This window comes from Leptodactylus fuscus, chromosome 2 (assembly GCF_031893055.1).
Source record: "Leptodactylus fuscus isolate aLepFus1 chromosome 2, aLepFus1.hap2, whole genome shotgun sequence".
NCBI lineage: Eukaryota > Metazoa > Chordata > Amphibia > Anura > Leptodactylidae > Leptodactylus > Leptodactylus fuscus.
Window position 1 is genome coordinate 265373705 of NC_134266.1, and position 72089 is coordinate 265445793.

Genomic DNA, 72089 nt, shown 5'->3' on the forward strand with positions numbered 1-72089 from the left:
ACACAGAAAAACCAGAGGGAGCAGATCATGTGCAAATAGAAGATTTGTGTCATTCTCAAAACTTTTGGCCATGACTGTATATAACACTGTCAGGGCTCCTAGGATTGCAGATAGTATTGTGTGAAGATATGTAGTCATCCTTGCACCCAGAGTGCTGCAGACCCCTGGCCGGTTTCCAAGGCACCCCTGTTAGGAATTACTGCCCTAGAGTAGTATAATACAGATTTGTGGGTGGAGAACTGCTCCAAATGGAGTTGAGTTCCACTTAAGTTCATGGTTTCCTGTATTTAGCAGTATTCACCCCATGTTGTCCTGTACCATGGACATCGCTTGCATTATATTACATACTACAGCGCGGTCTCCAGGCCATTCCATATTGATTACACAACTTGCTGTTAATTACCACTAATCAACCGCCTCTGAAATCCACTTGTGTGCCATTGACTTTTTTGCTCCCGTTATGAATCTTACCTCATTGTTTCTGTGATTTTTTTCTCTCTCTGCTGTGTCAGGAATGCAGAAAATTCCCAATCCCTACAGATCCCCACTGTCCGATATATAGCACCGCCACCTCATTGCTCATTCCACGAATACTCTGCAATTTAAGGCAGCTAATTCGTCTGACAGAGAGTATTGATTGTGGACTTTGCAGTCCGAGCACATCGCATTGTTTATGTTCTCAAGCTGTGAGAAGAGGGAGACCATGAAATGAGCGAAAATTACATTAAAGAGATTGGATGAGACGAGAAAAAGAGTTGTTTTCCAAAATGGCTCCACTCCTGTCTATGGGTATGTGTGGTATAGGGCAGCTTTCACTTAACTGGAGATCAGATTGCAATACCAGATACAGCCTGTGGATAAGAGTGGCGCTGTTTTTCTGGAAAACAAAATGATGTCGTTTTGATTTATCCCAATTGAACAAATCAGATTTCCTCATGTTCTAAATTCCATGCAGAATTTTTCTGCTGTGTATGGATGTGTATGCTTTTGTGAAAGTATCATGACATTGGCATGCCCCAAGTGACCACTGGCCCTGGGGCCCCCGTGACCTGCTGGAAGATGCCCAAAGACGACGACTAAAGACCCTGTTATAGTAACGATCCATTGGCAATGAATCCTCAAAATTTTGGATTTGGATGAACCCGAAATTTTCGGAAAATTTGTAAACGAACTTGGCTTCTTATGAACCAGTTTTCTCATCCTTATGTGGGACCTACCTACCAATGGGGGTCCTATGGCCACTCCTCTTATAGACTTCAATGGAGAGGTAGCCATATTTCATTTAATACCCAATATTTCCGTGCTGTGAGAGATTTTTTGTTGTTAGTCTTCCCGCATTCTGCCATCATTTTCTACCATCGGCTCCGGCGCTGTAAGCCGCTTACGCTGATGTTTGTCGAACTTGTTGCTTGATAACCCCGGGCACCTTGTGTTAAATCTTTAGTTTAATCTCTCCTGGATCAAAGGTTTGCGCGACTAAAAGCCATTTTACCAAAGATAAGAGTAATCATGAGCGATAACCGCTCCGCTTATTCTCTGACGTCACGCGGGACACATTGGGAACACAGATTTAAAGGAACTTCCCATATTTTAGCCTCCTCCATTAGGTTGCAGGGCACAGTGTCTTTCTATAGAGGGGGGGTGAGTGATGAGTACACTGACATGGTCCTCCCCCCACCAGTTTATGTCTTCAGGTGCGAGGCTGGCAGATTGGAGGAGGATGTCGCTGCGTCAGAGAAGTGGAGACAACTCTATCCATTCTGGACAATGCCCTGTGAGCTAAACACATCAGAAATTGCTGTGCAAATCTTTTTTGTTTGCTACAATGTATCAGTTTGGAGTCTAGGTTGTTTAGCTCACAGAGCATTGTCCAGATTGGATAAAATTGTATCCCCTAAGAACACGACTAGATATAGTTGTTTCCAGTCTAGATCATGCTCAGCAGCACAAACCTATCTGCTAGTTTATCCAATTCATCAGTCTGGACTAGCTCACAGAGTATTGTCTAGACTGGACACAATTGTATCCAGTACAGCTGTCGCTACAAATGTATTCAGTCTAGACAATGCACTGTGAGCTGCAGACAGCACAAATTATTCAGCTAGTTTGCTACAATGTATCAGTCTGGTGTCCAGTCTGTTTAGCTCACAGAGCATTGTCTAGATGGGTTACAGTTGTCTCCACTTCTCAGCTATAGCAGGTTACTGCCTCCGGATACAAGAGTCTTCACAGAACTTAAAAATGGTGAAGAATTGAAATTCTAAATATATTAGGAAGTTTTAGAAGTTCTACTTTAGTTTTACAGAAAACTATAAACCCCTTCAACACATGGATTCTGTCAGAGACTAATAACTAATCAGTTTAATGTGTAATACTACTCCTGGCCACAGGGTTTGCTGTTGTGAAACATCACACGTCCACTCAGAACTCTCCTCCTATCTCTCGTCCAACCTGCTCTTTGACAGACTATAGTCAGGCTTCAGACCCCGGCACTCCACTGGAACTGCCCTAACAAAAGTCACCAATGACCTTCTAACCACCAAAGCCAAGCGCCATTACTCTGTCCTCCTCCTCCTTGACCTCTCCTCTGTCCTCCTCCTCCTTGACCTCTCCTCTGTCCTCCTCCTCCTTGTCCTCTCCTCTGTCCTCCTCCTCCTCCTTGTCCTCTCCTCTGTCCTCCTCCTCCTCCTTGTCCTCTCCTCTGTCCTCCTCCTCCTCCTTGTCCTCTCCTCTGTCCTCCTCCTCCTTGACCTCTCCTCTGCCTTTGACACAGTTGACCACTCCCTCCTGTTAGAAATTCTCTCATCCCTTGGTATCTCAGACTTGGCCCATTCCTGGATCTCCTCATACCTCACCGACCGCACATTCAGCATCTCCTACTCGCACACCACCTCTTCACCTCGCCCTCTCTCTGTAGGTGTCCCCCAAGGCTCCGTCCTAGGACCCCTCCTGTTCTCCATCTACACCCTTGGCCTGGGCCAACTCATAGAAACTCATGGTTTTCAGTACCACTGCTATGCCGACGACACCCAAATATACATCTCTGGACCAGACATGACCTCCCTGCTGGCCAGAATTCCAGATTGTTTAGCAGCCGTAGCCTCCTTCCTCTCCTCCCGCTTTCTCAAACTACACATGGAGAAAACTGAGTTCATCATTTTCACCCCACCCCATATGGCCCCTCCACCTGACCCATCTAACATAGTCAATGGAACCCCTCTTACCCCTGTCCCACAGGCCCGATGCCTTGGGGTAACCCTGGACTCTGAACTATCCTTCAAGCCACATATTCAAGCCCTCAACACCTCTTGTCGCCTCCAGCTCAAGAACATCCACCGAATCCGCTCCTTCCTCACCCCTGAAACTACCAACATGCTCGTCCTGGCCCTCATAATCTCCCGCCTAGATTACTGCAACACCCTTCTGCATGGACTCCCAGCTAACACCCTCGCCCCCCTCCAGTCCACCCTAAACTGCCCTGCTCGCTAATTCACCTCACCCCCGATCTTCATCGGCTGCTCCCCTCTGCCAGTCCCTCCACTGGTTACCTATAGCCCAGCGAATTGAGTTCAAGCTACTAATGGTAACATACAAAGCCAAAGCAAGTGCAGTGAAAACCCCTATTAACTCTTCCGCCGGTGATATCCAGCAGTGTCAGGGTTAAAACCAATTAGATAACTGTTTCTCCCCCAAATTGATATAAGATATCCAGAACGAATCTAGCACACCTAGGCAAACAACCTTCACCCAATGGGGCACTTGCTATCCCAATCACTCCCCAACACCTTGGCCGAGGAGATCAAAGAATATTGTAAAGGACAGTAAGAGAGACTTCATTGTATTCCTTGGGATTTGCACTTACGTCTTGCACGGCTATGTGTTTCAGTAAATGTCACACATCTGTATCAATATACAAGGACGGAAGAATCAGCGGAGGAGAACCTAAACCTGAAAAGCTTTGTGGACTATGGAGGTGTCAATCAAAGAGCCCAAAATAACAGCAGAAAATCCATGTAAAAGTCGGCATAAACCTCGGCAGCTTGTACATTGTATTATCTGGTGGGGACAAATCACTGTACAGAGGAAATCTCACACCTTGGAGTTAACCATTTAAAGTGGATCTCTGGTTATAACACAGCTTGTCAGAAATGTATAGTCCAGGTAAAAATAAGAAACTTTGTAATATGTCTTATTAAAGAAATCTGTTCCCTTCTCTGCTTATTAGGCTGATCGCTTCCTTCTTATCACTACTGTTTATGTGTATGGAATCTTCCTATTCAGACTCATACAGAAGTCTATGGAGAGGGGGAGGGGAGGTTACTATTAGCTATTTGATTGCTTTAGTGTCTCATTCTAAGCAGTTGTAAAGTCCAATTCTGAAATATGTAGCGATCTCTCTCCCAGTGTAGCAGGGCTTGGGCTCTTCAAGCCTTCACCCTATGGTGTCCAATAGCTCTTTTGCAATATCCTGAAATATTCCGGGCTTCTTCTTGGGTTGTCTACCATGTTTTCCAGCCTTCAGGTCACATGGGTGACTTAGTTGTCACCAGCCCCCAGGTCATGGCTGAGTCTAACACAATCTAACTAGGGTTGAGCGATGGGGATCGGAAAAGATCAGATCCCGATCGGCGATCGAGCAAAATTCACGATCGGGATCGGCTGGAAAATGATCGGAAATCAGATTTTGAAATCTCAAGATCGGCTCAACCCTAAAAGTGACTTTTCCCATAGAGAAGTATTGACTAGGGTTGAACGATCGGGATTGGAAAAGATCGGATTGCGATCGAGCAAATTTCACGATCAGGATCGTCTGGAAAATGATCAGAAATCGGATTTTAAAACTGATCCTGAAATCTCAAGATCGGCTCAACCCTAATTCTAACACTATGTAACAAAATATAACACTATGTATATAGTTACATAGTAGATGAGGTTGGATGGAGACATCAGTCCATCAAGTCCAACCTATAACCCTACAATCCCCTACAGTGTTGATCCAGGGGAGTCCTGTGTTTGGTTCTTAGTAGTCATGTGGGCGGTATCCATATTATCCTGCTTTGATGCTACAGAGTCATCATGTACACCGTAGAATCAAAGTGTGATGATGTCAACTCCCCCCATGTGGCGCATTACAGGCCTTAGTGTTGACCCGTGTGCTGGAAAACATGGTGAGGAACCCAGAAATAAAGATTGTAGGAGGAGCCCAGGAGTCCATTTTGTTGTTCACCTCACCTGAACTCCAATTGTTGTACTCAGGGGCCAAAAAAGATCTCATGGTATAAGATCTCATGGATTCCCCCAAGGTGAACTCCAAACTTTTCATGGCCCTAAACCTGAAATTTTTGAAAAAATTGTAACCAAACCCAACTCGCTAGTAACTGGTTCACGCAACACTACTGATAGTCTAATGTGAGGATTGGTCTTCAGTATTACAGTCTTGGAAAACACATGACGGTATTAGTATGCAGACATGGTGTCCTAGCAGCTTTGCTGTTGCCGATAGCCCCATTTTACCTAAAGCATATTTTACATTTTACCTTGAGGCCGAGGCATGTACAGTAAGGAACAAAACATTGGTTTGTTTATATGCCATTTTGCCAGGAGTAACTGTACAAGAGCAAACAAATAGCTGAGAAAAGCCCAAGTGACCATAATATAGGAGATCCAGGAATAGTGAACTCATAGAACAGATATATGTAGCTATCCACTCCATGCTATTACTCTATGAGCACAGTCCGTAACAGTGCTGCAGACTGTACATAATATCCCATCTGTAACCACACAAGAAGCCAGAAATGCATAGAAGTACGTAGAACTTTTCTTACGCTATAAGCTTTGAGATGCTGCAGAATCTTCGCTCCTTGTTAGGGTTGAGCGATCGTGTTCGGAAAAGATCGGATTCCGATCGGCAATCGAGAAAATTTCATGATCGCAATTGGAATTCCGAACACGATCTTTTTAGGTGGGATTGAGATCGGTACTATTTCCCACAATGCTTTGCTTAGCCTTCACACTGAGTATACGCTCTGCTCATTCTGAGTGGAGTGTATACTCAGTGTGAAGGCTCCACTGCGGTTCCATAGGAATGAATGGAAGCAGCCGGCACACAGCCTTAACCCTCTGCGTGCCGGCTGCCTCCATTCATTCTAATGGGAAACTAAACTAACATCTCTAGTAGCTACTTACCTCCAGAGATGGCTGGTCCGGTGCCCGGTGTTCTCCTTCTTCTTCGCCTCGCTGCCGCTCCACGCTGCTCTTCTTTGCCTCGCTGTCGCCGCCTCCCAGGTTAGTGTTTAAACAGCTAGGAAGGCGGGGCTTGTGGCTTAGGAGAGTGTGGGTGGGTACAGGGCGGGGAGATGTGACGTCTCCCCTCCCAGTACCCGCCCACACTCTCCTAACCCGCCCACACTCTCCTAATCTGGGAGGCAGGGGGCAGTGAGGCGAGAAAAGCAACGTGGAGCGTCAGCGAGGCGAAGAAGAACACCAGGCACCGGAGCAGCCATCTCTGCAGGTAAGTGGATACCAGGGGGGACTAAGTAGCCAGAGGATTAAAAAAAAAATCCTCTGACTACTTAGTGATTCACTACACAGCATGGATTCTAACAATTCTTAGATTCCATGCTGTATAGTGAATAAGATTGTTTTTAAAATTCAATCTCCGATTAATAAAAAAATTCCATTGACTTGAATTGGGATCGGAATTGGGATTGAGATCGGGTTCGAATGAAAAATGATCGGAAATCGGATTTTAAAATCGATCCTGAAAAGTCAAGATCGGCTCAACCCTACTCCTTGTAGTTTACAGACATGTGTGAGGCTGTGAGGAGAATCAGCCCCTCCCATCTGCATTCAATGTGTGAAGCGAGAAAACCCCTCCCCCCTCAACTCACTGTTGTCATGTATGGTGAGCGAGGGTCTACTATTAGGAGAGGTCAACCCTTATGTGAGATTTGGTGCCTTGTACTTGCCACCCTCACCTACCTATGACTAGGGGTATCCTGAGCAGATCGATGATGTCATCCAGTAATAATTCATCCTTCATAAAGGGGCGATTTATCATTTCTGAGCGGCCGGCCTCCTCTGTCACCGCGCCGTGTAGCTGTCTGCTCGTCTGTCTGCACCGCTAAAGGTCAGTCCTGCTAACTCGCTCCAAACTCCTTTGTATTATACATTCCGGCTTCTCTCTGTTAAGCAAATCCAGCGGATACACGTTGTAGTTGATTTGCCATTTTAAAGGTCACCGGGAAGAATCCGATTCTCTGGGAAGAATTTATTTTCAAAGTGAATTTTTTTTTTTTTGGGTCAATTTTCCTATTTTTGTCTGCTTTTCAGTGGATGAATCTAATAGCGTTATAATTGGTTGGCTCTGATATCAGAATACAGTAAGAGAATGTTCACACCTTGCTGCAATTTTTTGGGGAAAAATTGGGATATTGGTGCAATATGTGACATTACAGTAATGCCTAAGCTAGGTTCACCGTGCTCTCCGTTATTCGGCCGTGAGACCTGAACGTCGGAGAGCCTGCCCGCTAGAATAGCGGTTACTCGTGGACACCCACAGATCCCATAGACTAGAATGGAGTCTGACGGGTGTCCGTGGGGTTTCTGCCACTTTTATAACACATTGCAGGACTTTACTCTCTACTGATTCTTGGCAAAATCTGTGGCGGAGTCTCTTCCATCCATATTAACCCTTTAAAGGCTTCATAGTGCCAAGTGCTTTACTCAGTCTCCTCCATCTGTCCTATAATGCAGTCACTCTATTCATGGTTGGCTTGGGACCTAATTCTAATGTTCATGGGGGTGGCCCAGTGGTGGACAATTAGACTTTCTTACAGTGGCATAACTAGGAATGGCAGGGGGCCCTGTGGGGAACCTTAGACATGGCCCCCCCCCTCCAAAGACCCTGACTGACTGCCCCTTTTCCCCAGCATTCCTGCAGGCACTATTATGCCCCATAGTGGCCCCAGTCAGCACTGTTCACTCCATCTCCCGGCACTATCTTATTCCTATCTTATTCCGGCGCAATGACTACACCCCACCCCACCTTTCTTTTTTTGGCATATTAACTAATGAGGGGGCCCGGGCCCCCTAAGGTGTCGGGCCCTGTGGCAACTGTTACCACTGCTACCGTGGTAGTTACGCCACTGGTTTCTTATGGATACATTTTGAGAAAACTTCTTTAAAATGTCCACACGTTGGCTCACATGCAGACCTTGTGGCTCCAGACTATTTAGTTGTTGGCGGTCCATGTTCTTCGGTAGGATACTCCAGGTGGCACAGTCAAATAATAATAGGACGCCCATTTCTAGTATTTTTTTTTTCGTATATGGAATCCAACTGAGATCATCTCCATATGTCCAAATTTTTTAAAAAAGACAAAAAGTTCTACTTACCTTCCAGAATGTTCCTGGAGCTCTCACACCAATAGTTCACTGAACACAAGACCGGTTCAGCTAGTCAATACATGTCTCCATATAACACAGTCACATGGATGAGTCCTTATGATTAGAATCAATTGGTGGTCAATAGGGTCAAACCAAGGCTTCTTGAGCCCACCAGATAAAGAAGTTCTGGAGACCATAGTAGTTGGGTCTGTTCTTCTGGACCAGTATTGTCTTATCACCTAGACCCTTGGGAAGGTCATCAAATCGATGATGTGTCCACCTCCCTATTGTCACATGGTTTAGGACATTGAAAGGTAAGTGCAACTTTTTCCTTTAATGTTTGATTGGCACATAAATTTTTGTTTAATTTTCTAATATGAATCTGGGCGATCATGGAAGAAGAATGTCATAGAAATACGGTTGGCATCTCAGAGGAACCATGATATAATAGAGTGTAGGTCATCCGCCTGGTTGGTCTGAACATGTATTAAAGTGGAAAGGGCTGGTGACATCTTACACTTGCTTGAAGCTAAAGGAACTTGACACGGCTACGTTACATGGTAACATTCAGCCAAGAAATAAAAAAAATAATGACAGACGGATCCGTGGTAGCAAAATGCATGGAAATGACTTTAATACAAGGTCAGAGCTCTGCTACATCAACATCAAATGTAATCATACATGTCTAAGGAGATGGGATTATTTGTAGGGACCGAGGCTGGAGAAGATTTCATGAACATAATAGCAAAAATAAGCACAAAAATAAATAGTAACAAAAAATTATAAATAAAAAATTGGGACATTTGGGGGCTAAAAATAAATAATGCAATGAAATCAGCCTGTCGCATCAATGCCAATATTTTACAATGCCTTAGTGACGGTTCAAGACCCCTAGGGGGGTCTAATATAGAGATGAGCGAACAGTGAAATATTCAATATAGTCAATATTCGACTATTTGAACGAATATCGAACCCCATTATAGTCTATGGGGAAAAAAGCTTCGTTTCAGGGGAGACCACTTTTCACCGAGTCCACAATGACACCTCAGGAAATGATGACAGCACCCTGGAATGCAACTGGGACAGCAAGGGAAGCATGTCTCGGGGCATCTAACACACCTGTCCCTGTCCCTGTATTACGCCACTAATAATGCGGGAGCTGACTTTTTCCCATAGGAATGCATTGACCAGCGTTAATTGGCCGAATGCCATACAATGTACAGCATTCGGCCAATCAACGCTGGTTCTGCCAGAGGTTCATCTGTGAGGAGGCGGAGTCTAAGATTGGTCCACAGCAGTCAAAATTGTGGTCCGATCTCAGATGTAGCAGTGTTGAGCGCACAGCTCTGCTACACCTGAGATGTAGCAGAGCTGTGTCAACTCTGCTATACCTGAGATCGGTCCACAATTTTGACTGCTGTGGACCAATCTTAGACTCCGCCTCCTCACAGACGAGCCTCCGGCAGAACCTATGGGAAAAAGTCAGCTCCCGCTCAGCTCTGCAGATATGTAGCATTGCTGTGTGCTCAACGCTGATACATCTGAGATGTAGCAGCGCTGTGTCAACTCTGCTATACCTGAGATGTAGCAGAGCTGAGTCAACTCTGCTACATCTGAGATCTGAGATGTAGCAGTGCTGTGAGCTCAAGTGTAGCAGAGCTCAGCGCACGGTCAGCTCTGCTGCATCTCAGGTGTAGCCGAGCTGTGTCAACTCTGCTATACCTGAGATCGGACCACAGTGGAGTCTGCTGTGGACCGATCTTAGACTCCGCCTCCTCCGGCAGAACCAGCGTTGATTGTCGAATGCTGTACACTGTATGGCATTTGGCCAATCAACGCTGGTCAATGCATTCCTATGAGAAAAAGTCAGCTCCCACATAACGCAAGCTGCCAGGGATCCCGACTAGCATATAAAGGGCTGCCACAAGATAGAGCCCCAAAGAGCTGTGTGAGTAACATTCCCCCCTAAATAAAGGTAATCCCTAGCTATCCCTGCCTGTACATCTATCCCTGTCTCACAGTCACATATGAACCGAATCTGAAATCCACCATTCGTATAAATTGGAGGTCACCTGATTTTGGCAGCCAATTACTTTTTCCGAATTTTTTTTTTATGCCTCCGTTGTCGTAGTTCCTGTCCCACCTCCCCTGCGCAGTTATTGGTGCAAAAAAAGCGCCAGGGAAGGTGGGAGGGGATGCAAATTTTTAGTGCGTTTGCCGCGAGGTATTCGATTGGAATCGAATATCTCGAGCAGCCTGATATTCGATCAAATACCAATTCGATCGAACGTCGAACTGGACATGAGATAGGGGTTGGCTGTCCTGGTATCGTACTATTTGCCTTATTATATGGGCTCAAAATTTTTTCATGATGGATGGAATAAAAAACAAACAAATAAAACGCATAAAAAGAAAACCAGCCATAAAAAGGTTACGTTTTTTTAAGAAAAATTCTGTATAATCCGTATAATATCGATCACCTTTAGGTAATATCCCATATAAAATTTGTCCATTTATAAATCCGTATACATTGTACATGCCGTACTTTCTTTCTGGGTCACCTCGAGCCTCCGCAGGCCCACAATACGGTATGTGGGCTGATCAGATTCCCATTGTAACTGTTCAGTAGGGAATGTCTAAGTCGGTCACTGCTTTTACATATTTCCCGTTCCAGTTTTCGTTTCGATTCTGTATGTTTCTGGCTTCCATTTACTTGTGTTCCTCTCTTTCAGTCGCCCCCTGATCTGTACGATTATTCGGTATTGTAGTTTTTGTGTTCTTGCTGCATTGTGTGATATGAATACAGGAGCTGTTGCGTAAGCTGGTTTAGCATTGACTGGATTCGTTCACCTCATGTGTTCCGGCGAGCAACTCTCCTCGTAATTTATCAGGTGTTTCTCAAGTTTTAGAAAAAATAAAGTTATCCATTTTTCATAGTATGTGTAGATTATACGCTGTAGGCAATAGAAATCAGCTAGTAAGGTTGTATGGTGTGCTACAGTGGCGACACTACATTTACAATTGTCTGTCTTATGCAACACTTTACTGAACATCTTCAACAGTCTACAAGGAAAAGGCAGAGCTTGCAATCTACACAAAAAGAAAGCAACCTGTATCACATAGCTCCACCTTCTTCAGCGGGGAGGGAGTCTCCCTCTCTTCCCACATGTAATCTCATAGGTAACTTTTTCAGAAGCCATTGCTGGTCTACAAGGTAACAGTAAAAAGACCCTAGAGTATAATAATTGTTAATGGGTGTCCACAATGGAGTATAATACTGTGTGCAGGGGCCACTATGGGGCATAATACTGTGTGCAGGGGTCACTATGGGGAATAATACTGTGTGCAGGGGCCACTATGGGGTATAATACTGTGTGCAGGGGCCACTATGGGGGATAATACTGTGTGCAGGGGCCACTATGGGGGATAATACTGTGTGCAGGGGCCACTATGGGACATAATACTGTGTGCAGGGGCCACTATGGTGGATAATACTGTGTGCAGGGGCCACTATGGGGCATAATACTGTGTGCAGGGGTCACTATGGGGAATAATACTGTGTGCAGGGGCCACTATGGGGCATAATACTGTGTGCAGGGGCCACTATGGAGGATAATACTGTGTGCAGGGGCCACTATGGGACATAATACTGTGTGCAGGGGCCACTATGGGACATAATACTGTGTGCAGGGGCCACTATGGGCCATAATACTGTGTGCAGGGGCCACTATGGGGTATAATACTGTGTGCAGGGGCCACTATGGGCCATAATACTGTGTGCAGGGGTCACTATGGGGAATAATACTGTGTGCAGGGGCCACTATGGGGGATAATACTGTGTGCAGGGGCCACTATGGGGGGATAATACTATGTGCAGGGGCCACTATGGGGTATAATACTGTGTGCAGGGGCCACTATGGGGTATAATACTGTGTGCAGGGGCCACTATGGGGAATAATAATGTGTGCAGGGGCCACTATGGGCATAATACTGTGTGCAGGGGCCACTATGGGGGGATAATACTATGTGCAGGGGCCACTATGGGGTATAATACTGTGTGCAGGGGCCACTATGGGGGATAATACTGTGTGCAGGGGCCACTATGGGGGGATAATACTATGTGCAGGGGCCACTATGGGGTATAATACTGTGTGCAGGGGCCACTATGGGGGATAATACTATAGGGGATAATATTTCCCCATTGTGGGACTATTAAAGGAATATCTTATCTTATACTGTGTGCAGAGGCCACTATGGGGAATAGTACTGTGTGCAGGGGCCACTATGGGGCATAATACTGTGTGCAGGCGCAACTATGGGGAATAATAATGTGTGCAGGGGCCACTATGGGGGATAATACTGTGTGCAGGGGCCACTATGGGGCATAATACTGTGTGCAGGGGCCACTATGGGGGGATAATACTATGTGCAGGGGCCACTATGGGGTATAATACTGTGTGCAGGGGACACTATGGGGGATAATACTGTGTGCAGGGGCCACTATGGGGCATAATACTGTGTGCAGGGGTCACTATGGGGAATAATACTGTGTGCAGGGGCCACTATGGGGTATAATACTGTGTGCAGGGGCCACTATGGGACATAATACTGTGTGCAGGGGCCACTATGGTGGATAATACTGTGTGCAGGGGCCACTATGGGGCATAATACTGTGTGCAGGGGTCACTATGGGGAATAATACTGTGTGCAGGGGCCACTATGGGGTATAATACTGTGTGCAGGGGCCACTATGGGGCATAATACTGTGTGCAGGGGCCACTATGGAGGATAATACTGTGTCTAGGGGCCACTATGGGACATAATACTGTGTGCAGGGGCCACTATGGGCCATAATACTGTGTGCAGGGGCCACTATGGGGTATAATACTGTGTGCAGGGGCCACTATGGGCCATAATACTGTGTGCAGGGGTCACTATGGGGAATAATACTGTGTGCAGGGGCCACTATGGGGGATAATACTGTGTGCAGGGGCCACTATGGGGGGATAATACTATGTGCAGGGGCCACTATGGGGTATAATACTGTGTGCAGGGGCCACTATGGGGTATAATACTGTGTGCAGGGGCCACTATGGGGAATAATAATGTGTGCAGGGGCCACTATGGGCATAATACTGTGTGCAGGGGCCACTATGGGGGGATAATACTATGTGCAGGGGCCACTATGGGGTATAATACTGTGTGCAGGGGCCACTATGGGGCATAATACTGTGTGCAGGGGCCACTATGGAGGATAATACTGTGTCTAGGGGCCACTATGGGACATAATACTGTGTGCAGGGGCCACTATGGGCCATAATACTGTGTGCAGGGGCCACTATGGGGTATAATACTGTGTGCAGGGGCCACTATGGGCCATAATACTGTGTGCAGGGGTCACTATGGGGAATAATACTGTGTGCAGGGGCCACTATGGGGGATAATACTGTGTGCAGGGGCCACTATGGGGGGATAATACTATGTGCAGGGGCCACTATGGGGTATAATACTGTGTGCAGGGGCCACTATGGGGTATAATACTGTGTGCAGGGGCCACTATGGGGAATAATAATGTGTGCAGGGGCCACTATGGGCATAATACTGTGTGCAGGGGCCACTATGGGGGGATAATACTATGTGCAGGGGCCACTATGGGGTATAATACTGTGTGCAGGGGCCACTATGGGGGATAATACTGTGTGCAGGGGCCACTATGGGGGGATAATACTATGTGCAGGGGCCACTATGGGGTATAATACTGTGTGCAGGGGCCACTATGGGGGATAATACTATAGGGGATAATATTTCCCCATTGTGGGACTATTAAAGGAATATCTTATGTTATACTGTGTGCAGAGGCCACTATGGGGCATAATACTGTGTGCAGGGGCCACTATGGGGCATAATACTGTGTGCAGGGGCCACTATGGGGGATAATACTGTGTGCAGGGGTCACTATGGGGTATAATACTGTGTGCAGGGGCCACTATGGGGGATAATACTGTGTGCAGGGGTCACTATGGGGTATAATACTGTGTGCAGGGGCCACTATGGGGGATAATACTGTGTGCAGGGGCCACTATGGGGCATAATACTGTGTGCAGGCGCAACTATGGGGAATAATAATGTGTGCAGGGGCCACTATGGGGGATAATACTGTGTGCAGGGGCCACTATGGGGCATAATACTGTGTGCAGGCGCAACTATGGGGGATAATACTGTGTGCAGGGGCCACTATGGGGGATAATACTGTGTGCAGGGGCCACTATGGGGCATAATACTGTGTGCAGGGGACACTATGGGGCATAATACTGTGTGCAGGGGCCACTATGGGGGGATAATACTATGTGCAGGGGCCACTATGGGGTATAATACTGTGTGCAGGGGTCACTATGGGGGATAATACTGTGTGCAGGGGCCACTATGGGGTATAATACTGTGTGCAGGGGTCACTATGGGGGATAATACTGTGTGCAGGGGACACTATGGGGCATAATACTGTGTGCAGGGGCCACTATGGGGTATAATACTGTGTGCAGGGGTCACTATGGGGGATAATACTGTGTGCAGGGGCCACTATGGGGCATAATACTGTGTGCAGGAATGTAGGGGGAGGGAGTTGGTTGGGGTCTTCGGCATCGGTTGGGGGGGGGCCATGTCAAAGGTTCGCCACGGGGCCCCGCAATTCCTAGTTACGCCACTGACACAGGGGATTGAGTAGTATGCTTTTTGTTAGCTTTATACTCCTCCCAGCCACACCCAAGTTTTCTGTAACTTATGAACAACCCCTTAGTTCAACATTTCGTGTCTCACTTTAAATCTTGCCCCGGACCAGACTCAGTCTCAATGAGCTCCTTTATTGTATCTTCTATTCACTCTTATTGTGGCAGTAAAACATTCGGCCTTGTACATCAGGGGGTTAAACATATCACAGAGTGTAGATTTCAGCTCTAGAGTACACAGGTTTTATGGGTTTAATAACAGCTTAGTTTAGGGATTCCTACAGTAATAATTCCAGTTCATCCAGAAGAGCAGCATCATATACATCCTGCTACACCAAGAAGAAAGAAAGCAGTAAATGAATAGAAAAGGAATTGTCTCCCCGGACAAAAGTTACATTTTCTACGGCTCAGCGTCGTAAGCAGAAGCGCTCTCTAATGGATTAGTCTGCAGTGAGGGGATTAAGACGGCAGAAAGCTCCGCTCTCCAAAGAGCCTTATACTCCAGACTGAGGATCATTTCACATTACACAGGAAAATGAGGATAAAGCACCGCTAGTTGTAACTGTAAATACACACTCCAGATAAACCCACCGGGACGGAGACCCCGCACATCCTCAGGGGATCACCGATAGTGTCATATAGGGGGGCAAACCAGAGACAAATCTACACCGGCTACCAATAAGTATGTGGACACCGGTGGTAGGATAGAAAGACCACATTTCTTCCTATCCAATAGTTGGTAGACCCCAGCCAGTGCCACACCTCCCTCAGTGCCCACCTCCCAAGCGGCACTATGCCAGGGCCTCAGGGAGGGCGGCATTTTTGCTTCCCTAAGCCAGTCCAGGACAAGCTGTCCTGGACTGGCTTATCACCGAGCGGTGGTTTGGGGAGGCCACTGAAGCAGCGCTGCTCCAGCAGCCTCCCCTCACGCTCAGGCAGAGAGCAGGCAGTCTCCGGGCCTACTCTCTGCCGGCGAACGGCGCTAAGCCCCACCCCCTTCACTCGGCCACACCCCCGACCCGCCCGGCCATGCCCCCGCTCCGCCCCCTCCTAAGTGTGAGTGCATCACACTCTCCTAAGCCCCGCCTTCTCCATAATACTAGTCTCGGGAGGCGGGGGCAGGGTACTCTGAAGACAAGTGGACAGAGGATCGGACCAAGAAGAGGAGCTGGGAGCTGCAGCTATGCAGGTAAGTGGACAATGGTGGTGGTGGTGGGGGGGTTAATCACTACACAGCATGGGGTCCAACAATTTTTGGACTACATGCTGTGTAGTGAATAGGATCGTTTTTAAAATCCAATCTCCGAATGATTGGAAATTGGATTTTAAAAACGATCCTGAAATGTCAAGATCGGCTCAACTCTAAGTGCTGGCGATGTAGCAGTGTCCAATGTAGCAGAGCTGGACCTGCTACACACTGGACCTGCTGCGTGTGTAGCAGGTTCAGCTCTGCTTCATCTCGGCATAGGAATGCATTGACCAGCGTTAATTGGCCGAATGCTGTACTTCTGTATGTCATTCGGCCAATCAATGCTGGTCAATGCACTCCTATGGGAAAAAGTCAGCTCGTGCATATCACAAGCTGACCAGATCCCGACCAGATAGAGCCCAAAAGAGCCGGGTGAGTGACATCCCCCCCTAAATAAAGGTAATCCCTAGCTAACCCTGCCTGTAGATCTGTCCCTGTCTCACAGTCACATAGTGCACAGTCCCAAATTAGTCAAATGGTAAATCCACCATTCATCTAAATTGGAGGTTATCTGATTCCGGCCACCAATTACTTTTTCCGATTTTTTTTTCACTGCCTCCGTTGTAGTTCCTGTCCCACCTCCCCTGCGCTGTTATTGGTGCAAAAAACGCGCCAGGGAAGGTGGGAGGGGATACGAATTTTTACTGTGTTTGCGGCCTTGTATTCAATTGTAATCGAATATCCCGAACGGCCTGATATTCAATCGAACGGCATTTGCTCATCTCTACTGACCACCAATGGCACTCCAACCACCAACAGGCTCAGGGCAGTGTTAGTACTTGTGTCACCCCCTCTACCTCATAGATTGTAAGCTCCTGTGATCAGAGCCCTCGGTCCCATTGTGTGAAGTGACTATTTCTGTGTAATGTATCTTTTAGTCTGTACTTGAACCCTACAAATTGTACAGCACTGCGGAATATGTTGGCGCCATATAAATAAAATGTCTTATTATTACCACAGGCCTCATCTGCACCAGCCTTTGAGGGTCGCTGAAGCCTCCATAACCTCATCTATGACCAGTCACAACCTCCTGGCCTTCTTCTACTGGGCTGCTGCCTATCTACCTATTGGAGGAACATCCAAAGTTTCTTCAACATGAAGTGTTCAGTCAAGAAGATACTTGAAATGCAGAACTTTTAGTATTTGGGCTGCTCCTCGCTTTGGTCAAAGTATAGAAATAAAATTGGTATATCTCGAACAATTGCTTTACTGTACTGCCGAAAATGGATCACTAGGGTTGAGCCGATCTTCAGATTTCAGGATCGATTCTAAAATCCAATTTCCGATCATTTTCCAGCTGATCCCGAAGTGAAATTTGCTCGATCGCCGATCGGGATTCAATTTTTCCCGATCCTGATTGCTCAACCCTAGTCAAGGTTTCTCTATGGGAAAAGTCACTTTTAGGGTTGAGCCGATCTTGAGATTTCAAAATCCGATTTCCGATCATTTTACAGCTGATCCCGATCGTGAAATTTGCTCGATTGCCGATCGGGATCCGATCTTTTCGGATCCCTATCGCTCAACCCTCGTATGCACATATATTACAAAAAAAAACAACAACAAAAAACACGCCCCTAGATTTCATTTTTTTAGTGTATGGGCAATATTGAGGGAATAAATGACAATTCACATATATGTTTTACATATGGTAAATGTACGCGGGACATGTCGCACTCAGCAGCAGTAGATATGTACATTATTAACCCTTCCCTGTACAAGCAGATGGTTGACTCTGCTAAGAATAAAAAAAAGGGTTAATATTAAAATCCTGTACTTCTAATTGTATCTCCCGCCTCTCGGGTACATGGATAGTCCCATTAAAATGCCACGTAATAAGGTTTAGCTGCTGCTCCGGCGTCATAGATTGGATTGGTAGGTGCTCTGGTAATCTTCGGCCTCCATGAGTAGGGGCTGAGTCTCCTCCGAGAACACTCTCTTCCTCCGTCGACAGGCCAAGCCCACAATCGTTGCGATCACAGCTGTAATTAGGCCTCCCACCACGGCGGCTCCCACAAGCCATTGCCAGATTTGTCTGGCTTCTTCCAGGTAACGCAACAAGAAGTCGGCAATTGAGTCTGAGGAAGTAAAGGACAAGCGGTTAGGTTTAGTGGATGCTGAAAGTTTTACTGAAAGGGATTCTATCATTAAAACTCAATTTTTAGTCCCTGACACGTAGGAATAGCCTTAAGAAAGGCTATTCGTCTCCTACCTTTAGATGTCTTCTTCGTGCCGCCGTTTGGTATAAATCCGGTTTTCGTCTCTTGCAGCACTGTGAACTGAGAACTCTCCATCTTCTTCAGGAATGGGTTCTCTTCCTGTCTTCTTCTGGCGGTGGCTTCAAACTTCTAGGCCTCGGGCAGCCGACTGCGCATGCCTGCCGGCCACAAGAAATGTGTAAGCGGCCATTTTCTTGTGGCCGGTGGGCATGCGCAGTTGGCTTTGCCCTAGTTTGAAGCCAGCGCCGGAAAAAGACAAGTGAAGAGCCTGTTCCTGAAGAAGGTGCTAGAGAGATCTTGCGCAGCATTGGGGACGCCCCCAGTGCTGTTTGAAGGTAGAGGACCGCCCCCAGTGCTGTGTGAGAACTCATTTGCATACCAACCAAAACCGGGATTTATACCGAACGGCGGCCCCGGAGAAGACATCTAAAGGTAGGAAAAGAATAGTCTTTCTTAAGGTTCAACAAAAAAAATTGATTTTAATGGTAGACTCTCTTTAAAAGGCTTCAGTGGGAGCTGAACTGCAGTTACAGCACTTGGCCACTATGCGGTGTACAGAGCCATCTACTTCTGGCTTCATGCACTGTATAGTATTGTCGATTACAAATTTATGGCCTATCCCAATAAATTAACCCTTTTAAGGTTTGAATGGAAGAAACCACTGAGAACACAGCACAGGACTAGCACGATATTATTAATTATATTATATTAACCCTATAATGGCTACATCCGGACAGAAGGTTTTCTTCACAAATTGCTCCAAATGTCAATTTAACCAGTGCGATCGATGTAGGGTCAGGGATAAAAGATATAATTGGAAGGCGCTCCGGAATGACTTATTAGGACACCTTTAATGCGCCGTATTGATCCCAGTTGAGGTTTTAATACATATTCTCTTGCTTAGTCAAACAAACTTTCATATATCAATGGAATCCAATAACGTAAAGTCTTCTATTGACTGTCTTGTTTACAGAAGATCTGTGACCCCACGACGGCCATAACAGGGATCCCTTGGGCGTTCTAAAATCCTGTGTTGTACACGTCTCATTTATCTTCTGGGTGTATCGATACTGTATGATCTATAGGCGGATGTCTGTATCAGCACAAACACCATTGATCACGTTCTATCACAAGGATCTCAGAGGTGTAAGAGGATGGCAAAGGATTCCAATACAGAAGAAGATAAATCAGTCAGGGAAAGATTAGTATGAATCAAAAGATTTAGTCTTCAAGGAGATCAATCGAGATTTGACTTAATGGAAGGTTAAAAGGAATTGATTCGCCAAAAATTACCCATTTTTAAATCATGTCTATGTTAGAGTACTGAATCCTGCTATTTTCATGCTGGCCACTAAGCCTAATAATAGACTGACTGCCGTACTGACTGACTGTGTGCAGGGGATACTATGAGGGATAATACTATGTGCAGGAGCCACTATGGGGCATAATACTGTGTGTAGGGGCCACTATGGGGTATAATACTGTGTGCAGGGGCCACTATGGGGCATAATACTGTGTGTAGGGGCCACTATGGGGGATAATACTGTGTGTAGGGGCCACTATGGGGTATAATACTGTGTGCAGGGGCCACTATGGGGCATAATACTGTGTGTAGGGGCCACTATGGGGGATAATACTGTGTGCAGGGGCCACTATGAGGGATAATACTGTGTGCAGGGGCCACTATGGGGGGATAATACTGTGTGCAGGGGCCACTATGGGGGATAATACTGTGTGCAGGGGCCACTATGGGGGATAATACTGTGTGCAGGGGCCACTATGGGGGGATAATACTGTGTGCAGGGGCCACTATGGGGCATAATACTGTGTGTAGGGGCCACTATGGGACATAATACTGTGTGCAGGGGCCACTATGGGGTATAATACTGTGTGCAGGAGCCACTATGGGACATAATACTGTGTGCAGGGGCCACTATGGGGTATAATACTGTGTGCAGGAGCCACTATGGGGTATAATACTGTGTGTAGGGGCCACTATGGGGCATAATACTGTGTGCAGGGACCACTATGGGGGATAATACTGTGTGCAGGGGCCACTATGGGGTATAATACTGTGTGCAGGGGACACTATGGGGCATAAAACTGTGTGCAGGGGCCACTATGGGGCATAATACTGTGTGTAGGGGCCACTATGGGGGATAATACAGTGTGCAGGGGACACTATGGGACATAATACTGTGTGCAGGGGCCACTATGGGGTACAATACTGTGTGCAGGGGCCACTATGGGGCATAATACTGTGTGTAGGGGCCACTATGGGGGATAATACTGTGTGCAGGGGCCACTATGGGGCATAATACTGTGTGCAGGGGCCACTATGGGGTATAATACTGTGTGCAGGGGACACTATGGGGCATAAAACTGTGTGCAGGGGCCACTATGGGGCATAATACTGTGTGTAGGGGCCACTATGGGGGATAATACAGTGTGCAGGGGACACTATGGGACATAATACTGTGTGCAGGGGCCACTATGGGGTACAATACTGTGTGCAGGGGCCACTATGGGGCATAATACTGTGTGTAGGGGCCACTATGGGGGATAATACTGTGTGCAGGGGCCACTATGGGGGATAATACTGTGTGTAGGGGCCACTATGGGGGATAATACAGTGTGCAGGGGCCACTATGGGGCATAATACTGTGTGTAGGGGCCACTATGGGGCATAATACTGTGTGCAGGGGCCACTATGGGGCATAATAGAGTGCGCAGGAATGTGTAGGAGTAGGTCGGTCGAGGTCGTTGGTGCATGTCAAAAGTTCGCCATAGGGCCCCGCCATTCCTAGTTATGCCACTGCATAATTACATCCACAATACTATAGAGAGAGTTGTATAGACAATACATTATGTAGGAGAGTATAATATTAACTTAACTTGGCATTAGGAAATTCTATTGAAACTAATAGAGCCTGTGGCTCAGTCAGTAGAGTAACAGCCTAAGGTTACGGTCACACTTGTGCTGGGCTCTTCGTAATCGGATCCACTGGGGAACCCAAACAACAGAGAGCAGAGACTATAATGGTGTCTATCGGTGTTTTTATACTGAAACTGGTGGTGGAGAGACATCGAAGTAGATGTGAACCTAGCCTGACATACTCTTCACATCCCAGCTCACAAACAAGCTTGGATGCCTTTCTCGAACAGAACAATTTTACAGGTTATTGGCTCTAGATTTTAGATTTTGATCCAAGGTTTTATATCGAGTGTGAGATTGGAGTCAGGAAGGAAGTTTTTTTGTCTTTTTCTGGATCAACACTGTAGGGTTATAGGTTGATGGACTGATGTCTTCATCCAACCTCATCTACTATGTAACAACAACCACACACACACCCCCCAACCACACACCAATGGTGACATACAAGGGAATTCATACATTTCTTCCCTGACCACTCTTGTCCCCACCATTCATCTCTACCTTAATCTATTGATCCATCATAACACAATCTCCAAACCTCAGAAGATTTTTTTCATTCTACAGTTTTGTTTCAGAACCAGAACTGGTATTATACTGTAGGGCAGGGGTGCTCACACTTTTTCAGCATGTGAGCTACTTTATAAACTGACCAAGGCAAAAGATCTACTACACTTCTTGTGGGCGGGGCCTGTGCGTGGGGCGGGGTGTGTCTGTGGGCAGGGCCGGGCGGAGCATGAAAGCAGGAGACAGCGGCGTTCTGTGGCCGCCCAGGGATCCCTGGTGTCGATCGCAGGATGCAGCCAGGGATCCCCAGTGTCTGCTTGAGATGACTCTCAGCCTGCGCTGTGAAGAAGCAGCACCCCGGCTCCCTCCATCCCTAAGAGCGGGGAGCGCATCATCCCCCAGAGCTGCTGCCTGGTCTGCAAGTGTCCGGAGTGCTTGTTCACAGCGCAGGCTGAGAGTCGACTCTCAGCCTGCACTGTGAACAAGCAGACACCGGGGATCCCTGGCTGCATCCCGCGATCGACCCATACGTCCTTTGCGATCGACCGGTAGATCGCGATCGACGTATTGGGCACCCCTGCTGTAGGGTCTTTAGACTCCAGAGTACAACAAGCGGAGGTGCTTAAACCAACAGGCCCATTCACCTAACCTTGGGTTCCGCCATGGCATACGAGGAGTATTCCCTTCCTCTTCAGGCCTCCGGGATGAGGTCGTGATGTTGGCACCGACATCATTCAGGAGGCAAACAGAGACTTAGAGGACAAGGACCTGCACCAGATTCTACAACAGACCCCAAGAGGTAAGGTATTTTACGTACATCCCTTTGGATTCGGCCTAGTATACTATCAAGTCTGAAGAGACTCAGTGGTTTATGGGTGGCGAAGATCCAAATTTTTTGGAAAATTTGTAATAAACCAGGCTCATTACAACCGTTCCACTCATCCCTAGTCTTCTCATCTCCAAGCCATCATGGTCTTCAGAATTTTTCTCATGCCCTCCCATACTCGGGAACGCACTACCCCAACACCTCAGACTATGCTCCTCCAAAACGAAGACCTTGAAAAGGGTTAATCTAAAAAAAAATTGTAAACATCTTAATCCTTGTATAAAAGGACCTATGGGATGCCATCAACCAATTTCCAGTTCCGGGTCTCAGTGGTCATCTTATAAGAGCCAGGTGACTTGTTACATAAGTCTTCGCAACAGTGTTTTTGTTTCAGAGGAGGATTTGGAGTCTCCTTGTGGCAATGTTCGAGTGAGATAAGAAGAGTCTCTTTCCTTCCGCGGCATACACAATGAACCTCAGCGATGATATTCAGCAGAAGGAGCCTCATTGAGATGAAGAACACGTAAAATACAGAATCTGCTATGAAGCCCATAACAGTGTAGAATTAATGGTCCTAATAAAACTAGCCATGAATAAAATAGCTGTAATTACCATTGTCCTGGGTATATAGGGCTGGCATAGCCCCCCCCCCCCATCCTACATCTCCTATTACTCAAGCTTTACATGCCAAAAAGATGCTAAATGTATAATATAAAGGAACAGAAGCCTCCCGAGAAATATCCCAAAACTCTATCAATGATAGTTCCACATCAACTGAAGAGCTTCTAACCAAAAGGAGAATGTAGCGCGGGGGCGAGGCCAACATAGCGCAAGGGCGAGGCCAACCTAGCGCATGGGCGAGACCAACATAGCGCAAGGGCGAGGCCAACCTAGTGCATGGGCGAGGCCAACCTAGTGCATGGGCGAGGCCAACCTAGCGCATGGGCAAGGCCAACGTAGCGTAGGGGCGAGGCCAACACAACGCAGGAGCAAGGCCAATGTAACGCAGGGGCGAGATCAATGTAAGGCAGGGGCGAGGCCAACACAGTGCAGAGGCGAGACCAATGTAATGCAGCGGCAGGGCCAACATAGCGCAGGGCGAGGCCAACGTAGCGTAGGGGCGACGCCAATGTAACGCAGGGGCAAGATCAATGTAAGGCAGGGGCGAGGCCAACACAGTGCAGAGGCGAGACCAATGTAATGCAGCGGCAGGGCCAACATAGCGCAGGGCGAGGCCAACGTAGCGTAGGGGCGACGCCAATGTAACGCAGGGGCGAGATCAATGTAGGGCAGGGGCAGGGCCAACACAGTGCAGGGGCGAGGCCAACGTAGCGCAGGGGCGAGGCCAACGTAGCGCAGAAAACTACTACCAAGAAAATAGCAAGAAAGAGCATGTCTTCCTCTTGAAGAACAATCTTGTCCTATCTTACATGGACAGCCCATTGTAATGAGAACAGTGTAATACGTTATTTCTCCTGTGGGGGCACTGCAGGGTAATCGAGCACTTGCCGATTACAGGTGATCGTTGGGGATTCTAATAAAGGGATCAGCTATAACAAAATGGATTTCATTACGATTGAAAAAAAAAAAAACATTATGTCCCACTACACAATTGAGAAACGACTTCTATAGTGTTAAAGCATAATTCCATTCTTATGAATTTTTTTTTTTTCTCATATCTTATTAAAGTAATGTGTCCTTCTCCATTTATTAGGCTGCTCTCCTCCTTCGTATCTCCACTCAGGCTGCTGTCTCCAATCTGTACTCCTGTTGCCTAATACACAAGTCTATGGAGAAGGTAGAGGGGAGCAGGCTGTCAATTGGTTTCTTCTCTTATTCTGTGCAGAGTCTTATCTTGAAGACACAGCAGTGTTAAAGGAGCTCTCTACTGCACAGCAGGAGTTATTTGTGTCTTTTGCAGCAGCCTCCTCCTCTCCCTCCCTCTCTATAGACTTCTATGTAAAAAGTAACTCAATAACTAATTTGGAGAGGGACAGATTCTGCTTGAAGGATCAATAGAAGTTATTGAAAATAAATAAGTTGCAGACATTACAGGGCTCTTCCAAGACCAAGATATTGATAACCTATCCTGATGATAGGTCATCAATATCAGATGATAGGTGGGGTCCAATATTCAGCCTCCCCACCAATCAGCTATTTTACGAGCCCACGGTGTTCAGATGAGTACTGTGGACTCTACACTACTTACTAAGCACAGCACCGTACATTGTGTAGTGGTGGTGCTTGATATTACTGCTCAGCCCCATTCACTTGAATGGGACTGAGCTTCAAACAGGCCATCTGACTGATGCTTGAGAAGTGATGAGCTGAAATGTCCAAGCTTAATTTGGTTATTAAAATATAGGTTACCTTCTAGCGACGCACGCCCTTTAAGACTATAGTAAAGTTGTACATTTTGGGTAATGTATACAATATATTACCAAAATAGAAATCTCAGTACCTGATTCTGCTAGATAGTCATAATCATATCCAAAGTCTCTGGACGGGGCAAAGAATTCTCCGTTAGTATACAGTGGGATGAACGGCACCATGTAGTAGCCACGGTTATGACCAATCGGTGCATTGGCTTCTGGAAAGACATCTAGTGATGGTTGATGTCTTCTGAGCCACTGCTCGAATATGCTGGGAACAAGAAAAACAACAACTTGTAATAACATGAACCAGTATTTAAAGGGATTGTCCACTTTGGACAAAGCTTCTAAGAACTTGTCACCACTCCTGAAGCATCCGATTTAGAAAACACTTGTGTGCCCCATCAATTCTGAAACATCCTATCTTAAAAACTGTAGGGCAGTTTCTCTGATCCTCTTCCAAGAAATTTGACATCTGGGTGTCATCATTCCCCTACCCAGTGACACTGGCAGCACTAATCGGACAGTCAGACTTTAGGTTCAAATCAAATCAAATCAAATCAAATCAAAAAAGCTTTATTGGCACGTCCGAATAGATATTTGGCATTGCCAAAGCTAGTAAAGTGTGTGTGGGGGGGGGGAGTTGGACTTGGGTGGGTGAGTGGTGGGGGTGGGGTGGATGGTTTGGGGTATAACAGTCCATGGAGTCTCATCTTCTTCTTTGTTGGTGACTGCTATATGGGGAGGTGGGGGTGGGGTTCATGGGGTGTTGTATTGTGCCAAAGTCAAAAGAGTTAATTCAAGCATTCATGGTGGTCTTAGAAGAAGTTAAGATCGGTATCACTAATGGTCCAGGGCAGTGAGGGGTTAATTCCAGTGTCCCCGATGATGTAGGGCAGTGAGGGGTGGGTGGGGGTGGGTTAACGCCTACTGCATGTCCCAGGTGGTCTAGGTTTCAGGTCATTATATTTGGCAGTCTATGATAGTGAGAGTCAATTCCAGTATTCATGGTGCTTTTGGACAATGATGGAGTAATTTAAGTATCCCTAGTGGTCTAGGGCAGAGGAGAGTGAAAGGGGTAACGTTAATATCCCTGACCTGAGGGAAATGGTTAGTGAGGAATACCTGGAGAGATATAGACCTCTCCAGGCTTCAGGGTTGCCTTGGCTCACTTCCAGTTCCCTCCCTATACTGATGAGAACAGGAAGGGGATAAAGAGAACTGTGCAGCTGTAACTGTATAGAATGCAAAGTTCTCTCCATGATCAGGCAGAGAAATTTAGGAGCGATCAGCAATACTATGGTGAACAGAAACTGAGTTGCAACGGTGACCCTTCTACCTAACGTCCGGCCACCAATAAAAGCTTCTGCAAATTTCTAATCCCAGCGTACGACAAAGCCAAAACCTTCACTGCCATTCGCATCTGCTCAGTCTGTTTCATTGCAGGTCTGTCTATAGCCTAGAACCATATTTCTGCTGCACGGAGTAAAATACGCTCCCAGTAGACCAAACTAGAAAAGGTCTATGTGATGTTAATAGGAAAACAATTTCCTCACTAAGCGCTCATTATTTGCCATATCAAGCTTCTTAGGGATTGGAACGATTCCCATTTTACCTGGTGTCTCTCACGTGAAATTTTGTCAGCCGTCTCTATGAGAGTCCGGGGAGAACCGCGTATTAGAAAACTGATCATGAAAAATCAGCAGGGGAAATGTCTTAGGTAAAGATGGAAGAGACACTTCAGAGCAGCAGAAGATGTTCTCCGTCATGGCAGGTCTTAAATCTCATTGTCTGATCCTATTGAGCAAATGAAGGATTCTGACAGGGAACGGAACTTTCCGGGGTTCAGAAGAGACTGTCAAAAATATCAGTACGGGATGTGGCGGCATTAAAGGTTCTTACAGTCTGGATTATTCTACCAACTTCTAGGAGTTTTGTATCAATTCTTAAAATTTGAGGACGCGCATCCATTTTCTTAGGCCCAGCATAGTGTAGGTCTGTGTTAGAAATAGGCGAGCTGACCAAACCGAACAATAGAGATTAGTTCCTGGAGAACTAAAATGGCCACCACATTATACCTTGGGGACTCTATAGGGACAAAAATTACCATCCCACCCATCACCATCCCTTTTGGGCCTCCTTGCAGCATCCAGTGATCTCCTGGAGATGTCATGAGCCAGAGGTCATGGCTGAGACCTGCCATTGGGCCATCCATGGTCAAGTCAAGTGTCATGACCCTTGGTGTGTAGATGTCAATGGTTTGACCCAATTGTAGGCCTCAGTGGTGACCCCAGGCTGATGACGTCATCAGGAGGTCACCGGATGCTTCAAGGAGGCCAGAAAGGGGTAGGCCTCTACGTATTATACTTTGAGGTCTGATGAGTAGAGATGAGCAAACAGTAAAATGTTCGATATTCGTTTCGAGTAGCCCCTCAATATTCGACTACTCGAATCGAATATCGAATCCTATTATAGTCTATGGGGGGAAAATGCTCGTTTCAGGGGTAGGCAACATTTGATCAAATTACACTTACCAAGTCGGGCTGGATCCTCCAAGAAGTCTTCTCCGTGCAGCGTCCCCGCGGCATCTTCCGGCTCTGAATTCACATTACCAGGCATCGGGCCTGGGCAGAGCCGACTGCACATGCCCGCACTACAAGAAAATGGCCGCTTACAGTCAAAGCGGCCATTTTCTTGTAGCGCGGCCATGCGCAGTCGGCTCTGCCCAGGCCTGATGCCTGGTAGAGTGAATGAAGAGCCGGAAGACGCCGCGGGGACGCTGCACGGAGAAGACTTCTAAAGGTAGGAGAAGAACCAGCGTTGATTGGCCGACTGTATAGCATTCGGCCAATCAATGTTGGTTCTGCATCAAACTTTTCCATTCGAATAGCGAGTGGTACTCGATCGAGTACGAGTATTTCAAACACCGTAGTATTCGATTGAATACCTACTTGATCGAATACTACTCGCTCATCTCTACTGAACAGATCAAGTCCGCCTCCCATCGAAGTGTTGATTTTAGCAGGAATTTCAAAATTCTTATACAGAGTCAGACAACCCGTCCCACAAGAACACAACGAGACGCAATCCCGTTGTGTATCTATTTCTGTAGCTCCAGAAGGGTTTTTTGGGGGCACTATTCCTTTGCATAAAGAAATCTTGTCCCCGAGTCCTCTCCCCTCCCCGTCTTCATTTCTATATTCAGATCCCTGATATTCCTCCAGCTTGACCTAGTATTAAGGACAGAGTGATGTCAGCGTGTCCCCGTCATGGAGCCGGCGCGCCAACTACTGGGAATGGTTATTTATGACAATGTCGGAGTCTCACCTGTCAACAAATGCGTGATGAAGAACAAAAATAGGGTCATTAGCAGATCCCTGAACGGAGGACATCGAGCCGTTCAGATAGACGTGCAGAGAATTGTGCATGTTACTCTGCGAGAGGTTTGCGATGCCGGTCCGAGGATTAGAATAACCTGGAGATGGGAGAAAAATTTTAAAAAAAGAAAGTCATGAATGGAACCAAAATGAGTAATGATGGTCTGCAGGTCAATCATTGTTCTGGAAATATGGATATCTATATTACGGCCAGGGAGCCTTGCCCAACCGTGGGCCTAATACATACTGGTAGCACATGCTCCGAACATACGGTGCGAGCACTTACCTTCCAAGGTGTTCCTGAAGCTGAAGTTCGCGTTGCGATCCATAGGTGCAGTCTCATAGTCTGTTAGGGATATGCAGGCCTCCACATCAGCCGAGGTAGGCAAATTAGGTGTCCGATTTCTGTCGTGGCGCCCAGGACTCCTCAGTAAGGGACCTTCATTTGTGCCATTGCACACGATTCTTAGGCGATTGTATTCTTCAGGCTGACTGCATATGATCTGAAGATAGGACGACAAACAAGAACTAAAAAATTACAAAACTTGTAGCACAGAGAGAGTTCCTGACGTGTGAAGAACTTGCCACCACTTGGATTCAGGTCTACTACATCACTATGGTCCACCATTACTTTAGGTCGAATTCGGGTTTACGGTCTGGACCGTCCTCAGGATAGGCCATCAATTTTAGTGGGGGTCCAATTCCTGGCACCTCAACTGTTTGAAGGGACCAAATCGCTTGCGTCGGTTCTAGAACCCCTATCATGGCAGAGGTGCCAAGTGTCAACCACACTGCTCTCTGCAATTCACAACACAACCACTGGGCGGCCACAGACACAAACAGGATAAGCATCTTGTGATAAAGTATCACAAAATCGTGTCATTTTGAAAAGCTGATCTTCTAACATACATATCTTGATATTACCAACCAAGAGGACACAACCCAGTTAAGTTGTCTGGATAGATTAAATGAAACCCAACCAAACTCAACATTTTGGGTAGAATTGGCTAATGTATATGAGGCTACCTAATTATCCAATGGAGAAGAGTGGGCTCATAACATAGTCAATTCTTTGCAGGCTATGCCCTATTCGACATATGGAAAATCTGCAATCTGTTTGTCCCGTGCAGCCCTAGCCTTAACCCGACGTTCATTGCCCCCAGTGATATACCGGCTCCTTTACCATCTGGGATACAAGATGATATTTCCTGCTGTGTCGCAGGACATTAACCATGGAGGCAGGCCGGTGTTCTGTCAGTCGAGATGTACTGAATATTCTGTATACACTGACTAGACGGATTATAATGCTCCGTCACTAACCAAAGATAGCGCAACAAATCGGTTGCAGCATGGCTTCCTATGAATGAATGCTCCCATTATCAGACACAGACAGAATCGCTTCTGCTTTGGCTGTGACTGACTTAAAGGAACACTCCAGGCAAAATGAAAGGAACATTTATTAAAGGGATCCTATTATTCAGATAGCATTTTTTTGTCCCTAACACGTCGGAATAGCCTTAAAAAAGACTATTCTTCTCCTACCTTTAGATGTCTTCTCCGGGTCGCCGTTCCGTAGAATTCCCGGTTTTCTTCTGTATGCAAATGGGTTCTCTCGCAGCACTGGAGGTTGCGAGAGAACTCTCCAGCACCGCCTCCATCTTCTTCAGGAACGACCTCTTCACGCATCTTTTTCCAGAGGTTGTCTTGAGACTTGTAGGCCTTGGGCAGAGCCGACTGTGCATGTCCACAAGCCACAAGAAAATGGTCGCTTATTTACTGTGTAAGCGGCCATTTTTCTTGTGGCCGTGGGCATGCGCAGTCGGCTCTACCCGAGGCCTACAAGTTTCACCGCCTGCGCTGGAAGATGACGCATCAAGACCCCGTTCCTGAAGAAGATGGAGGCGGCGCTGGAGAGCTCTCTCGCAGCTTTGGGGACGCCCCCAGTGCTGTGAGAGAACTCATTTGCATACAGAAGAAAACCGGGATTTCTACTGAACGGCGGCGCGGAGAAGACATCTAAAGGTAGGAGAAGAATAGTCTTTCTTATGGCTATTCCTACGTGTTAGGGACAAAAATGCAATCTGAATGATAGGATCCCTTTAAGTTATCTACAGCGACCAATCACAGCACAGCTTTCATTTTGTTTTCTGCTTTTGAACAATAAAAGCTGCGTAGTGATTTGTTGCTATGGGTAACAAAGATCATTTCAAAGTCTATTCAACTGTGTTATGACTACTACTAGGCCTAATGGGGGCGCTCTATGATACAGGGATTCTGACCACAACAAAAAGTGAATCCCTGCGCCATTCTCTGCCCCCTTCAGGCCCTGCACTAGGCATAACGTAAATCAGTTTTACCTGGAGAATACCTTTAAGAAACAGACTAGACCACAGCTACGTTCAGGGGGGACCTGAAGAATAGAACTGGGCCGCTAAGACTGCGCTTACACACAGAGCCCAGCCGACCCCATTGACTATAAAGGGACCCGCCATTTTGAAACTGAAAGCAGTGAAGAAAGAAAGGCCTCTGTGCAATGTAGTCGCCAATGGAGACTCCGATGCAGAAGTGAACCCAGTCTAAAAAATTAGCTGAGACTTTACACCGATAAATATTGTGCACCCTATAAGCAAGGGCAGGACAAAAACATGGAGGATCCTTAGGAGATGCCATCAATATTAGATCAATGGGGGGGGACTGTCTGACACCCCTAGTTATTTGAAGACAATGCAGAACTTGGGCGATGGCTTTGGCCCCATATTTACCAAGCACACCACCATATATTGTACAGTGGCTATACTTTGTATCGGAGTTCAGCCCCATACACCTGAATGGGACTGAGCTGCGAACCCATCAATGTGATGTCACATGGTCTGTGAAGCTCATCTATCAACACTGCTGCCATACTGAACAGCTGATCTGTCAAGGTTCCATGTTTTGGACCCAGCTGGTCCTAAAGGTCACTCATCAATTTTTTTAGTCCTAAAAAAAACCCTTTAAGACACCATTATGGCCCTTTCCTATTAGTTTTCGTGAATTCCTATTATACAAGGTTCCCATAGAATAGAAAGATTTATTCTATATTATAAGTGTCCGATCCTTGAGGCCCTGCAATCTCCGGAAGCCCCATAGAAATATATGGAACATCAGTCAATGGCGCTCCATTCACAAGACGGCGTTAAGGGGCTTTTCAGTCTCCTGTAATCCTGATTCCTGGGGAACTGAAGAGGACTTGAGGATGCCCCTCAAATAATTTGCTGAATTTACCAGCATAGCCAACGTCATATACCATAATTGGACCTCAGAGGGACGCCTCCCTCAAAGCCTTCCCCACCCCTGCCCGAGAGAACACCTTGCATCTGCTTTGGACTTGGCGTGCCCCTATATCACATGACTATCCATAGGCAGGGGGAAATGCATGGCTGCCTGCTGATTGCCCTGGTGCACGCCGATCAGATGATTAATGGGGGGGGGGGGGCTGTATGTTATATTATATTATATCATATTATAATATACAATAAAACCTTCTGCAATTTTTTTTAATATACTGAATGAATATGACTATATAACCTCTGTATCTGGGAGAAAAAAATAAATAAAAAATTCCAAGAAAACAAAACAAACAAAAAATTTTTTTAAATTGTACCTTCAACATCGCCATAATACATCCGGATTTTAGCACTCGTATTAAAGCGGAAGCAAAATTTCCTTAGGGAATGTCACCAAAGTAGTACAGGGGGAGGAGAGACTATGCTATATGTGCCGCCATATAATGCTGTATATAGAAATATACCTCTATAATACACCATACAGGCAGCGTATTATGGCCCAAGCCTGCAAAGACCTAAACTGACCATCGCATATACTTCTAAAGCGGTCCATTCGTATTCTTAGACCCATTGTCAATCTCACCTCGGTTGTATACCTGCAAAGTGTGCCCATAATGCAACACGCCTGACCCTTCTTCCCTCCGTGCATTAGCCTTGAGGCAGATCAGTGGAGACCCAACTGTGTAGACCCCCACCGATCGGGAGGACAGGGGTGTCTGGTCCCCATTCTGAATGGACCTGTGGTTGGCGGTCCCTACACTCACAGCTCAAGTTAGTACTGGGGACAAACCACGAAGACCTCCACAAATCTACAAGTCATCTCCTACCCTGGAGATAAGGAAGAACTTGCTCGGATGGGAAAACATTACAGCTTTTCTGCAATGTGAGGGCTAGTCCCCATACATTTTTGGTACCAAATATACATCATGCATATCCCCCATACCTTTAACCATACGCCCCAATAGTGGGTTACAGCTAAGGTCCACTCATGACATCACTGTTGAGCAAGTGCTACAGTTGCGGTACAATTTTTTTCTCTGAATTTTCACACCATGTCCATTTTTGCTGCAGATTTTCACAGCAGATTGGATCTTTTTCAATGTGTGGACAGCTAAGTCTATGACAGATCCATATGGAACTCAGACGGATTTTTACTACGTGGATATATTGGAAGACCATGTTTTGGAAGACCTTCACAATTCCTATTGAAGCCAGTCTTGGCTTTGGCTGAAAAAAAATGCAGCAAAATTGCAACAAAAACCACAGCTTTCCGAAACATGTGGCCTCATCCTTCTAGAGAACATGGTTGTGTAAGTGACAACACTTACCTGCCAGGAGGAGAAGAAAGAAGCCGGGCTCAGGAGAATGTTGCTGGTTGGGTGGCTTCCTCCAAAAAACTCATCGGTACAGATATCACACTGCTGGGCGTCTCTCCAGTCCCAGAAAGGAATGGTGAAGTTCTCATCATCCGTAAGCTTCTGAATTTCATGCTCCCAATGCAGCAAGAAGAACCTGTGCCAGGGCAGAAAACCTGGCGCTTCATGGGCAAAATCCACGTTGGTCCATACCTGGTCACCTTCTAGGAAAGCATCCCTGGAGGAGTAATAGTGCAGCCATACAAACAGGTCATACACGTTGATGTCTGCAAACATTGGGTTGGAGCCATTGTTCATTTGCTCATAGGTCCCGGTGGCTATGACATAGTCGGGGCTAATGGTACGTTTGGCCAAATTGAGGTAGGCGATGAACTTGTCCTTCTCTGCTGAAGTCATCCTGAAAATTTCTTTTCTGATCATGGTTCTTCTCACTGTACAGTTGGGGCCAATGAAACCAAATTTGCAATCACCACAATTGTAGCCCATGAAGTTGCCCTGACATTGGCAGGTCCTGTTGTAGAAGACAGTGGGCCAGTTTTCCCTGTCATCAATCCCACTAAAGGGAAACTGAGGACCCACAGGAGAGTTGGACAGGACAACGTCTTGACATGTTCCTCTCCCAGAAGTTTCTCCACAAGGAGAACCATCTCCAGCCCAGACTGGGCAGCACTCTTTGCTCAAGAGGACCTCCGCTGAGCTACATGCCCTTGGGAATTGTCCATAGGCTGAGGGCAATACCAAGAGTAGGACAACAGCTGCAAATAGTATCCTACCACTTCTCATCCTGGTGTCCTGTACTTGACAAGCTCCTCAGCCCTCCACAACAGCCCAGGGAAGGAAGTTCTTCTGTTGTTCTCCTCACTTATTAATTGGGTTGATCACGTGTCGAGGCTTATATCACGTTGGGCTCTCACTCCCAGTGAAGAAAATTCCTAATCCCTCCCCCCCATCACCACTACTCATGTGAACTGATAGACACGGGAATGTGAGCAGATTTTTTTATTTTTTTTTCCAACACCAAAATTATTAATTTTTTTTTCCTTTTTGCAAGTTTTTGGATTTTTTTCAGACGATTTTTCTTTCCTAATTAGATGTTTAGTTTTCTCATTAAGAGGTCAAGCCGCAAAACACAAAGAAGAAATTAGATCAGAGCTGCGGGAAACTTGGAACTAATGAGTTAAATAGGCATGGAGAGCATGTGATCAAACCAATGCCGGGACGTTGGATAGAATGTAAGGAAACAATAATGAAAAATAAATAAATAAATAAAGTCCAGCATGGCCAAATTATTTTTTGGGCAGGCTAAGACTACGGCTACGCATAGAGAGCGAAACAAAGCAAAAAATAAGACAAAACTGGATCGGTAAAAAACCTTGCAAAAAATGCTTTCGTTTTCTAAGCTAAGCCCCCATGTAGCGAGATGCAGTCAAAAAGCGCTGCGAAAAAGGTTGCGGCAAAAACACATAGTGGAATTTTCCGCCACACTTTTCAGAGAAAGGGAGCTTTCACACGGGGCAAAATGGTTCGGAATCTGGCGCGACTCTGCACGGAATTCAGGCGGTGTTGCACGAATTCGATGTGGGATTGCCGCCAGAATCCACGCAGTTAAAAAGCCTCTCTATAGAGTTCTATGGGGAGGCTTTTTAACCACGCGGCATTCCTGCACGGAATTCGTGTGGACACAGCGTGAATTCCGTGTGGGGTCGCGCCAGATTCCGAGCCATTTTGCCCTGTGTGAAAGCTCCCAAAGGTCACAGAGGTTTCGGACTTTCTGCTACTACGTATAAGGAAAACGCCAACGATTCTGCTGCGATTTACAAAAAGATTAGCCAGAATCCATCCATTTTGCAGGTACCAAACAACGCAGTGGTTTTTACTCTGACTTTTCTGCCAACAAAAACTCAATAAAAATCTTCTACCTCCTACTCAATCCACTCCTGACTTTGGCTCAAAAAACCGCAACAAAATCTGCAACAAAAACAGCTGCGTTTCCGCAAAGTGGGGCCTCAGCCTAAGACATCGTGTTTCTTCCCACAGCGCTTTGAACAGAAAGTTCATGGAGTTTTCCTCCGCGGACTTTCTGTTACAATTACATCTACAGAGAAGTCGCCAGAATTTCCGTAGATATAATTGACATGCTGTGATTTTCAAAACCGCCACGGTTTTGGAAATCGCACTATGTCCGCGCTGCGATTTTTTCTGCAAAGTGGGGATGGGATTTGCATGAATCCCATCCACTTTGCAAGTACTGTAAAACGCCGTGATTTTCCCCGTGGTGTTTCCGTAAGGCTCCAGCCTAAATGTGTTTCCAACATAGTTTTTTCTGCAGTGTTTTTTTTTCTTCACTATATGGGATCTTAGTTGTAAGGCCGGAAATGCAGCGATTTGCCTGAAAAAATCGTGGTGTTTTACAGTAGCTGCAAAGTGGATGGGATTCATGCGAATCCCATGCCCACTTTGCGTTTATAACTGCAACGTGGACTCTGCAATTTCCAAAACCCGCACGGTTTTGGAAATCGCTGCATGTCAATTATATAGATATTATCGTAACTCTGGGAACTTTCTGTTCGAAGCACTGCGAGAAGAACCACAATGCGTCCCTGACACGTTTTTTCCCCGAGGCGCTTTGTGGCGCCTTAGCCTACACCTGTTTTGCTGTGTTTTTTTCCCCTACCATTGCCAAAAAAACAGCTCACGTACTGTGCAGTTGCAAAACCATACAGCAAAAAATCCCTGGGATTTTACTATGAATCAAAGTCGATAAACCTGGCAGGCTGGAGGTTGCAAATCTTACAACAAGTTGCACAATGTGTGATTTGGAGGCCGCACTTTTTGCTTCAGATACCTTGCAAGTCCTGGGTGTATGGGGGGCGGGCGAAGGTTTTGGTAAATGTGGTAAGAAGCCATTTTTTTTTTAAATATGAAAACCAGTTTACCTCCAGTCCTATGCAATACCACAGGCAACTTAACTCAGCTCTGCTACATCTGCCGCACTGTTGTGCCTGCTGGCTTTTGCATGTGGAGGTGAGGGAGAAGCCTCCTGCCCCCAGGTGATTCTTTGAACTGGTTTTATTGATGCAGTCCTGGCTCAGATGCTGGGAGAAGGCATTCAGGGATGGAGATATTGGGGCGGTAGATGAAAGGAGCTGCTGTTATTATGTGCAGGTCATAAGATGGCCCGTGCTCAGGGCTTGCAGGCAGCTCTGGATCAGGAGCTCAGCACATGACTCCTGATAACCACGAGGTCTGTAATCCAGATACATAACTCCCTGAGAATCACCGCTGCAGCATCCAAGAGTCAATGAATGGACGGGTGGAAAATCCTGGAAAATCCACACAGCTGCAATAATTCATTTCATTCACATTATAAGAAATTCTGCATTTTATTTCTTACCAAGGACTAAATAATAATCATAAGAAAAACCCAACACTGCGGCGGCCAAACACAGGGGCTGAGATTAAGGCTGTGTTCACATGGTCAGGGCTTAGTCAGTGATTTTCATCAGTGATTGTGAGTCAAAACACAGAACAGGTACAACTATTTCTATTACACCTGATCTCTGTGTTGTCTCTCAATCACTGATGAAAATCACTGACTAAACCCTGACCATCCGCCCCCACATTTTCACGTCCCCCTCCAGTTGTCCCCAGTTTAGGGCTCATTCCCACAATGTAACACGGCGCTCATTCTGACACGTAAACGCATGTCAGAGTCAGCACTTCAAAACAGAATCCCATTGACTTCAATGTGTGGCGCGCATAAGACAGAACCCATTGAAGTCAATGGGATTCTGTTTTGAAGCGCTGACTCCGACACGTGTTTATGTGTCAGAATGAGCGCCACGTTACATCATGGGAATGAGCCCTTAATGTCCCCCTCCGGCTACCACCAAAGTTTAATGTCCCCCTTCAGTTTACTCCAGTTTAAAGACCCCTTCATCTATTGCCACGGTTTAATGTCCCCATACAGCTACCCTGACAGTTTAATGTCCCCCTCCAGTTTACTCCAGTTTAAAGACCCCTTCAGCTATTGCCATGGTTTAATGTCCCCATACAGCTACCCTGACAGTTTAATGTCCCCCTCCAGTTGCCCCCCTTTTAAAGTCTAGCCCCAGTTGCCCCCATTTTAGTGTCCAGCTCCAGTTGCCCCCATTTTAATGTCCCCCTCCAGTTTTCCCTCAGGTTAATACCTTCCTCTTTCCAACGGCATGGTTTAATGTCCCCTGCAGCTACCCCACAGTTTAATGTCCCTCTTCATCTGTTCACTGTTTAATGTCCCCCTCCAGTTGCCCCCAGTTAATGTCGCCCTCCACCTTCACCCAGTTTAATGTCCCCCTCTAGCTACCGCCAAGGTTTAATGTCCCCATTCAGCTACTCCATAAATTAATGTACCCCTCCAGTTCCCCAGTTTAATTTCCCCTTCAGTTACCCCACAGTTTAATGTCCCCTTCCAGCTACCCCACAGTTTAATGTTCCTCTTCATCTGTTCACAGTTTAATGTCCCCCTCCAGTTTACTCCAGTTTAATGCCCTCCTCTAGCTATCTCCATGGTTTAATGCCCCCCTCCAGTTGCCCCCATTTTAATGTCCCCCTACAGCCACCACTACAGTTTAATGTCCCCTTCAGTTGCCCCCAGTTTAATGTTCCTCTTCGGCTCCGTTCCCATGGAGTAACGCGATGCTCATTCTGACACGTAAACACGTGTCAGAGTGAGCGCTGTAAAACAGAATCCCAATGACTGCAATGGGTGACGTCTCACATGCTCTACATATTGAAATCAATGGGAGGCTTTTTAACCCATTGATTTCAATGTGTAGCATGCGTAAGACGGCACCCATTGAAGTCAATGGGATTCTGTTTTACAGTGCTCACATGTTTACGAGTGTTTATGAGTGTTTATGAGTGGCGCGTTACTCTGTGGGAACAGGGCCTTCATCTGTCCACAGTTTATTGGTCTCCTCTAGCAGCCCCCATTTTATTTTCTCTTTCCCATCTGTCCCCACATTACATCCCCAACCAGTTGCCCCCATTTTAATTTCCTCTTCCAGTTGCCCCCACAATATTATGTCCCTATCCTGGTACCAACTAAAAATAAAAACACCAATACTCACCTCTCCTCGCTCCCCTGCTGCGCTGTGTGAAATCTCTGCTCCCAGAGGTTTGCGGGAGCTGCAGGCACGATGTGGGTGACATCATTACATCGTATCTACAGCACCCGGGGCACACAGGGGCGGAATGGTGAAGCAAGATATGGACATCTCCCTGCTTTAACATTGTATTCAACTCATCTGTGTCTGGAAAACTTTTCAGCCTGTTTTCTATCAAATGGAAGTTAGATAGGTTAATAAAGTATATTGCAAAAATGTGCACCACATTCACATATGGGTATGGTATATGCATCATCATAGGACTATACCTTATCTGCAGGAAAATACTTGTATGGCTTTTACTGATTCATCTGAAACGTCTCCATGAAGCAAATGGAGCATTTCCATTTGAGAATTGTGGACTCCCATTCACCTTGCATCTGAGCAGCACCATAGCGCGAAAAAAAAAGTTTTTTTGCAAATGCTACAAGTGAAGTACTGCATATGAAATGTCAAAATAAGATCTCCTTTATACACACAAATTCTAAAGACATGTAGGAAAAAATACATGCCGTGAACTTTAAGGATTTTTCAGTGAGTTCTAATGGAGTCTTGTTATTTTACAGTATATAAAGAATCTATTTTTCTGGTGCTTTTATATCCTTTGGAGAAGTCTATAGGAAAAATACACAGCCCAAGGCTTACAATATGACATAACATAAAAAATAAAAAAACACAGCGATACAAAACACCATTTGGTATGGTATGTAAGATTGTGCCTTATGTTCAAGAGTAAGGCTTTACAATACTGCTCCTATGTATAAGAATATAAGTACTATAACACTGCCCTATGTACAAGAATATAACTACTATAATACTGCTCCTATGTACAAGAATATAACTACTATAATACTGCTCCTATGTACAAGAATATAACTACTATAATACTACTCCTATGTACAAGAATATAACTACTATAATACTGCTCCTATGTACAAGAACATAACTACTATAATACTACCTCCTATGTACAAGAATATAACTACTATAATACTACTCCTATACACAAGAATATAACTACTATAATACTACTCCTATGTACAAGAATATAACTACTATAATACTACTCCTATGTACAAGAATATAACTACTATCATACTACTCCTATGTACAAGAATATAACTACTATAATACTACTCCTATGTACAAGAATATAACTACTATAATACTGCCCCCTATGTACAAGAATATAACTACTATAATACTGCCCCTATGTACAAGAATATAACTACTATAATACTGCCTCCTATGTACAAGAATATAACTACTATAATACTGCTCCTATGTACAAGAATATAACTACTATAATACTACCCCCTATGTACAAGAATATAACTACTATAATACTACTCCTATGTACAAGAATATAACTACTATAATACTACTCCTATGTACAAGAATATAACTACTATAATACTACTCCTATGTACAAGAATATAACTACTATAATACTACTCCTATGTACAAGAATATAACTACTATAATACTACTCCTATGTACAAGAATATAACTACTATAATACTACTCCTATGTACAAGTATATAACTACTATAATACTACCCCTATGTACAAGAATATAACTTCTACAATACTACTCCTATGTACAAGAATAGAACTACTATAATACTGCCCCCTATATACAAGAATAGAACTACTATAATACTGCCCCCTATGTACAAGAATAGAACTACTATAATACTGCCTCCTATGTACAAGAATATAACTACTATAATACTGCCCCTATGTACAAGAATAGAACTACTGACTACTGTAACTCCTTACTAATCGGTCTTCCCCTCACTAAACTCTCCCCTCTACAATCTATTCTGAATGCAGCGTCCAGGCTCATCTATCAGGCTAGACGCTACAGCGATGCCTCTGGTCTGTGCCAGTCACTACATTGGCTGCCTATTCATTATAGAATAAAATATAAAGTTATTACTCTCATCCACAAGGCTCTCCATAATGCCGCACCTCCCTACATTTCCTCCCTCATCTCTGTCTACCGCCCAACCCGTGTTCTCCGCTCACTCAATGACCTAACACTTACATCCTCTATTATCAGAACCTCCCACGCTCGTATACAAGACTTCTCCCGAGATGCACCACTTCTCTGGAATGCTCTACCCCAGACAATCAGATTAACTCCCAACTTCTACAGTTTCAAACGCAAACTAAAGACACATCTTTTCAGACAAGCCTATCACAATTCCTAATGCTAACCCTTCCATTCTTGATGCCTTTTCAGCCTAACATAGTTGTCCATGCTCTATCCACATGTTAAAGGACACTACTAGTGACGGCCCATAAAGCTTTGTTTGTGTAATGGCTGCAACCTCTATTACAAAATTGTCTGAACACTGTATAAGCAATGCCGCCCCTGCTACCTCTTGTGTCACCCCCTCTACCTCATAGATTGTAAGCTCTTGTGAGCAGGGCCCTCAGTCCCATTGTGTGAAATGACGTTCTTTGTTATGTATGTCTGTATCTGAACCCTATAAATTGTACAGTGCTGCGGAATATGTTGGCGCTATATAAATAAAATGTATTATTATTAACTACTATAATACTGCCCCCTATGTACAAGAATATAACTACTATAATACTACTCCTATGTACAAGAATATAACTACTATAATACTACTTCTATGTACATGAATATAACTACTATAATACTACTTCTATGTACATGAATATAACTACTATAATACTACTCCTATATACAAGAATATAACTACTATAATACTACCTCCTATGTACAAGAATATATCTACTATAATACTCCTCCTATGTGCAAGAATATAACTACTATAATACTACTCCTATGTACAAGAATATAACTACTATAATACTCCTCCTATGTGCAAGAATATAACTACTATAATACTACTCCTATGTACAAGAATATAACTACTATAATACTACTCCTATGTACAAGAATATAACTACTATAATACTCCTCCTATGTACAAGAATATAACTACTATAATATTGCTCCTATGTACAAGAATATAACTACTATAATACTACTCCTATGTACAAGAATATAACTACTATAATACTACTTCTATGTACATGAATATAACTACTATAATACTACTCCTATATACAAGAATATAACTACTATAATACTCCTCCTATGTGCAAGAATATAACTACTATAATACTACTCCTATGTACAAGAATATAACTACTATAATACTACTCCTATGTACAAGAATATAACTACTATAATACTACTCCTATGTACAAGAATATAACTACTATAATACTCCTCCTATGTGCAAGAATATAACTACTATAATACTCCTCCTATGTACAAGAATATAACTACTATAATATTGCTCCTATGTACAAGAATATAACTACTATAATACTACTCCTATGTACAAGAATATAACTACTATAATACTCCTCCTATGTGCAAGAATATAACTACTATAATGCTCCTCCTATGTACAAGAATATAACTACTATAATATTGCTCCTATGTACAAGAATATAACTACTATAATAGTGCTCCTATGTACAAGAATATACCTACTATAATACTGCTCCTATGTACAAGACTATAACTACTATAATACTGCTCCTATGTACAAGAATATAACTACTATAATACTCCTCCTATGTGCAAGAATATAACTACTATAATACTGCTCCTATGTACAAGAATATAACTACTATAATACTACTCCTATGTACAAGAATATAACTACTATAATACTGCTCCTATGTACAAGAATATAACTACTATAATACTCCTCCTATGTGCAAGAATATAACTACTATAATACTCCTCCTATGTACAAGAATATAACTACTATAATACTGCCCCTATGTACAAGAATATAACTACTATAATACTACCCCTATGTACAAGAATATAACTACTATAATACTGCCCCCTATGTACAAGAATATAACTACTATAATACTGCTCCTATGTACAAGAATATAACTACTATAATACTACTCCTATGTACAAGAATATAAAAAATAAAAAAAACAGCGATACAAAACACCATTTGGTATGGTATGTAAGATTGTGCCTTATGTTCAAGAGTAATGCTTTACAATACTGCTCCTATGTATAAGAATATAAGTACTATAATACTACTTCTATGTACATGAATATAACTACTATAATACTACCTCCTATGTACAAGAATATAACTACTATAATACTGCTCCTATGTACAAGAATATAACTACTATAATACTGCTCCTATGTACAAGAATATAACTACTATAATACTACTCCTATGTACAAGAATATAACTACTATAATACTACTCCTATGTACAGGAATATAACTACTATAATCAGGGTCGGACTGGCCCGCCGGGGTACCGGGGAATCCCCCGGTAGGCCCCAGCCTGGACTGACAGTGCTCACTTCCTCAATGCAGAAGCACTGGTCAGGGGCCCGATCAGGATGTCAGAGGCTGGTTCGGGCCCCTGTCCAGTGCATTTGCATTGATAAACTGAGCACTGCTAGTGGCAGGGGCCCGATCAGTAAGCTCGGGGCCCCAGGATGCCGGCAGCGCTGTAATTACTAAAGATGCCCGGCTGCCAGTTTCCCAGGGCCCCGACATTTACACAGAGGGGCCTCCTGCCGATGCTATACTTTCCCTATTAATATAAGGAAAGTATACATCGGACTCTGGAGCACACCAGGGGCAGCTGCTATCCCTGCAATCTTTAGAAGCGATCTCTCTGCAGCCCGGACTTCCTTCCCCTCCCCCTCTCAGCAGTGAGTCATCGCTTACATCGGCCCGTGTGGGGACAGAGGAGTCTGCTGCTGCAATGATCCACAAATGTGAGTATATTTTTTCCTTTTTTTTAGTAAAATGTAATGTTTAATATGTATATGTGTACATTTGTTTAACCATTAAGTCCTATCATGGTGTCTATCATACACCACTACCATACACATATCATTATGATAGACACCATGATAGTACTTAAGGGTTAAAGCATGTGTCTTGTATACTGTGTGAGGACTGTATGTTTGTATACAGGTATGTGTGTATATACAGTATGCTATAATAATGTGTGAGTGTATGTATATATGTGAGTATATATAGTATATATGGTATATGAATGTACATAAATGTGTATATGCTAATTATATATATATATATATATGTGTGTGTGTGTGAGTATATATGAATGTATATGTATGAGTGTGTAGTGTTGCAGTATAGGTATAATGGAAGCAGAAAGTCCTCAGAGCAAACCTCTGTGGAGTTTCTGAAAAAAGCGCTTTTTGGCTGTCGGACGCTGTGTTAGGTCTTATCCTTTTAGTGTGATGTACAGTATATTGAGATGTTACAGAGGACCTTTCACCTCCTGGGGCACATGCGGTTTTATATACCGCTAGAAAGCCGACAGAGCGCTGAATTCAGTGCAGCTTTCCTGTTCTGTGCCCCCAGTAAAGAGCTATCGGTGCCGGTACCGTAGCTCTTCACTGTCAGAAGGGCATTTCTGACAGTCAGTCAGGAACGTTCTTCTTCCCAGCAGCGCCTATTGCACTGTACTGTGATAATGCTCGTCCATAGACGTGTACTGGGGGGAGGTAGCGTTCCTCAACGCTCAGCGTCATCACTAGGCGGTAAGCAAAGCCCCCTCACACAGTACAGCGCAATAGACGCTACTGTGAGGAAGGGCGTTACTGACTGACTGACATAAACGCCTTTCTAAGGGTGCATTCACACTGAGTAAACGCTAGCTTATTTTGTAGAGTAAAATTACACTTGTAAATTTTGCTATCCCATTGACTTCAATGATATTTTTTTACAAGTGTAAAAATACGCCTGTAAAAAATACGCCTGTAAAAATACGCCTGTAAAAATACGCCTGTAAAATGTCATTGAAGTCAATGGGATAGCAAAATTTACAAGTGTAATTTTACTTTACAAAATAAGCTAGCGTTTACTCAGTGTGAATGCACCCTAACAGTGTATTAATCCACATGTGCCCCAAATGGTGAAAGGTCCTCTTTAAAGATTAGGCGCAGACGTGAGATGCAGTGGTTTTCATTGAGCTTTTGTCCCCAGCGCCCCGTTATCCTCCTGCCTGTGTCTGTTCAGTCTCATGGCCTTATTTCTGGAAAACCTGTATCTGATTGGTTTCAGTGGTCCCATGAGGTGCAGGACTCCCAGCAAGGAGGTGCCGGCACGAGACTAAATGGACACTGGCGGCAGACAATGGAGCAATGGGGACAGGTAAAGGCGCTTTTTATTTATTTTTTTTATTTTACACCTTCCATCAGGCACATGGGTTGATCCAATTCCTGGACAAATCTTTAAAGGATTTATCCATCTTTATAATGTTGATGGTCTGTCCTTAGGATAGGCCATCAGTATTACATCTGTGATGATACAACATCCAGGACCTCTGCAGATCAGCTCTTCCAGGACAGTGTGGCTACAGGTAATGGTAACATTTCTAGGAGCTGCGCTGATCACTTTCCATACAGAGTGTAGCAGTAGGTTTAGGTAGTATGTTGTTGCACATTGTATGGCGGGTGAGCAGCATGGCTCCCGAGATGGTATTACCTTTAGCTGCCCTGTCTCGGTATCGCTGGTCTGCAGGGTCCTGGTGGTGGGCCCCTAGAAACAATTCCACTGGTGGGCCCTAGACACCCCAGTCCGACCCTGACTATAATACTGCTCCTATGTACAAGAATATAACTACTATGATATTACTCCTATGTACAAGAATATAACTACTATAATACTACTCCTATGTACAAGAATATAACTACTATAATACTACTCCTATGTACAAGAATATAACTACTATAATACTACTCCTATGTACAAGAATATAACTACTATAATACTGCTCCTATGTACAAGAATATAACTACTATAATACTGCTCCTATGTACAAGAATATAACTACTATAATACTACCTCCTATGTACAAGAATATAACTACTATAATACTGCTCCTATGTACAAGAATATAACTACTATAATACTACCTCCTATGTACAAGAATATAACTACTATAATACTACCTCTTATGTACAAGAATATAACTACTATAATACTACTCCTATGTACAAGAATATAACACTATAATACTACTCCTATGTACAAGAATATAACTACTATAATACTGCCTCCTATGTACAAGAATATAACTACTATAATACTACCTCCTATGTACAAGAATATAACTACTATAATACTACTCCTATGTACAATAATATAACTACTATAATACTGCTCCTATGTACAAGAATATAACTACTATAATACTACTCCTATGTACAAGAATATAACACTATAATACTGCTCCTATGTACAAGGATATAACTACTATAATACTACTCCTATGTACAAGAATATAACTACTATAATACTGCTCCTATGTACAAGAATATAACTACTATAATACTACCTCCTATGTACAAGAATATAACTACTATAATACTACTCCTATGTACAAGAATATAACTAGTATAATACTACTCCTATGTACAAGAATATAACTACTATAATACTGCTCCTATGTACAAGAATATAACTACTATAATACTACTCCTATGTACAAGAATATAACTACTATAATACTGCTCCTATGTACAAGAATATAACTACTATAATACTGCTCCTATGTACAAGACTATAGCTACTATAATACTGCTCCTATGTACAAGAATATAACTACTATAATACTGCTCCTATGTACAAGAATATAACTACTATAATACTGCCCTCTATGTACAAGAATATAACTACTATCATACTGCTCCTATGTACAAGAATATAACTACTATCATACTGCTCCTATGTACAAGAATATAACTACTATAATACTGCCCTCTATGTACAAGAATATAACTACTATCATACTGCTCCTATGTACAAGAATATAACTACTATAATACTGCTCCTATGTACAAGAATATAACTACTATAATACTGCTCCTATGTACAAGAATATAACTACTATAATACTGCTCCTATGTACAAGAATATACCTGCTATAATACTACCTCCTATGTACAAGAATATAACTACTATAATACTACTCTTATGTACAATAATATAACTGCTATATCCTTTATAGTGTGAGCTATTAGTCTGGGTATTACTGTACATTGGATGTGATTGTTCTAGTAGGGCAGCAGGTCTAATTCCACGAGGTGCCCGACTCTGCTGATTGATAGCCTTGTGCCGCCTGCTCAGCCATGAATGAATTTGTGGTTCTCTGCTTTAGAATTTAGGCCAGATGGAATTCTATTACAATCAGGGCAGCGCAGCCATTGCCATAAATCAACAGGCAGGTGGGATGAGAGTGAAGGAATCCTGGTCTTCTCCTGCGTCTCCATGGTAAAGGTTATCATTCATCTTGTATGGGTAAATGCCATCTATCATTAATGCATGTTATTGTATTATTGCTGACTTTCATTACACCAGTCTATTCTGCCGGCCCCGGCTTTGTTGGAACATTGCTGACTCCATCACAGACGCTCTAATACATATTTATTTGAATTTTCTTCTTTGTTTTGCATAAACCTGATGTGCATTGTAAGTCGTCAAGTAAAGCCGAGACCGTCAGATGTAGCAGAGCTGGGTTTGTTTGGTGCACAACAGGTTGTTAGGACTATGGGTAATCCCTAACTCGTTATTCTTATTACAAGGCAGAAAAGAAAGAGTTAAAAAAAAAAAAAAAACCTCTACAAGGAAGACTCATAGACTTGTAGTGGTAGGAGGAGGGAGAGGAGCTCCTCGGGGGCGGGGCATGGTTCTGATCAAATGACCAAGAATTCGAACCAACTCAAGACACCCAGGTCCATGAGAGACAAGACTGTATTTGTTCATATATCTCCCCCTTGTATCTCCATGTCAGATCAGAGGTAGGTGGCGCTAGAGCGGGCGTGAGGCCTAGGATCATGGAGAGTCAATGGTGTCACCCGCTGGCCACGCCTCCAGTTACTGGGCAACACATCAAGCGTATGGGCCTTAGAAGTAGATACATTTAGCTGTTTATAAGAAAAACTGTCTTAGTTGCCCATAGTTACCCATAGCAACCAATCACAGCACAACTTTCATTTTCTATTCTGCGGCATTGTGATTGGTTGCTAGGGGACAGTTTAATAGATCTGCCCCATTGAATAGACCATAGGGGTAAATAATTTATTCATGACGGGGCTTTCCAGACCTTTATAATGGATGACGTGTTTTATGAAGGTGATATATACTGTTGTGTCGCCAGGGGCGGGGCTAGAGCAGGTGACGGGGGTGTGGTAATGGCGAGTTTTATGTTGAACATTGTTCCCCCTTTGGGGTAGGGGAAATTGGGAAGGTTATAATCTCTGCTGTGGGACATAGTACTGTGTACAGGGGCCACTATGGAGGATAATACTGTGTACAGGGGCCACTATGGAGGATAATACTGTGTACAGGGGCCACTATGGAGGATAATACTGTGTGCAGGAGCCACTATGGAGGATAATACTGTGTGCAGGGGCCACTATGGAGGATAATACTGTGTGCAGGGGCCACTATGGGGAATAATACTGTGTGCAGGGGCCACTATGGGGCATAATACTGTGTGCAGGGGTCACTATGGGGAATAATACTGTGTGCAGGGGCCACTATTGGGATAATACTGTGTGCAGGGGCCACTATGGGGATAATACTGTGTGCAGGGACCACTATGGGGCATAATACTGTGTGCAGGGGCCACTATGGGGCATAATACTGTGTGCAGGGGCCACTATGGGGCATAATACTGTGTGCAGGGGCCACTATGGGGGATAATACTGTGTGCAGGGGCCACTATGGGGCATAATACTGTGTGCAGGGGTCACTATGGGGAATAATACTGTGTGCAGGGGCCACTATGGGGATAATACTGTGTGCAGGGGCCACTATGGGGATAATACTGTGTGCAGGGACCACTATGGGGCATAATACTGTGTGCAGGGGCCACTATGGGGCATAATACTGTGTGCAGGGGCCACTATGGGGAATAATACTGTGTGCAGGGGCCACTATTGGGATAATACTGTGTGCAGGGGCCACTATGGGGATAATACTGTGTGCAGGGACCACTATGGGGCATAATACTGTGTGCAGGGGCCACTATGGGGCATAATACTGTGTGCAGGGGCCACTATGGGGGATAATACTGTGTGCAGGGGCCACTATGGAGGATAATACTGTGTGCAGGGGCCACTATGGGGAATAATACTGTGTGCAGGGGCCACTATGGGGGATAATACTGTGTGCAGGGGCCACTATGGAGGATAATACTGTGTGCAGGGGCCACTATGGGGAATAATACTGTGTGCAGGGGCCACTATGGGGGATAATACTGTGTGCAGGGGCCACTATGGAGGATAATACTGTGTGCAGGGGCCACTATGGGGAATAATACTGTGTGCAGGGGCCACTATGGGGCATAATACTGTGTGCAGGGGTCACTATGGGGCATAATACTGTGTGCAGGGGCCACTATGGGGATTATACTGTGTGCAGGGGCCACTATGGGGATAATACTGTGTGCAGGGACCACTATGGGGCATAATACTGTGTGCAGGGGCCACTATGGGGCATAATACTGTGTGCAGGGGCCACTATGGGGCATAATACTGTGTGCAGGGACCACTATGGGGGATAATACTGTGTGCAGGGGCCACTATGGAGCAAAATACTGTGTGCAGGGACCACTATGGGGGATAATACTGTGTGCAGGCGTCACTATGGGGGATAATACTGTGTGCAGGGGCCACTATGGGGGATAATACTGTGTGCAGGGGCCACTATGGGACATAATACTGTGGGCAGGGGCCACTATGGGGCATAATACTGTGTGCAGGGGCCACTATGGGGAATAATACTGTGTGTAGGGGCCACTATGGGGCATAATACTGTGTGCAGGGGTCACTATGGGGCATAATACTGTGTGCAGGGGCCACTATGGGGATAATACTGTGTGCAGGGGCCACTATGGGGATAATACTGTGTGCAGGGACCACTATGGGGCATAATACTGTGTGCAGGGGCCACTATGGGGCATAATACTGTGTGCAGGGGCCACTATGGGGCATAATACTGTGTGCAGGGACCACTATGGGGGATAATACTGTGTGCAGGGGCCACTATGGAGCATAATACTGTGTGCAGGGACCACTATGGGGGATAATACTGTGTGCAGGGGTCACTATGGGGGATAATACTGTGTGCAGGGGCCACTATGGGACATAATACTGTGGGCAGGGGCCACTATGGGGCATAATACTGTGTGCAGGGGCCACTATGGGGGATAATACTGTGTGCAGGGACCACTATGGGGCATAATACTGTGTGCAGGGGCCACTGTGGGGGATAATACTGTGTGCAGGGGCTACTATGGGGGATAATACTGTGTGCAGGGGCCACTATGGGGCATAATACTGTGTGCAGGGGCCACTGTGGGGGATAATACTGTGTGCAGGGGCTACTAAGGGACATAATACTGTGTGCAGGGGCCACTATGGGGCATAATACTGTGTGCAGGGACCACTATGGGGCATAATACTGTGTGCAGGGGCCACTATGGGGGATAATACTGTGTGCAGGGTCTACTAAGGGACATAATACTGTGTGCAGGGGCCACTATGGGGCATAATACTGTGTGCAGGGGTCACTATGGGGCATAATACTGTGTGCAGGGGCCACTATGGGGATAATACTGTGTGCAGGGGCCACTATGGGGATAATACTGTGTGCAGGGACCACTATGGGGCATAATACTGTGTGCAGGGGCCACTATGGGGCATAATACTGTGTGCAGGGGCCACTATGGGGCATAATACTGTGTGCAGGGACCACTATGGGGGATAATACTGTGTGCAGGGGCCACTATGGAGCATAATACTGTGTGCAGGGACCACTATGGGGGATAATACTGTGTGCAGGGGTCACTATGGGGGATAATACTGTGTGCAGGGGCCACTATGGGACATAATACTGTGGGCAGGGGCCACTATGGGGCATAATACTGTGTGCAGGGGCCACTATGGGGGATAATACTGTGTGCAGGGACCACTATGGGGCATAATACTGTGTGCAGGGGCCACTGTGGGGATAATACTGTGTGCAGGGGCTACTATGGGGGATAATACTGTGTGCAGGGGCCACTGTGGGGGATAATACTGTGTGCAGGGGCTACTATGGGGGATAATACTGTGTGCAGGGGCCACTATGGGGCATAATACTGTGTGCAGGGGCCACTATGGGGATAATACTGTGTGCAGGGGCCACTATGGGGATAATACTGTGTGCAGGGACCACTATGGGGCATAATACTGTGTGCAGGGGCCACTATGGGGCATAATACTGTGTGCAGGGGCCACTATGGGGCATAATACTGTGTGCAGGGACCACTATGGGGGATAATACTGTGTGCAGGGGCCACTATGGAGCAAAATACTGTGTGCAGGGACCACTATGGGGGATAATACTGTGTGCAGGCGTCACTATGGGGGATAATACTGTGTGCAGGGGCCACTATGGGACATAATACTGTGGGCAGGGGCCACTATAGGGCATAATACTGTGTGCAGGGGCCACTATGGGGAATAATACTGTGTGTAGGGGCCACTATGGGGCATAATACTGTGTGCAGGGGTCACTATGGGGCATAATACTGTGTGCAGGGGCCACTATGGGGATAATACTGTGTGCAGGGGCCACTATGGGGATAATACTGTGTGCAGGGACCACTATGGGGCATAATACTGTGTGCAGGGGCCACTATGGGGCATAATACTGTGTGCAGGGGCCACTATGGGGCATAATACTGTGTGCAGGGACCACTATGGGGGATAATACTGTGTGCAGGGGCCACTATGGAGCATAATACTGTGTGCAGGGACCACTATGGGGGATAATACTGTGTGCAGGGGTCACTATGGGGGATAATACTGTGTGCAGGGGCCACTATGGGACATAATACTGTGGGCAGGGGCCACTATGGGGCATAATACTGTGTGCAGGGGCCACTATGGGGGATAATACTGTGTGCAGGGACCACTATGGGGCATAATACTGTGTGCAGGGGCCACTGTGGGGGATAATACTGTGTGCAGGGGCTACTATGGGGGATAATACTGTGTGCAGGGGCCACTATGGGGCATAATACTGTGTGCAGGGGCCACTGTGGGGGATAATACTGTGTGCAGGGGCTACTAAGGGACATAATACTGTGTGCAGGGGCCACTATGGGGCATAATACTGTGTGCAGGGACCACTATGGGGCATAATACTGTGTGCAGGGGCCACTATGGGGGATAATACTGTGTGCAGGGTCTACTAAGGGACATAATACTGTGTGCAGGGGCCACTATGGGGCATAATACTGTGTGCAGGGGTCACTATGGGGCATAATACTGTGTGCAGGGGCCACTATGGGGATAATACTGTGTGCAGGGGCCACTATGGGGATAATACTGTGTGCAGGGACCACTATGGGGCATAATACTGTGTGCAGGGGCCACTATGGGGCATAATACTGTGTGCAGGGGCCACTATGGGGCATAATACTGTGTGCAGGGACCACTATGGGGGATAATACTGTGTGCAGGGGCCACTATGGAGCATAATACTGTGTGCAGGGACCACTATGGGGGATAATACTGTGTGCAGGGGTCACTATGGGGGATAATACTGTGTGCAGGGGCCACTATGGGACATAATACTGTGGGCAGGGGCCACTATGGGGCATAATACTGTGTGCAGGGGCCACTATGGGGGATAATACTGTGTGCAGGGACCACTATGGGGCATAATACTGTGTGCAGGGGCCACTGTGGGGGATAATACTGTGTGCAGGGGCTACTATGGGGGATAATACTGTGTGCAGGGGCCACTGTGGGGGATAATACTGTGTGCAGGGGCTACTATGGGGGATAATACTGTGTGCAGGGGCCACTATGGGGCATAATACTGTGTGCAGGGGCCACTGTGGGGGATAATACTGTGTGCAGGGGCTACTAAGGGACATAATACTGTGTGCAGGGGCCACTATGGGGCATAATACTGTGTGCAGGGACCACTATGGGGCATAATACTGTGTGCAGGGGCCACTATGGGGGATAATACTGTGTGCAGGGTCTACTAAGGGACATAATACTGTGTGCAGGAGCCACTATGGGGCATAATACTGTGTGCAGGGGCCACTATGGGGCATAATACTGTGTTCAGGGGCCACTATGGGGGATAATACTGTGTACAGGGGCCACTATGGGGGATAATACTGTGTGCAGGGGCCACTATGGGGGATAATACTGTGTGCAGGGGCCACTTTGAGGCATAATACTGTGTGCAGGGTCCACTATGGGACAGAATACTGTGTGCAGGGGCCACTGTGGGGGATAATACTGTGTGCAGGGGCTACTAAGGGACATAATACTGTGTGCAGGGGCCACTATGGGGCATAATACTGTGTGCAGGGACCACTATGGGGCATAATACTGTGTGCAGGGGCCACTATGGGGGATAATACTGTGTGCAGGGTCTACTAAGGGACATAATACTGTGTGCAGGAGCCACTATGGGGCATAATACTGTGTGCAGGAGCCACTATGGGGCATAATACTGTGTGCAGGGGCCACTATGGGACATAATACTGTGTGCAGGGGCCACTATGGGGAATAATACTGTGTGCAGGGGTCACTATGGGGCATAATACTGTGTGCAGGGGCCACTATGGGGGATAATACTGTGTGCAGGGTCTACTAAGGGACATAATACTGTGTGCAGGAGCCACTATGGGGCATAATACTGTGTGCAGGGGCCACTATGGGGGATAATACTGTGTGTGGGGGCCACTATGGGGGATAATACTGTGGGCAGAGGCCACTATGGGGCCTAATACTGTGTGCAGGGCCACTATGGGGCATAATACTGTGTGCAGGGGCCACTATGGGGCATAATACTGTGTTCAGGGGCCACTATGGGGGATAATACTGTGTACAGGGGCCACTATGGGGGATAATACTGTGTGCAGGGGCCACTATGGGGTATAATACTGTGTGCAGGGGCCACTATGGGGGATAATACTGTGTGCAGGGGCCACTATGGGGCATAATACTGTGTGCAGGGTCCACTATGGGACATAATACTGTGTGCAGGGTCCACTATGGGACATAATACTGTGTGCAGGGGCTACTAAGGGACATAATACTGTGTGCAGGGGCCACTATGAGGGATAATACTGTGTGCAGGGGCTACTAAGGGACATAATACTGTTTGCAGGAGCCACTATGGGGCATAATACTGTGTGCAGGGGCCACTATGGGGGATAATACTGTGTGTGGGGGCCACTATGGGGCATAATACTGTGGGCAGGGCCACTATGGGGCATAATACTGTGTGCAGGGGCCACTATGGGGCATAATACTGTGTGCAGGGGCCACTATGGGGGATAATACTGTGTACAGGGGCCACTATGGGGGATAATACTGTGTGCAGGGGCCACTATGGGGTATAATACTGTGTGCAGGGGCCACTATGGGACATAATACTGTGTGCAGGGGCCACTATGGGGGATAATACTGTGTGCGGTGGCCACTATGGGACATAATACTGTGTGCAGGGGCCACTATGGGGGATAATACTGTGTGCAGGGGCCACTATGGGGGATAATACTGTGTGCAGGGGCCACTATGGGACATAATACTGTGTGCAGGGGCCACTATGGGGGATAATACTGTGTTCAGGGGCCACTATGGGACATAATACTGTGTGCAGGGGCCACTATGGGGGATAATACTGTGTGCAGGGGCCACTATGGGGGATAATACTGTGTACAGGGGCCACTATGGGGGATAATACTGTGTGCAGGGGCCACTATGGGGTATAATACTGTGTGCAGGGGCCACTATGGGGGATAATACTGTGTACAGGGGCCACTATGGGGCATAATACTGTGTGCAGGGGCCACTATGGGACATAATACTGTGTGCAGGGCCACTATGGGGCATAATACTGTGTGCAGGGGCCACTATGGGGGATAATACTGTGTACAGGGGCCACTATGGGGCATAATACTGTGTGCAGGGGCCACTATGTGGCATAATACTGTGTGCAGGGGCCACTATGGGGCATAATACTGTGTGCAGGGGCCACTATGGGGCATAATACTGTGTGCAGGGGCCACTATGGGGGATAATACTGTGTACAGGGGCCACTATGGGGGATAATACTGTGTACAGGGGCCACTATGGGGCATAATACTGTGTGCAGGGGCCACTATGTGGCATAATACTGTGTGCAGGGGCCACTATGGGGCATAATACTGTGTGCAGGGGCCACTATGGGGCATAATACTGTGTGCAGGGGCCACTATGGGGGATAATACTGTGTACAGGGGCCACTATGGGGGATAATACTGTGTGCAGGGGCCACTATGGGACATAATACTGTGTGCAGGGGCCACTATGGGGTATAATACTGTGTGCAGGGGCCACTATGGGGGATAATACTGTGTGCAGGGGCCACTATGGGGGATAATACTGTGTACAGGGGCCACTATGGGGCATAATACTGTGTGCAGGGGCCACTATGGGACATAATACTGTGTGCAGGGCCACTATGGGGCATAATACTGTGTGCAGGGGCCACTATGGGGGATAATACTGTGTACAGGGGCCACTATGGGGCATAATACTGTGTGCAGGGGCCACTATGTGGCATAATACTGTGTGCAGGGGCCACTATGGGGCATAATACTGTGTGCAGGGGCCACTATGGGGCATAATACTGTGTGCAGGGGCCACTATGGGGGATAATACTGTGTACAGGGGCCACTATGGGGGATAATACTGTGTGCAGGGGCCACTATGGGACATAATACTGTGTGCAGGGGCCATTATGGGGTATAATACTGTGTGCAGGGGCCACTATGGGGGATAATACTGTGTGCAGGGGCCACTATGGGGTATAATACTGTGTGCAGGGGCCACTATGGGGTATAATACTGTGTGCAGGGGCCACTATGGGGGATAATACTGTGTGCAGGGGCCACTATGGGGTATAATACTGTGTGCAGGGGCCACTATGGGCGATAATACTGTGTGCAGGGGCCACTATGGGACATAATACTGTGTGCAGGGGCCACTATGGGGGATAATACTGTGTTCAGGGGCCACTATGGGGCATAATACTGTGTGCAGGGGCCACTATGGGACATAATACTGTGTGCAGGGGCCACTATGGGGGATAATACTGTGTGGGGGGGCCATTATGGGGCATAATACTGAGGGCAGAGGCCACTATGGGGCATAATACTGTGTGCAGGGCCACTATGGGGCATAATACTGTGTGCAGGGGCCACTATGGGACATAATACTGTGTGCAGGGGCCACTATGGGGGATAATACTGTGTGCAGGGGCCACTATGGGGGATAATACTGTGTACAGGGGCCACTATGGGGCATAATACTGTGTGCAGGGGCCACTATGGGGGATAATACTGTGTGCAGGGGCCACTATGGGGCATAATACTGTGTGCAGGGGCCACTATGGGACATAATACTGTGTGCAGGGGCCACTATGGGGGATAATACTGTGTGCAGGGGCCACTATGGGGGATAATACTGTGTGCAGGGGCCACTATGGGGCATAATACTGTGTGCAGGGGCCACTATGGGGGATAATACTGTGTGCAGGGGCCACTATGGGGCATAATACTGTGTGCAGGGGCCACTATGGGCAGGGCCGGCGTCAGCGCACGGCATAGTCGGGCAAGTGCCGGGGCCCACAGAGCCTCTGGGGGCCCCCCGGCACTTGCCTGTCACAATTTCAGCTCATCGGCATTATACTGTGGGCAGAGGCCACTATGGGGCATAATACTGTGTACAGGGGCCACTATGGTACATTATACTGTGTGCAGGGGCCGGTATGGGACAGTATACTGTGTGGAAGGGCCACTATGGGATATTATAATGTGTGTATACTGTGTGGGGGCCAGGAAAGGTGGCGTGATGCCATGTGTGGGTGCTCAACTAAAAGTTTGCTATGCAGCCCAGTCTTTTAGTTACACTCCTGCTGAGGACCAGAACAAAGTGGATAACTCACAAATATAACTGGTACTGGAAGTGCGGCATATTAGGGGTATAAAAATAAAAAAAAATCCAAAATATTTACTCAATTTCTGTAAGCTCTGCCGTGGCATCCCCTGGTATGGAGTCATCTTCTTGGGCTGTCCACTCTCTTCTTTGTCCCTCAGGTCACCATTGAAACCTTAGATTGTACCTCAGTGGTCACATGGGGGACATCACCAAGCTTTCACATTAAAATGAACTCCAAAAATTTCTGGTCTGGTAAAACCCAAAATTTTTAGAAAAATTGGAGTGGACCTGGCTCATTGCAAACTAGTGACCCAACCCTAACCTTAAGGACAGGCCATCAATATCTGTAAACTGGAAACCGCCAGGGTCCCCTGATAACCGGGTGCCAGGTACCATCCTGGCATCAAATCTCATAAGATTGCTTGCAAGGTTTTTCCCATAGGAGAACATTAGTATAAGAAGCAATTTCGCCCCGCCTAGAATATATGCACATCCATTGTATGTAATACGTATGTAGTTTGTATTTCTATCTAATGGCCACCTGAATTCAGTGATTTTTCCTTTCTGTGTTGTAATTGTCTCCGCATTTGCAGAGTTTGGATGTATATATGTATATTCTTAGTGGGCTGCAGTGGAGCGTGCGGCTTGTATGCAGCGAAGCATCAGATGTTGGAGCTCTGGGCACTTAGCAATGACAGACGTCAGGCTGATTTCTACCTAATCTACAGCTGGTGCTGACAACAATAATAGCTGTATTATACCTAACCAGCTCTGCCAAAGAGAAACAAATAAAATGCCCGTTACGCCACTTAGATTCTCGTGCAGCCCGCTATTACTTCTCTCCTCCTGAAAGATTCCCTGCTTCAGCTTTATAGGGTAGCGCAACGTTATTATTTCAGACTGAAACCTTATGGGTGGCAAATATATTGGATGGGAAACTAAATATTTGTGATTATTGCATTCTGTGTTGTAGTTCTCACACTGACCACTAGAGGCATAAGCCTTCTGGTTTTATTTCAACTGTAGAATTCTATCTGATCACATGACTGGGACCCCATCGATCACTTGTGATCGGTTGGGAAGTCTAGTAACAGATGTTCAGCTCCCCACAGCGCCATCCCTGGAGGGATGAAGTATTGCACAGTTTCTATAAAAGTCAATCTTGAGAGTCATTCTTCAGTCTTTAGATGAGGGACCCTCTATATTACAATCAAAGAATACATACTGTACCATAGACAAGGACGACGTGTGTTAGGGTGCCCCTTGGAGAGGAAGGGACCATTCGTGGCCCAGTTGTTTTTAGGGGGTGGGAATATTTGTACAATACTGAGAAAAATTTGCAAACGGGTCATGGGAAGTAGTGTTGGACTGAGGCTCCTTTGGCCCACTGTTGGGGGTCTACCGTCTAACAAGGAAATAGACCGTAGTGCCCTTTAAATCGGGGTCTTCTTGGCCAGAGCCTGGGCCCACTGGAGGATCGTCTGGTTCTTTGGTGGGTCCGTACGACACTGATGGGAAGTGAATGTAAGAGGAAACAAACACTTCTGTCCTGAGTGGCAAAACCCAACACCATAAGGCTATGTTGACATTTGAGTCAGTTACAAGGTCCGCCTAGAATCGGTAGTCTTACATGCATCGCTTTTTCGTTCACCCCTTTCAGTTTACAACCAGCGGACACCCAACAGACCCCATTATACGCAACGTCTGTAACCACTATTTTAGTGGTCCGCCTGTCCATTGTTCTGATCCTCAGGACAGCCAACACTAGTGTGAACCCAGTGTAAGGCTTGGGGTACTTGGCAATATGTCAGAAAATTTTAGTGTCTTTCTATGATGTTACACTGCAACCTCCAAAATGATGTGACTGCAACACAACAGACGCAGAATATCCAAACCCATTGAATTTTCTACTCCCCCCCAGACTTCAATAGAAGTTGCATACGACTACAACTTGTATGTGACATGTCTAGCAAGTCATAGATAAAGGCACAACTTATCACATGACTTCTGTGTGACTTCTTCCCACCCAACACAAGTCGCAATGTAGCTGTCTATTCTATGTGCACCACTAGGCCATAACAGATCCTGTTATTTTCTATGGGGTTTGCAGGCAAAGTTCTTATGTAGGGTTGAACGATCGGGAAAGATCGGATCTCGATCGGCGATCGAGCAAATTTCTCGATCGGGATCGGCTGAAAAATGATCGAAAATGAGATTTTGAAATCTCAAGATTGGCTCAAACCTAAAAGTGACTTTTCCCATAGAGAAGCATTGACTATGGTTGAGCGATCGGGATCGGGAAAGATCAGATCCTGATCAGCGATCGAGCAAATTTCACGATCGGGAACGGGATCGGCTGGAAAATGATCGGATTTTAAAATCGATAATGAAATCTCAAGATCGGCTTATCCCTAGTCTTATGTCTCGATGGGTCAGAACTGTGCAACTAAAATTTTTAATTCTTAAAATAAAACACGACACAATGTCGCCTATAGCTGTGAATAAAAATCTCCCATTGGTTTGGGGTCTACATGAATATCTATGTTTTTCTATGGTTACAGACTACAAACACACTGTGCGTCGTCTGATCCCGCAGTCATACTCCTTTCCGTCTGCTCTTACTTCTTGCTAATTTACGATAAGAGATACATGGAGGTATAGTATGGGTCCATTGTAGATTCTAGGATGAATCTATACAAAATTACACATATACACCAATCGGCCATAAAATTATATACACCAATTGGCCATAAGATTAAAACCACCTGCCAAATATCACATAGCTATTGGCGTTATTTATTTATTTATAATGTTACTTATATAGCGCCATCATGTTCCACAGCGCTTTACAGTCACTGTCCCATATAGGGCTCACAATTAGAGATGAGCGAACACTGTTCAGATCAGCCGATCCGAACAGCACGCTCCCATAGAAATGAATGGAAGCACCTGGTGCCAGAGTTTGCCGGCGGCCGGCCGCTTAACCCCCCGCGTGCCGGCCGCTTCCATTCATTTCTATGGGAGCGAGCTGTGAGCGTGCTGTGCCGAACAGTGTTCGCTCATCTCTACTCACAATCTAAATTCCCTATCAGTATGTCTTTGATGTGTGGGAGGAAACCAGAGTACCCGGAGGAAACCCACACAAACACGGGGAGAACATACAAACTCCTTCCAGATGTTGTCCTGGGCGGGATTTGAACCCAGGACTCCAGCGCTGCAAGGCTAATCACTGAGCTACCATGCTGGCCATGAGGACAAGCTCTACAATATTAGTTCGTGATTTTAATCTTATGGCCAATTGGTGTATATAATTTTATATGCATTTTATATTCAATGGTCCCATACCATACCTTCATGTATTTCTTACCGTAAATGTGTAAGACATAGGGGCAGATGAAAGGTATGACTGTGGGACCAGGATACACAAACCTTGTTCGTAGTCTGTAAACATAGAAACAGTGAAGAGCAAAAGGGTAACAATGTTTTGAACTCTTGACGTTCGGGCTCCATATTTCACCCTGATCCCAGGTTTCTTCTACACGTTCCCAATGGTGGTGCATACTGGAAGACTCACTTGGGTACAAGCACAACTTTTTCTTCAACTCTACCCACAAGTTAGGTTGAGGTCTGGGGCCTAATCCAGCTCCGCTACTTCTTGGCATTGAACCATTTTTTCGACATTCTTCACGTCGGGTCATTGTCCTGCTGGAACACTATGTACTCAAATGTATGATATCACATAGAGCTCAGCACGGACTCCACCATTGATCCTGGACCAGTATCCAATGCCTTTGGCGGTGAAATTGCCCTATATCATCAGGCTTCCTCCACCAAACTTGACAGTGCCTCCAATTTCTCGATCCATTAGCCTTCCAGACCCATCACATGCACCCACCAAAGCCCAGTCCATTGAGTTTTTTCTCATCTCTCCAAATCACTCGTCTCCAATCTTCTATTTTCCACTTTTCGTACTTTTTCGCATCCTCGAGCCAAAGCTTCTTATGACAATATTGAAGTTGAGGTTTCTTCACCTTAAAGTCAATTAAACTAAATTTCTGGCCACCAATTCAGACTTGTTTAACACACAACGCATGGTCCTTGCCTGGACGTCTGTGATCTCACTAGTACGCACACAAGTCTACAAGTTACCTCCACTGCCAAGGTTGTCGCACCAGAACTGATTGACCTTGTGATGAGACTTGTTGACTCCAACATTTGCCTCATTTGCAACATCACCTCTTGACTTTTTTTTTTTTTTTTTTATGTAGATTGTGAGCCCCACATAGAGCTCACAATGTACATTTTTCCCCTATCAGTATGTCTTTTTTTGGAACATGGGATGGAAATCCATGCAAACACGGGGAGAACATACAAACTCCTTGCAGATGTTTTTTTGCCCTTGGTGGGATTTGAACACCAGGACTCCAGCGCTGCAAGGCTGCAGTGCTAACCACTGAGCCACCGTGTGGCCCCTATCACCTCTTGACTTTTGAATTGATGGACAGACTTTATTTTGTATTCTTCCATCTGTCATGGCGCTCACATGATACAGTTTGGCAATTTTCTTGGTTGACAGACCGCTACCAATGAGCTGAATGATGCTGCTTTTCTTTTCTTGCGAAATCTTCTTCATGGCTGATCCTTGATTTGTATTATTATTGTTGTTTATTTATGTAGTGCCATTAATCCCATGGTGCTGGACATTATTATATTAATTCCATGGTGCTGTACATTATTATATTAATCCCATGGTGCTGGACATTATTATATTAATTCCATGGTGCTGTACATTATTATATTAATCCCATGGTGCTGTACATTATTACTTTAATTCCATGGTGCTGTACATTATTATATTAATCCCATGGTGCTTTACATATTATATTAATTCCATGGTGCTGCACATTATTATATTAATTCCATGGCACTGTATATTATTATATTAATTCCATGGTGCTGTACATTATTATATTAATCCCATGGTGCTTTACATATTATATTAATTCCATAGTGCTGGACATTATTATATTAATTCCATGGCACTGTATATTATTATATTAATCCCATGGTGCTTTACATTATTATATTAATCCCATGGTGCTCTGCACATTATTATATTAATCCCATGGTGCTCTGCACATTATTATATTAATTCCATGGTGCTCTGTACATTATTATATTAATTCCATGGTGCTCTGTACATTATTATATTAATTCCATGGTGCTGTACATTTGGGGATTTACATACAGTACACAAAATATACTAACAAATATAGAACTAACAATGACTGACTGGCACAGTGGGGTAGAGGGCCCTGCCCACGAGGGCTTACAATCTATGGGGGAAGGAGAGGGGGAGACTGTACAGATGGGGGTGCGGTGATAGTGTTATTGGAGGTTGGAGGCCTTCCTGAATAGGGGAGTCTTCAGTGCCTTCTTGAATCCTGTGATTGTGGGGGTCAGTCTTATGTGTCTTGGTAAGGAGTTCCAGAGTATGGGGGATGCACGGGAGAAGTCTTGAAGACAGTTGTGTGAGGAGCGGATGAGAGCAGAGCGGAGTAGGAGGTCATTGGAGGATCTGAGGTTACGTGTGGGCAGGTAGCAGGAGATGAGGTCAGAGATATATGGAGGGGACAGGTTGTGGATGGCTTTGTATGTTAGCGTTAGTAGCTTGAACTCAATTCGCTGGGCTATAGGTAGCCAGTGGAGGGACTGGCAGAGGGGAGCAGCCGATGAAGAACGGGGGAGGAGAGGGGGAGGTGAGGACAGGAGGGGGGCGAGGGTGTTAGCTGGGAGTCCATGGCGAAGGGTGTTGCAGTAGTCTAAGCGGGAGATTATGAGGGCATGGACGACTGTCTTAGCAGTTTCTGGAGTAAGGAAGGAGCGGATTTGCTGAATGTTCTTGAGTTGGAGCCAGCAGGAAATGTTGAGGGTTTGAACATGTGACTTGAAGGATAGGTCAGAGTCCAGGGTTATCCCAAGGCATCGGACCCGTGGGACAGGGGTAAGTGTGGTTCCATTAACATTGATAGATTTTGATCTGTACCAGTGACATTTCACTTGGGAATCTCCTAAAAACACCCCAACCTATAGGGAATGTAAGAACAGGATGTAATGTGTAGTAGACAAGAAGATAAAGCTTTTTCCACCACCAGGAGCAAAACAGTAACAATAACAAAAATGTGCAGAACTGACCATATGCTAAATAGTTACAAGCCACATTTATGTATGAGATAGTCACGAGGATTGTCTATACAATGATGGGAGACTCACGTTCCTACCTGTAGTGAATGGGGCGATATGAAGCCTGAAAGTCACAAGAACATTGTTACCCTTTTGCTCCTCAGTGCATACATGTAGACAATAAATCAAAGGGAGATTTTATAATCAAAACTGAATGCAAAGTCGTTTCATGTAAAATTAAACAATAAAAAATAATGGTTGCAAAAATATACACACCCTTCAAGGTCAAGAGTTTGCACATATTTGCTTGTAATATGTCGTTGAGGAAGGATAACCCGAATCTCAAGTGCCTGGATGAGCAAATCTGGTACAAGACAAATCACGGTCTCCTAAATAATCGCTCGTGGCACATAACCTTTTATTTTCAATGCAAATCTAACATTTCTGCAGGACTTGACTATTTTTGCAGCCTGATTTGCATTGAAAATAAATTGAATATGAATCTTCTTCTGCTGAAGATTCTCTTCTCTGGACCTTCCATATGTCCTAGTGATAATGGTCCATTGGCTTCAGAATATTATTCACATCAAGCTGGTGCAAATGGATTGATAAATTCTGCTCGATATCTGCAATAGACCGACAGCAAAATCCACAGGTGCCAGATAGTCATATAAAGTAACAAAATCTGTGTGTATTCCCACCTTACTGATCCCTTGCCAGAGTGGTTAACACTGGATGCTCAGGATCTGTGCTCCTAGGTGGAATGCAAACACGGATGAATCAAAGGTCTCACTTATGGGCTCAGGAATACTTCCAAACATCATTGTCTAGTTTATTATTCAATCCACAAATGCAAGTTAAAGCTGTATCATGAAAAGAAGAAGAAGCACAATGCAGAAATGTTGTCTGGGCCAAAACTTATTGAAAATTGATGGAAGCAAAATGGGAAACTATTCTGTGGTCAGATGAACTAAAATGTGAAATTCTTTATAGAAACGGTATCCTGCCGTCTCAAAAGGAAAGGGACCCTCCAGCTTATTATCAGCTCCTCCATCTCTATCCAGACAATGTCTCATTCAGGGAAGACCTTGTATATGGGAGTAAGATAATGCTAAACCACATACAGCAACCATCACAACAGCATGGTATGGCAGAAGAAGAGTCCAGGGCTGAATTGTCCACCTGCAGACCAGACCTTTCATCTATAGAAATCATTGGGTGCATTAGGAAATGAATTTGTCAAAGAAGACCCAGGAATGCTAGAAGCTAGAGTCTACAGAGGACATTCCTCTCCCAAAACTCCAGCAATGGGTCTCCTCACTTCCCAGATGTTTATAGACTGTTGACCCTGGCCCAACTTTTTTTTAGATCTGATGCTGTCATTGATTTCTAAATGAAATTATTTCAAATGAAATTCTAAAAAAAAATTAATAATAATATTAATTAACTTTCACCTTCTGATATGTCTTTTTTGCTCTACAGTATAGCTTTCCTCTTCTGATCTATGTTCTATTGTGTAACTTTCACTTTCTGATCTATGTTCTATTGTGTAACTTTCACTTTCTGATATATGTTCTATTGTGTAACTTTCACTTTCTGATATATGATCTATTATGTAACTTTCACCTCCATATATGTGATCTATTTTTTTTTTTTTTTTGTTAGGTCTATGTTCTAGCCATCTATTTAGTAACTTTCACCTTCTGTCATGTGTTCTATGTTTTATTGTATAACTTTTACCTCTGTATATGTGATCTATTTATTATTTTTTCGTTACTTATGTCTTTATTCTATTTTGTAACTTTCACCTTCTGATATGTCTTTTTTCCTCTTTCGCCTTCTGTCATGTGTTCTATGTTTTGTTGTTTAACTCTCACCTCTGTACACGTGTTAGGACTGTGCGGCAGGTGCGGCCAAGGAATCAGAGTCGCGGCCTGTTCCGCTGTCACTGCTCAGTCCAGCATGGCAGCGGTTAAGTCCTTGCCAGGTGGGTGTGGTTAGTCGTCTGACTGACAGGGGTTTCGACCAGTGAGCGCCCGGCTTGGGCTGCTTGGGACCGCCCTTCCCCTATTTAATGAGGCAGGTGACTCAACCTGCTGCCCTAGCCTCTTACCAGATTCTCAATGCTGTTTTGTTGTGTTGTGTGCATGGGTTCATGTGTGATTCTCTAGTTGGCCATAGCTAGATGAATTTCCCCTGAGATAGAATTGCACCATTAGTTGTTTGGGCAGCAGGCTGTCTTGTGTGTTTGATTGGAACTGGTAGTGCACACCTTGAGTTGGTCAGCCTAGCTCTGTTGTACTACTAGACTTGCTCTCCTCTAGCCTCAATTCAGAATCATTTCTGGTTACACTGTGTGTGGTGCTGCGGCTGTGTGTGTGGCCCAGCACTGATCTATGTCTTCCGAAATTTAGGCTCTTCATATAGGACTTAGTTCACAGCTTCCTGGCTGTGCAGCAATAGCAGGTGGCCATAGTGGGTGCAGCCCAGTATAGTAACTGGGAGCACACGATTAGAGTTCTGTTTGTTTTGCAGTGGAGTAACTGCAAGACTATTGTATTCATTTGCCGCTGCTCTGTTCTGCAGAGATATTATCTATTTAGTTTGTGTTTACCCAGATGGTTTTGTAGCCCGGCAGTGACATTAACTTTCGGGTTTGCTCACACCAGGGTACTCTGCGGCTCAGAGGCCAGTTGGGCTCTGCAGGATATTATTATTTAGTTTTTTTTTTTTATAGTTTCCTGCCAATCGTAACGATATATGATCTATATATTATAATTTGCTCACTTACATCATGTTCTATTCCTATATTGTATAACTTTCACCTTCTGATATGAGTTCTATGTTTTATTGTGTAACTTTTCCACCCCTGTCTATGTGATCTGTTTATTTTTTGCTTACTTAGATCCATGTTCTATTCATCTATTGTCACTTTCACCTTCGGATATGTCCCCTATTTATTATTTGTTGCGTACTTAGATCTGTAACTTTCACCTTCTGACATGTGACTTGATATTCTATTGTGTAACGTTCACCTTTGATACGTCTTCTATGTTCTATTGTGTAACTTTTCCCTTCTGTATTTTGGTGCATGTGCCCCATGCTGTAACCTATAACGTTTTTATACACGACCCGTTACATAACAGGCTGAACTCGGTGATCGCATTGACTATAGATTTTCAGCTTTTACCATGAAATGTGCTCCATTGAGGTTTTTATGTGCATTCTGCTACTATGGTAACCTGGAGCTAGCACATTATTGAAAGAAATCACTTTATTTTACAGCGTCATTGACCTAGATGTGACCTAAAATGAGTATTAAGCTGCAAACAATTCATATCCATGCAGAAGTTTGCAATCTACAGAATATGTAGAAAATGTATCTATGTCACTAACTCATAATGGCAGTAATATTCTGTTCTGATCTGTACTGGTATCCTATAGGGATAGGCCTGGGTAACAAGTCACAGTCTTTACAGTTCTCCTTAGTGATCAATAAATCTGCTTTATCCTTCCGGGTTTGTTTTCCAATGTCTGTGTCGGTTTTTACTGCAGTTTCGGCATTATATTCATAGACTGAATCCCAGTGTAAGGCATCTCATCCAACAAGAAGTTGAAATGCATAAGTAGACCCATAACCTGGCTGCACTTGTACATTAGGAAGCCCCCTCCTCCTAACACTGCAGCCCCCACTGATGTCTGAAACCAGTCTATATGTGAACGTCACATAGACCGCCATTAAGGGTACATCCCCTAATCACTTCTAAAGGGGCCCCCACCAGCCTTGATGGCCTCGACACCTTTAACTTGCCCCTCCAATGCCACATTTAGAAAAGTAAAAAAGTCGCATTCCTTGCTAGGACCCCTTAAAGGGGATTTCTGAGCTAAAATATTAATGGATAGGTCATCGATATCAGATCGGTGGGGGTCTGGCACCCGCTACCCCCACTGATGAGCAGTTCTTAGTGGCTGATACACAGAGAATGGAACAGGAAGCAGACAGCGCTGTTCTCTATGTAGTGGCCAAATCAGGTACTGCAGATCACCTCCTATGCATATGAATGGGACCTAAGCTGCAGTGACTCAGTTCTGCCACTACACCGAGAACGGCGCTGTCTGCTTCCTGCTCCATTCTCTGTGTATGAGTTATGGAGAACAGTTGAACAATGGGGTGCTGGGTGTCAGAACCCTACAGATTGTGGTGCTGGGTGTCAGAACCCTACAGATTGTGGTGCTGGGTGTCAGAACACTACAGACTGGGGTGCTGGGTATCAGAACCCTACAGATTGGGGTGCTGGGTGTCAGAACCCTACAGATTGGGGTGCTGGGTGTCAGAACACTACAGATTGGGGTGCTGGGTGTCAGAACCCTACAGATTGGGGTGCTGGGTGTCAGAACCCTACAGATTGGGGTGCTGGGTGTTAGAACCCTACAGATCTATTTTTAGGATAAGTCATCCATAGTTTTATCCCAGAAAAATGTGATTTGGGCACTCTAGGGGCCACCGCAGGATGCCAACCTAAATAAGACCCCTTTAAATGTTGACACCCCCCCCCCCCAAGGGGATGCAAGTAAGTGGCGGCTCCAAATCTCTCTGTACATTCTGTCATCAGCCCCGAATAGGAAGGTTAATAACAGGAATTATTTCGGCAAGTGCCAAGGCCGGCCTCTGCTATATTGTTCTAGTCTTTAATCCCAGAGATCCAGCTGGCACAAGCAGCTGGCACATGCGGAAGAGATGGAGAGATATGAGGGGATGAACAAATCAATGTCTCTTCATGTGTATGGCGGGTGGTGCGGGCAGGGATCAATGCTAGTTGCATTATTCCTTCCCCGTCCTCTGCATGATCTGCTGCAGGATGCATGGCAGGAAAGTAGGTCCATCTCCTGCCCGGGCGCAGCCATGACTGCCAATCTGCAGCAGGATTAAGGAGATGCCGCAGGCAAATCCTTGCCTCATCCCCCAGCAGGATCACAGTCTATCTGATCCATCCCCTTCCAATTTGTGGTGCATTAGATCCTCACATGATCAGGTCCAATTAGGGGGCAGCAGTGGGTCCCCTCCGCAGTCCTGGGGTGACATTGCTGTCCTGGATGGCTCAGTGGTCGCAGATGGCTGGTGCTGCTGACCTAGGAGATGGGCTGGAGGCTCCTGGCAGGTATAGTAGCATCTTAACCCCTTCCCCTCTGCTATAGCTATGTGATGTGACTGCAGATCCTTGATCTAATTTGCACTTTCACCTCCTTATGACCTTGTAGAGAGCTGTGGACTTAAGAATATCGCCCTCTACAGGTTGTCAGTGTGCACAGCCATGGACAGGAGTGGGATGTAGGAAACGGATCACTGTGGTCTTAGATAACCTATGTGTCTAGGGCTATGGGCAGAGAAGAGTTGTCATAGGGTCACACTATGTCCAGAATAGCAATTGGCTGAGAACCCATCATGCATTGCAACCATTAACGCCAACGTCTCCTCAAGTCTAAGGGGACCACAATAATGTCTTATGTAACGATAAAGAGGGAGGAGAACTACAAGTCTCAGGATACAATCACCTTGTAGACTCCGCTGAGACTTGTAGTCCCTATAAGGGGGATTCTGGGATTTCTATAGACATGATGGGACTTGTAGTTCTTCATTCATTACATAGGGATGGGCTGCTTTTCTTGATCCTCCAATATACGATTCTACCTGCTGGGACTTGTAGTTCTAATCCTAAACGTCCTACCCTGGGCTCCCGGCATATCGTGGCTCAGTCTATCCCCAGTACAAGGATATAAAGGAGCGCTCAGAACCACTTGGTGGCACTAAAAAGTTATCGAAAAACTTTGATATCAGGGACGGTGTAAATATAATAATTTTATTCACAGATGTAGCAGAGCTGAACCTGTCACACCTTGTGTAGTGATATGTTCTATTACTACAATGAAGGGGAGGAATCCCTATAGACCTGAGGAAATCTGCCAACTGGGCTGTCAGGAGTGACTAATGGCAAACACCGCTCTGCTACACCGGCCAATATCACTTACTAAAGGAGGAATAGGGATTTTTTTTTATTCTGAGGCGATGACTTCTATCCTAATGATGATGACAATTATACTTTGTAGCATATTTGCTATTTACTATGATTTATTATATTACATTATTAATACGCCATTATTGTATCAATGTGCGAATTATTTATGTTATATGTGTATTATTATTATTATTATTATTATTATTATTATTATTATTATTATTATTGTTTTATTATTTTATAGTATTCAAATGATTCTAACTTTACATGTTGTACATGTATATTATAGTATTATATACTAATATAATTATTCTAAATTGTATTTTAATATGATATATAGAGCTAAATTAATATATCATAATTATTTTATTAGATTATTCTGATTATATTTAGATTATTCTGATTCTTATTTACTAGGATTATGACATTTTTAATGATCTTATTGTTGTATTTTATGATATAGTTTATTTATTATGTATTAGATATATTATTAGATTTCTATATATTATATTTATATACTATTGTGGTTACTATTAGATTGCTATGTATCATTGTATGTATATACTGTATATAATATATACAGTATATACTGTACTATTAGATTATTACTATTGTTACTATTAGATTGATTGATTGTTACTATTAGATTGCTATGTATCATTATATTTATATATTACCTGCAGTTATTATTAGATTGCTATGTTTCACTATATATATATATATATATATATATATATATATATATATATATATATAATGATACATAGCAATCCAATATATATATATATATATATATATATATATATATATATATATATATAGTGGTTACTGTTAGATTGCTATGTATCATATGTATATATTACTTATTATGGTTATTATCAGATTGCTATGTATCATTATATGTATATATTACTTATTACGGTTACTATTAGATTGCTATGTATCATTATATTTATATATACAGTGGTTATTATTAGATTGCTATGTATCATTATATATACAGTGGTTATTATTAGATTGCTATGTATCATTATATATATATATATATATATATATATATATATATCTTATGGTTACTATTAGATTGCTATGTATCATTATATTTATATATATAGTGGTTACTATAAGATTGCTATGTATCATTGCACTTTATTTTGGGTATTATTTGTCGTTGTCCCCGCCACCCTTCAGCTGTCACCTAGGGGCAGCCCCCTTACTGGCGGAGGGCTGACAGCCCCACGTTCCCTGTCCTCTGGCACAGAAAGAGTTAGGAGATGGAGGCAGTGTCAGCAGTGTGAGGGTAGGAGTGGATCCAGCAGCAGCAGCAGCTCAGGCATGAGGACCTGGAGCACTTGTCACATAGGCTGATGTGAGATGTCACCTGGGCCCCTCCCGGCACCTGTGTGATCAGCAGCCCCTGCATGTTGTGTAGCAGCCCCGGCACTAGCACATTGGTGGATCTGCAGCACTGGCAGGGGGAGCAGGTGCCAGCATTTGACTTGCTTTAGTAGAGCTCAGTGTGCGGTGGGAGAGTGGTGAGAAGACCCCTCAGCTTGTCTCCTCCTCCCCCCACAAGGGTCTGCTGACTACCGGATACCGCAGGGGGGGCACATGGGGGCTCAGACCCTAGGAGCCTAATCCATGGGGAGGTTCAACTGCATCTAAGCCGGGAGCTGGAGGATACAAGGAGCACTGATACCCCCTCGGAGCTGCTCTCTCCTTCTGCAAGGTACTGTACATTTCCATCTATAGGCTCCCCAGCCAGTCTATAGGTACCGCACAATAAATCTATAGGATCCTTAGTGCTGCAAGGTCAGTCGCTAGCAGTAATCCTTGAGATCCATTGCCGTGTTGAGTAATGTCTTAAGTAGATCATCCATGTGTCTTGCCTTCACCATCTATAGGGTTTGTCCTCCTCACTTGGCTCCATCCCCTATACATCCCCATTGACAGGCAGCAGCTCTGGGTACCAGCACCTTGGACAGCTCCTTGAAGAAGTTCATCATTCCTCTGGTGTCTTTCTCTCCTTGGCTTGCTCTTTCTCCTTAAATCTCCTTCATTTTACCTTTACTTTTCAGATTGAGAGCGGAATATGTTACAACTCTATATCAACTACTGAATATAATCTATAGATGTAGCAGAGCCGAGTCGGTTTTATCGGTTTTAGGGGCTGTTTTTGGGATCCTGTGGCACTCCGGCTACATATTATGTTAGGTTATCCGGAACACTAGCCATAACTAGTGTCTAGAGAGACGTAGCAGAGGTGAGTTTGTCATTGAGACATGTCTTTTGTGCACCAAGATTGCTCACAGAGTTACGATCATGCAGTAGGTTTACCTGCAGTGCTAGGTAATGACAAACTCATCGCGGCTATGGGGTATCCTACACGCTATGTCCGCTCTACCTGTACACTGTATGTCTTATATTATGAATCCGGCGCCCATGACAAACTCCATTCTGCTCCATCTGCTCGGCTTATTACCAGCCTTCATAATGGAGCATGTCCTGAATACAAATTTCATAGCAACGGCGGAAAAACAAAATGTAATTTATGTCTGAAAAATGGATTGGTGGATTGGACGTAGTGTAACCGGCGCATCCAACCGGCTTCAAAATGACTCATTATTATTTCGTGCATTGAGAAAGAAGACAAAAATTCAAGGTCACACTTCTAAACAATGAAGACTATAGAGATGTAGCAGAGCTGGATGTGTCTTTTAACCGTTTCGCTCCTGTTTTTTGGCTGCAGGACTAGGGTCATACAGCTCTGTGCACCCTTTGTCCCGTTATGCACCTGTCATATACAGATGTAGCAGTGCTGAGTTTGTCATTTAACTCCTTCTTATATCTTACATTGGGATAATTCGGGGGGGATCATCAATTTGGCCCCATATACCCTTTCTGAGTATAGTATAGTGTACAGGTGATAGAACGCTATAGCAGAGCTAAGTTTGTCTCTCCATCTTTTATATTGAGTATATAATATATTAATATTAATATATAATACAATAATATACTCATGTAGCAGAGCTGAGTTAGTCGTCTAATGAACAAATAGAACAAGGCCGGGTTTGCTGTTTCATTCTATCTATGCACGTTACTCTCTTGTCTGAGCCCTCACGGTTTTCCCTGCAGCCCTATGTCCGACAACAAACTCAGCTCGACTACATCAAAATTCTATGTTCGCCCTCAGGCCTCGTAGCAACATGATATCCTCAATGTAAAGGAAAACCCCCCGCCATCGCGATGTCAGAGTCAATGACGCTACAGGGCAAACTCGGCTCTGCTACATCCCTAATTGAAATTGGGTGATATTTTCTACATTGTTGTGCCCCGTGGTCTAATAAAAATGGATTTTTATTGAATTTTCTTGG

At 45.0% G+C, this 72089-nt stretch overlaps 2 protein-coding genes across 11 annotated transcripts in view; one reads left to right on the plus strand and one right to left on the minus strand.

The window, feature by feature from the left end:
- Positions 1-18170: 18170 nt before the first annotated feature.
- TYR (tyrosinase) lies at positions 18171-34133 on the minus strand. The gene is made up of 5 exons (XM_075266170.1): positions 33243-34133; positions 28875-29091; positions 28539-28686; positions 25301-25482; positions 18171-18433 (listed from the first exon to the last, which is right to left on the minus strand). Exons 1-5 carry the CDS (start codon positions 34071-34073, stop codon positions 18216-18218), a joined length of 1596 nt encoding a protein of 531 aa, XP_075122271.1. The 5' UTR covers positions 34074-34133; the 3' UTR covers positions 18171-18215.
- A 35927-nt stretch (positions 34134-70060) lies between these two features.
- Positions 70061-72089, plus strand: part of GRM5 (glutamate metabotropic receptor 5) — a 282158-nt gene continuing 280129 nt past the window's right edge. For all 10 annotated transcript variants that reach the window (XM_075266190.1, XM_075266188.1, XM_075266191.1 and 7 more), the window contains exon 1: positions 70061-70444. The gene's annotated coding sequence lies outside the window, so the exon portion shown is untranslated. The remainder of the gene's footprint in view (positions 70445-72089) is intronic.

What these genes read in the sequence shown, in the direction of transcription:
- TYR (XM_075266170.1), bottom strand. Translation starts at nt 34,073, where the DNA reads ATGAGAAGTGGTAGGATACTATTTGCAGCTGTTGTCCTACTCTTGGTA. An exon ending in CTTCAGGAACACCTTGGAAG is followed by an intron (nt 28,687 to 28,874) that starts GTAAGTGCTCGC and finishes TCCCATCTCCAG; the next exon opens with GTTATTCTAATCCTCGGACC. An exon ending in CATCACGCATTTGTTGACAG is followed by an intron (nt 25,483 to 28,538) that starts GTGAGACTCCGA and finishes TCTTGTTCCCAG; the next exon opens with CATATTCGAGCAGTGGCTCA.